This window comes from Pseudonaja textilis, chromosome 2, assembly GCF_049901715.1.
Source record: "Pseudonaja textilis isolate UNSWEBS1 chromosome 2, rPseTex1.2, whole genome shotgun sequence".
NCBI classification, from domain to species: domain Eukaryota; kingdom Metazoa; phylum Chordata; class Lepidosauria; order Squamata; family Elapidae; genus Pseudonaja; species Pseudonaja textilis.
Genome location: NC_141991.1, coordinates 147964168 through 148023144, shown reverse-complemented (window position 1 = coordinate 148023144; position 58977 = coordinate 147964168). Strand labels below are relative to the sequence as shown.

The window sequence follows — 58977 nt, the reverse complement described above, 5'->3', positions numbered from 1 at the left end:
AATATTAGAGATGAAAAGAATATAAAAGGAATGAAAATCAAAAAGGAAGAATTTAAGCTGCAAGCATTTGCAGATGAACTGGTTTTCATCTTAGAAGACCCTTTAGAAACAGCATCAAAATTGATAGACATATGGAAAGGTGGCTGGTTTGAAAATAAATAAAGACAAAGATTTTGACAAAGAATATGCTATTAAGACAAAAGGAAGAACTGGCAGACCTATTGAAAATTCAGGTCATGAATAAGATCAAGTACTTGGAGATATATTTTACAGCAAGATGTAGTAGTACATTAAAAGAGAATAATTATATTAAACTTAAACAGCAGATAGCGCTAGATTTGGCGAAATTGGAAAACTTACAACTGTCATTAATAGGGAGAATTTCAACAATCAAGATGAATATATTACCCAAAATTTTATATTTGTTTCAAACAATTGCAATTAGGCTTGGAAAAGACTACTTTGAAGATTTAAATAAAATTGTGTTGAAATATATATGGCAAGGTAAGAAAGCAAGAATAAAGTTAAAACTTTTGCAAGATGCTAGAATTAGAGGAGGATTTGGTTTGCCTAATTGGGAGTTGTACTACCAAGCTACAAATCTGATGTGGGTTAAGGAATGGATAACACTAAGAAATACTAGATTGTTGGCATTAGAAGGACATGATTTGTTGTTGGGGTGGCATGCTTTTTTATGGTACAAAGGAACTAAAACACAGGGTATTTTAGAAGACATATACGGGAGTCTCTGTGGTTAAACTGGGAGAAGATTAAAACACAATGTTATTTGAAAATTCCAGTCTGGTTATCCACTATTGAAGCATTTTTGTATTCTATAATATACAAAAAGGAACAAACAGTTAGTTATGGTGAAATATTGAATGAAAAGGGTGAACTTAAATCTATACAAAAACTAGAGGAACAAGGTATAAAGATGAATTGGTTTTCATATGCGCAAATATATTCAAGGTATGATAAATATTCTAAAACAGAAGGTTTCTATGATAAATTGACTGATTTAGATAAGATTTTGACAGGTACTGATGAAAAGGTGATTAAAAAATTGTATGAATATTTATTAGAAATTAAACTAGAAGAAGAACAAGTTAAAGAAACTATGATTGATTGGGGGAAGAATCTTGGATATGGGATTGATTTAGAGAAATGGCAAAAATTGTGGTCTCAAAATTATAAAATGACAATGTCAACAGCATATAAAGAAAATTTGTATAAGATGTTTTACAGGTGGCATTTCCCCGACAAGAATAGCAAGAATGTTCAAGAATAAATCCGAAAAATGTTGGAAATGTCATCAGACACCTGGTTCATATTACCATATGTGGTGGACTTGTGTGGATGCTAAAAAATACTGGACTAAAATCCACATGTGGTTGGAAAAAATGACAAAAAAGCATATAGATTTGAAACCAGAGATATTTTTATTGGGAATTTTACCTGAAATATATAGTAAAGACTTGAAATACCTGATAGTAAATGTATTAACAGTGGCTAGGATTGTATTTGCTAAAAACTGGAAAAATGAGAAAATACCATCACAGGAGAAAATCATTAAGAAAATATTGGAATGTGCTGAAATGAGTAGATTGACATTTGAAATTAGAGAACAAGAGGATAAACAATTTTATAAAATTTGGGATCTTTTCTATCAATGGTTAGACAATAAAGTACAGTAATGAAATATGTAGACTTTTAGAAAATAATAAATGTATAAAGATGTACTTTTTTCTTATTATATCTACAAAATGATTTTAGGATAGATTTGGGGTAATAATATGAACTGTTATAAAATAAACTAAGTAAATTATGGTTATCTTGTAGAACATGAATGAATAAAAGTATAGTCAAATGATTGATTAATAATGATACTAAGTTATTTATTTTTTGATTGACAATATGAGATTATATGTAATGTAATTGTAATGGAAGCACAAAACAATTTGTAAACCAACAGGCACACTGTATGTACACCTATGGAAGATAGCTTGATGTTTTTATGTTTTGTTTGTTTATGTTTGTTTTTAAAAGCCAATTAAAAGTTTTAAAAAGAAAAAGAAACATGCAGAAGATGGGGAAGAAAGACAACCCATCAAGGAAGAAGATACAGAAGTAACCTGAACTGGAAAGAATATCAGAAAAGGGAAGGCTACATAGGACTCATAAGGCAGGGGTCTCCAAGCTTGGGCACTTTACAACTTGTGAACTTCAACTCCCAGAATTCCTCAGCCAGTAGTTAAAGTTAAAGTCTACAAGTTGTAAAGTGGCCAAGCTTGGAGACCCCTATCATAAGGGATTTAAGTTGCAGTAAGTTAAGATTGCCTTAAACACCCCCAAAATTTCTCCAAGCTAGAAATATTTTGACAGTGAAACTGTAGTAGTCAGCTTCCGTTCACTGGAGTTGTACAAGTGAAGATTAGCCCACCATTTATCTGCATGCTTGAGTTTGGATTCCAGAACCAATCAGGGAGTTGGACTCAGTGGCCTCGTGATCCCTTTCAACCCTTTCTTTCTTGTGCTGCTCCATCTGATCAGAGTCAACCCATCCCATATAAACAAACAATTGCTAGTTTAGCATCTTCAGATTAAATTACTTTTGTTACTTGATCCTTTGTAGGCCATGGAGGATGGTGGGTAGAGAAATGTTCTTCACATAGGGCTCTTGAGTTCTTTTGCCTACTACACAGTACTGCAATTAGTCTTCAATTTTTCCTATGGTGACCTTTCCTTTCCTTCACCAGATGCCACATAAATGGGAGGGTGGGAGAGATACAAAGAGAGGCCTAAAGAAAATTTTAAATGCTGGCAGACCCAGGAAAGCCTTCCGTTCTTTTGTCTTGGGATGAGTAGTAAAGGTCAAAATTGCTGTTTGGGTTGTATAAGAAATTAACTGGAAGCTCATGCCTTGGCAAAGAACAAATCTGATGCCTCCAGATTGGTGAATCCCTGCCTCATTGTTGATCCAAGGAACTATCTAATTCTTGGTGCTCTCTGATCTTGACTTTTGTTTGCAGGCATTTAATTACCTAATGAGGTAACATCATCAATGCTAGTGAGTGTGGGGTTTGTTTCCTTTATATATAGAAGCTTGGCCTGCCAGTGTGAGTGTGGTGTGGTTGTTGCTTTGGTAGTTCCTTGAATAGGGTATTATTCTCTGATTGTCTGCTTGACTGTCTATTTGGTAATTTCTTGATTAGGGTATTGTTTTCTGCCTGATGGATTGTCTGATATTAATCCCTGCTTATCTGAATGTTGGCTGCTGGAGAGGATGTGTTCTGGTCTTTTGTTTCCTTTTTAGCTTTTTATTGTCTCTTGAACATTGCACAAATATAGTTAATCTCTATGTGCCTGTTAATGGCTGATTTGTCTGAGTGCTAACTTTTCAGGAATTCCCTTGTATTTAGCTGCCTTGGATGCTGACTATTTCCTAGCTGAAACTATGGTTACGTATGTCCATGTGTTGTGAAATCAAGATTTTATCCTGTATTCTGAATGCTAGTTAATGTTCATGGATGTGCTCAGTTAGTCCTCTGCCTCTCTATCCTACCTAGTGGCTGTTATAGTTCTTAAACTATATGTACACAGCTTCTTCTTGAGCTGCTGGGTCTTTTGATTTAAGATGTTCTGGAGGACTTTAGTTGATTTGTGTGCCATGGTGGATTGTTATCTTGGTAATGGAGCACTTGGTTAGTGTGGGTTATTTTTTCAATAGTATTTCTAATCTGCTGCCATTTTCTCTGTTGATAAGGATATCCAGAAAGAGTAGAGTGTTGTGTTTTTTTCTTTACTTGTGAATTTTATTCCTTTAAAAACGTTGATTGTTCCATGTGTTTTCTCTAGCTGTTTTTTTTTATTATTATGATAAAGGTGTTGGATCCATGCAGTTGGTTCTATATGTGGGAATGCTATAATTTCTAGACATTGCATTACAGTCTCTATGAGTCCCGAGAGCAGTGAACCCAATGAGCATTCCTGATTTGTTGGTCTATCACATTGAAAATAGGTAGTGAAGGCAAAGATTGATGAGATCCATAATTCAGGGTATTTTGATCTAGTAATGAAATAACTGCAAGTAAATAACCAAGCTCAGAGAGCAATTTCACAGTTCAGCCCTGAGATACAGATATTCTCTTTTATTAGTCAAATATAGTCCAAAGATATATTACGAATATTAGCATAATATGGATCACTGAGCCCAAAATAACTCTGTGCATCAGGAAAATACAGTGATCAAAAAAAGAGCTTCAGCCAAAAAATCTGAAAGGCCACATGTTTTGAATATTCAGATACTGTGGGAACAAGCTGCTGTAGGGGAAGATTACTGCCTTTTTTATTTGAATTTTCCTGGTGGTCAGAAGCAGGGAAAGTGCCGGACTGAACTAAGCCAGCAAAATTTCCTACGCTATTATCTGTAACGAGCCTCTATGGGCAAAGGCAATCTATTCCCGCTGCTTGAGCTAAAGTCAGAAAGGAAGAAGAAGAAGAAAAGGCGAAATACTGTTGTCCCGCGCGCTGCAGCCTGACTCCGCCGGCAGTACCGAAACCAGAAAGCCGAAAATAACGAGCGTCGGCTTCGCACAGAGAAAAACTCCCGCGCTCGCTCCCACCTCACCCGTCCGCTTCTCCCTCTCCTTCACCTCTCCCCCCACAAACCGCCGTTTGGTTTCTCCCTCACCCTGAATGGCGACTTGATAAGTTCCGCCCTTTCCTCCCTCCCCTCTCCTCCTCCTCTCCCCTCCTCTTTTGCAAGATGGTCTGTCCCGAAGCCGCTCCGCCCCCTCCCTCCCTGGTGCGCGCCAAATCGGCTCCCGTCGGATTCTTGCCTGCTGTCCTGCCGGTCCCGATGCCCGCCCAGGCCGCTCCGCTGACCCCGGAGGAGCTGCGCAGGCGGTGAGTATTCGGCGCAAGGGGGGGCTCGGCCGGCGGATCCCCGGCCGAAGGTTATTCGCTCCCCCGTCCTGTCCCGAGGGCACACTGACCTCCCCCCCGTGCGCCCAGCTTCTGCGGTGGCCGGGCTGTTCTTCGGGCACCCTCCTAAACGGGGAAGGGGGGTTCCCCCTTCATAGTCCCATAGTCTCCCCCTCCTCCCCTTGCATTTCGGGGCAAGGGGAGCGGGACCCCCTCGTGCTTCCTACCCTCTTCCTGCTTGATGGTGAGCCCCTCTGTCTTCCAAACTGACAATCCCGGACTCCCGGTTTCCATACCCCGCTTCCCCAAACGTGTCCCGCGGCGGTTGGGTTACGCAGGGAGACGAAAAAGTTCCCGAAGGGGGGCAAGTGCGGCGAGGCAGCCCGGAACTGTTTAGAGAGAAGTAAAGGAAGGTGCTAGGTCTCTTTCCTCTCCCCCGCCCCCGCCCGCTTCAACTCCCCACTTTTAATAGCCTGCAGCGGATCTCTGAGTCACTCCGGTGCCCTTGGGGGTGGGTGGGAAACTAGGAGAAAGCGTTTTTGTGGTTCCTTGGTTTGCAAAAAAGGATATATCTTTAATTAGGGAGTTTCCCCACTTTGGGGGCAGAGATACCGGTAGTGACCAGGAGTGCAAGGCCTTTGAAATTCTGTACTTAATATGTCTTATTCTTTCCCTTGGAGGAGGGAAGAAGGTAATTTACTTGGATAAAAAGAAGGGGGGATTCTGTTCTGTTTCTTGTTCATAGGATTGTTTGACCACTGCGCTATTTTCCCACTTCCCCCTCCCCATACTTGTCAAGTGACAAAACTTAGTTCAATTTGGGTAGTTCCTAAAATCAATTAAGGTAATTATGTTATCAGGTTTTTGGGGCCTTCAGGCTTGGGATCTCTTGAATTGCCTCTCTTTAACGCAACTATTGAAAAGAGAAAAAAAAGGAGAGGAATTGGAAGTGAGGGGATTGTTAATCTTTACTAAAAATATTCAAAGGTGCCAGCTTCTTTTTGAGTGGGAGTGGGAATGTAGGCATATGAATCTCTGCATCAGACATTAGCCACTGTATATTTTACAAGGACATGGGCCTCATCTTTCCTCTGGCCTTCCTTTTTTTTTTTCTCCTTATGCCACCCCTTGCCATCTGGGACAGGAAGTGAAAACGCATTTCTTTTCCAGTTGAAAGCGCATCTTGGCGGGAACATTTGTTTGTGTTTAGGGCAAGGATTAACGCAGGCGCACACACACGCGGTTCAGGAAGCATTGGTTAACATGCCCTGCATAAAAATAAAGAGGGGGGGCTGACATGGGTTGGGTTGTTGGCAATCATCAGATTGCAAGATGGGATGGTGGCTTTCTGCTCTTTGGCACTTCCAGCAGCGTGCTGCATTTCAATGAAACCTGGCTCTTTCTGAAGGAGGTGGCTTTTTTGTTGGACCTCTTTCCCTGGGCGGAATTATTACTGACAATTGCTCCAAATAATCACTGCTGTGCACATTGTCACATTGGCTCAAAACAAGTCGTCTTTTTCTAAGTCCTTTTAGCTTCCTCACTTTCACTGGAACGGATAGCTATACTCCACCAGAGAAACATGGGAAGCACTCTTCCTCACTTTCCCCAACCCAGCCTCTTCACTCCAATAGTGTTGCTATGGTCATCTGTCAGTTTCTTTGTACTATGGGAAAGCATTTGATTTTTACCATTCATCATCACCTTTAGGTTTTAAGTTCTATAAGCCCCCTTAAGGTTGGTAGAAAACAGATTACATGTACAGCTATACCCTTTTTCCTCGGCAAAAAATAAATTTGGAGACAAAATAAAAGTTGCTTTTCCTCCTCCTTTAGTATCTGCCAAATCTCTGTTCTAGCTCTCAGGTTTACGTTAGGTGGTTCTTCAGCAATGAAATCCCATCCAAGTCAACATTTCTATCTGAATAAAATCTCTTTAGCTTCTTTCAAATTTATATTATGGAACTGTCACCCTTGGTTTTGACATGGTTTATGGTAATAAGAGAAGATTCATAAGACCTTGTATCAGCAAAGTCCTTTAAATTTTTCTCACATATTGGAGTGCTCCCTTGCCCTGTCTTGTATTGACAGTGGGGAGCAATGAATCCACTATAGAGAAATACAGTCATACAGTAAAATTTTGAACAGCTTTGGTTGAATGTTTTAAAATGAAACCTCAGCTAGTTTGCTTTGGCAGGAAATTTACAAATTGCATGATTAACCAAGAAGCAAAGTAAAGCTGAAGGTTTTTTGTTACTCTGACAGATCAATGGTCCAGGAGATTGCTTTCATTTAAAAATATTTTTTGCAAAGATGGGAAAACAGAAAAGTCAGAAAGAAACTTAAATTTATTCTTTTTTTTACAATTGCTGCAGTAATTGTTAGTCATGCAGCATATTGATTTTGTGGAATGAAAATGATTCTCATTTCTAAGAATTATTCACAGAACTTATTTTAACAATGGAGCAAGAGATGATTCAGGGTTTGCCTTCATGTTTTTTTTAAAAGTTCTGCTGACTGACCCTAAACAAATCTTAAATTCAGGTCACAACAATAAAGGAGAGCTTATATTGGAGTGACTGCAGATGATCAAGAACAACTAGCTTTGTGGCAAGTTTACCTGCAATGGCTAAAGATGAGAGGAAGAGTGTGCACAGAGGGATAATTATTTGGCCACTTGCAGATAAAATAAGACATTTATTGCAATTTTAAAAGCCAGCTTTTGTACAGTAGTAGTAGTTGTAGTTCTAGTGGAAACTTTTAATGATTATGATCCAGCTGTCAAATGCATGAAGCTGAAATATTTTAATTAAACATGAGGCGAAGGTGGGGATGTTTTTACAAAGTAAAGCCGCACTATGAATAATATGAATGAAAAGTCAAAAGGTAAACATGTTAATCGGAGTAAATATGACCCACTTTAAATGGTGATGAATAGTGTATTTAAAATGCTATAATAACAACTGACATCCTTTTTTAAAATATATTTTATTGCTTACAACTATAAATATCAAAGACAGTGAAACCATTCTGGCATCATTCTGCCATATATACAAAGATATTGCTAAACCATTAACATTCATATTAGTACAATATTCACAATCTAGGTCTGTTTGTCTAACTATTTTTGTTCCAACCTTCCTCTCTCTTGCACAACCATTGATAAAACTTATTCCAAATATCATAATATTCTGATTCCCCCTTATTTTTCAGTTCTAAAGTTAGTCTATCCAGTTCTGCACAAGCTAGTATTTTTCTTATTATCTCTCTTTCTGGTGGTGTATTTTCATTCTTCCAATATTGTGCATAGACCATTCTCGCCACTAGCTGACATCTTTCTTTGATGACGTAGTCCAGTGGTAGCTAACCTTTTTGGGCTCCTGTGCCAAAAATTGTGCACGCGCTTACATGCTCGCGCTTGCATGCCAGCACCCAGAAGGCAATGCACGCCCCCCCAAACCTCCTAGGCATGTGCGCGCAATCACCCACCCACCCCCCACTGCCCCCTTACCTGCACTGCACCTCATAGCTGATTTTCGGCCTCCCAAAGACTTGAGGAAGGCTTCTGCAAACTTTGCAGGCCAAAAACTAGCCCTGTTTCATCACTTCCTGTTTTTTCCAAAAATACTGGAAGTGACAAAACGGGGCTAGTTTTCGGCCTGCAAAGCTTGCAGAAGCCTTCCTCAAGCCTTTGGGAGGCCAAAAAAGGCCTCAAACTGGCTGAAAATCAGCTGTGTGGCACCCACGTGCGCAGCTCACGTACCAGCACAAATGGCTCTGGGTGCCAGCTGTGGCATACATGTCACAGGTTCGCCATCACGGACCTAGTCTGTATTAGTTCTAGGACATAGTGTTAAATGTGGAAATTCTAACCTGACACATATCTGGAGTCTCCAGAGGAGTTTTTCTCTATCAGGGCAGTAGTAGGCAAAGAAAAAAAGGCATTTTTTTTTTTAACAAAGAGGTCTTTGTAAAAGAGCAGTATAGCCATATAGCTTTCAAAATTATAAAACTGGAATATAAACCAGTACTTGCAGAATAAATATGGAGAGGGCAGTTCCCTGGTGTGCCTCCACAGGAAAGCATTTGCCTTCACTGGAGTAGTAGAAATACTTTACTCTCTGCTGTTGACATTTTGTTCATGTTTCTGACTACCTTTACACACAGGAGTAAATGAAATGTAATCCAAAGAGGGTCTTAACGCTGTTGTCTTATGGGCATCAGTCTCTTGTATGGCGACAAACACAGTTGAATGAAAAAAGGAGAAAATATTGATATATTCAATAACTGTCTACCTTTACTAGAAGATATACCTCTGTTTTGTTTTCAAAGGAGATTGGAAATTTTTGGCCCAGAATCTGCCTATAATTTCTTTTTACCTGTTTGCATGTTGTTGTCTCTGAGATGGCGTGCTCACTCTGAACTATGAAGTCAGTAGCACAAAGAGTCCTTTGAGCCACAAGAAAACACTTTTCCCATGATACCCATATCTTGTATTCTGTTTCTCACACTTCCAATTTATGATGTAGCTTTAAGTGAAAGCAGATAGAAAGGTAGGCATTCAGTTTGTCTTGTTTTACTGTATTAGTAATCTAGTGAAATGGTTATTTTAACTGGTACTACAATAAAGAAGGGATCAGAGGAAGTCAGGTAATTACACAAACACACTGTTTCCTGTAAAAAAAGGTTAAAGCTCTAAGGCACGTTTTTCAGTGTCTATGAATAGATTTTGTGTTTGTGCATGGAAATCATTACCTGTGCTTTTAATCGCTACCTCTGCCTTTGTGTTGGCAGCTATAGATTTCGATCTGAAGTATCAGATGAGGCTTTGGGCTCCCTCTATACCTCCCTCTAGACAACTATTCGAAGGGATGAATTGGATATTTTCTCTATGAATTGAACTTTTAACACAATCTCATTTTTGAGATATATGTTAATTGATATAGACTTTTTTCCTCCTTTAATTTTGATTATTCCTATTGGAATGTTAAATTAGCTTTCCCCAATATGGGGGCCTCTAGATAAATTGGATTGCAGCCTCCTTCAAGCCCTTTGATTGCTTGAGGTAGCTGAGCATGGTGAGATTTGTAGCCCAAAAGATCTCATCAAGTTGAGAAAAGATGGTTTAAATCCAACTAGTTTTCCCTTCTTTTTTGCCTTGTCTGGCCTTGGGTAAAACAAGTTACTTTTATTACATTAGTATTTACTGCCAGCTGAACTGCTTTACTCATATTAAGACAAAGGGAGCTAAGTGGTTTTTCAAGTCAGCCAGAGAAGGCCTATTACTTCCTGGTACAGGTATTTTCCTTTGGCCTAACCTAAGGGATTTGCAGGTGCTCTGGATAAAGGAAGCTGTGCATATGACTGTAAGATGTGCCCATTAGAATCTGGTAGATGCAATATCAGAGGAATAATGTCAACAAATCCTATTGGTTTGAGGGTTTCTTGGATGACACTTTGATCAGCCAACCTATTAGTGCAAGAAGTGATTTTTGCCTGATTTTAAAACACGAATTTACTGCTTTTTTCAAGTCGAGAGTTCAAATATTTTAATGAGGAAGGGGAATATATGGATTCCTTGTTTCCCTAAAATGAAGAATGGGTCACCTGTATCTGGGCATTTTATCCTTAGCTTATGCCTGACAGATTACTTTACATATTTTATATACTTTATACTAGACCTATTGATACCTGAGGATTAAATTCTCAGTCACCAGTTTATGTTCAGTGCAAATACCTGAGGTAGTTTATCTTCTAAAAGTGTGAGAATTCTTTCCTCAATCGAAACACCATCTGAATTGCTTTTAGCAAGATGCACAATCAAAATATATTTAAATTATGCATGCAGGATGACTTCAGGCTTCATTTACTTTAGAAACTGCCCCCCCATCTAAGCACGACATATATTGTTGTAATCCTAAGGAGTATTTTAATGTGATCCTTTATTTCTTGGATTCTAACAGAGATCCAAAGGAAGCCTCAGATTTTACACGCTCCCTCTTACTGTCTTTTCCACTATAGAGAAGAAGTGCACTGATGGAATGTTAAGATCTTCATTCAATTAAGAATCTCCTTTGATTGCCCACAGCAGTCTGATTCACATGTACTGTGCTATGCCAAATTGAGGTTTGGCTATTCATGGATTTGTGTTTTTATGTCTAACAAGCCAACACATAACCTGTTCAACACACCATACTTAAATCTTGGCTCGGCACAATATGACAGTGTTAGTGAGTCATTTCTGAATTTGTTCCAGTAGGAACTATATCCTACTGTGATTCATTCTGTGACAAAAGCCACAGATAATCAAAAGGCTTGTGTATATCTAAATCGGTTGTTGATCCTCTAACTTGGCTTTCATTTCAGAGGTGAAATTTCCTCCAAAACTCAAGAGGACAAAACAGAAAACTAATTTGTGATATCTTTGTGTTTTGAATTAAAAACAGGCTGAAAGATCTGGAGAAGGATGAAGATGGTCTCGGGGAAAGAGTAAGTCACTGCACCCTTCCCATGAAGAATCATGAAATATCCTTCTGCTCCTGTAGCTTGGGAAGCTTCTGCAGATCTGGGTTGTTAACTGTGGTACTCACCTAGTCTTTTCCCCCTTCCGGCTTTTAGGAATGTGTTAAAGAAAAACTGAGTTTGATACATGGCTTCTTACAAGTAGATGTTCAAAATCAGTTGAAAGATCTGGAGACCAAGTTGCGCAAAGAGGAACTTTCTGAGGTGGGTAACCAGGATAAATAGATTCATCCCATTGTGTTCAACTGTTTGTTTTGCTTCCCTTACAATTAATGTTCAGCATGCTAACTGTTATTTCAAAATGAGTGGATGCATGGTGGCTGCAAGTTTAATTTTGTTCCTGCAAGTTTTTGTTGCATATCTCAACATCTGATCAAGGCACACTGCTAGAGGAAACAAATGCTTTTGCTGTGTGATTTAAGCATATCTGAAAATTTCTCACCAGTAATCTATAGGAAGGAAGACATGACCTGAGAATTGCTGTCGATTCATGTAGACATTTTCTAAGTCAGTCTGGAAATCAAAATGCAAACTTATGCTACTAATCCATGTATAATTGGCCCTGTTAGAGAAACAAGACCTGATCATGCAGAACCCCCAGAGCCTCAGTTTTAAAAGAGATTATTTTTGAGCATCTTAATTTGCTGGTGTTGCTGCATATCTATGAAGTCTTTGAACTTCTTAAACTGAATAGGGAAACTCCTCAGTTTACCACAGAGCATCTCTTTCTGCTTTTTTAGTCGGAAGAACTTCCAAACATGGCATTCTGAAATTTGAATCCAGTAAAGCATTTACTTCATAAGGACTTCACGAAAAGAAAATTCTCTATTGCTTGTAGAATTGTTATTTCGAACAATATTCATTTTTTGCTCCTGGAATTTGAAACTGTTTACATTCTTCCACTGATCAAAGAGCAAACAAAATTGCAAGATCATTTTTTAAAGTAAAAGATAAAATAAAATGCCAATACAGGTAGTCCTCAACTTATGACCACAATTGAACCCAACATTTCTGTTAAGTGAGATATTTGTTAAGTGAGTTTTGCCCCATTTTACGGCATTTCTTGCCACAGTTGTTAAGTGAATCACTGCTGTTGATAAGTTAGTAACACAGTTGTTAAGTGAATCTGGCTTCCCCATTGATTTTGCTAGTCAGAAAGATGCAAAAGGTGATCGATCACATGGCCCTGGAACACTGCAACGGTCATAAGTATGAACCAGTTGCCAAGCATCTGAATTTTAATCACATGATCATGGGGATGCTACAATGGTGATGAGTGTGAAAAATGGTCATAACTTACTTTTTTCAGTGCTGTTGTAATTTTGAACAGTCACTAAGTGAACTGTTGTAAGTTGAGCACTACCTGTATAAAATTTCCCACTAAAGCTAAATTTTAAAATTTCAGACTTATGCTGGGGAGATTGAAATCTGTCTTTTCAATGTGTAATTTAAATTGTTCTATAATAGGAACAAATCATTAGTGATATTAATATTGATGTAATATTGACGATCATTAGTGATGATCATTAATATTGTAGATATTAAATAATATTAAATTATTTTCTAAATAATTAAATATGCCACTTAAATAAATACATAACTAGGGCTTTACTAATAAAAAGTTGTAATTATCTTAAGTAGTTTACTTAAATGGAATATCAAAGTAAGCAATGTCTTTTACAATCCTCACACACACAGACTGACACACAATGCTCTTTCTACATGTGATGGAGTGTGCAAACGTGCATGTTATCAGCATAGTTCGAACCTGCTCATAAATTTTCTAGAGCAATACTTTTATTAGTTGTTGGCAAACTAGCGATTTCTATGAGTCACAGAAATGGCTGATCTTATTTCTTTTTTAAGTGGAAATATGAACTTTCATAATTTAAGAGTTTAAACCTATAGAATTAAAATGGATTATGTTTAAGAGATCCCCTCATCTATAAATATATTCAACCTGCTAGTCTTTCCCTTCTACCACAGGAACTCTACCTTGCCAAAGTCAAAGCCCTGCTCCATAGAGAACTGTCTTTAGAAAATGGAGACAACTTGGCATTTGGCCAGAAGCTCAATGGATGCTCAGAAAATGGTGGCTATGGAAGTGATGAAGACTCTGAGAGAGCGGAGAACAAGGGGAAGGAGGAAAGCAGCATGGAAGTTGAAGAGGCTGCCTCATCTTCCTCTTCAACACCATTATCTTCACCATTGGTTCCAAAAGCTCGGAGAGGCAGGAAAAGCAAGTCCAATAGTGAGAACAGAAGTAAGATATGTATTAGCTACTTAACAGGTGTTTGCCTGGGGGAGAGAGGTTAGTTGTAAATTTGGGCCTTAAAGGGATACCATCCTAAATTGTCTCTAAACAAGAAAGCATAACATTTATACAAATTTGGTTCTCCCTCCCCCCTCACTAGTCTCAACTGGCCAACATAATGTGTGAATAAATGGACTAGTAAGCAGCCTTACCAAGCTCAAAACCAATTTTATTAAACAACTTTGAGTATGCTGAAGTAGTACATAGCAATAGCACTTAGACTTATATAAAGCTTCATAGTGCTTTACAGCCCTCTCAAAGCGGTTTACAGAGTCAGCATCTTTCCCCCAACAATCTGGATCCTCGTCTTACCCACCTCGGAAGGATGGATGGCTGAGTCAACCTTGAGCCTATTGGGATTTGATCTGCCAAATTGCAGTAGGAGTTGCTTGCAGTACTGTACTCTAACAGCTGCGCCACCGAGGCTGATCATGATCATCTTACCATGTTTTGGAAGTCTTTAACCTGTATTTTTCCCTTGTTTTATTGTCTGGAAATTATGTACTTTCTTTGAAGTTTCCATTTAATTTTAGCATAATTTTATTGAGATTTTCAGAAGTTGTAGGTCTCCCTAAGGAAACTTTGTTTTGAAAGGGAATAAACATTTTAAAAGAAAATGCAATAAATAAGAATCTAAGAGGGAAGGCAGGCAAATGTCTGCCATAGCAATACAATTGCATAAGGGCCTCCTTATGTGCACCAGTGATATGTAGATTTTTGCATTCCTTCACATATACACAGCACATAAACTCCCTTATCGCAGCCCCAAAAAAATCCCTGCAATATTGCAAGAGGCAGTCTTCTTACTAGATGTAGAGATTAGATGTGTCCTTTAAGTCCTTTAAGTGTACATTATGCACTTTTGAAATGACAGCCATAATTTCTGCCTGGCAACATTTTTTAATTGAATTTGCAGGAACCTCAACCAGCTCCAGGATCACCCGTAGTTCTGGCAAGCAGCCAACCATAATGGCTCTATTTTCCAAAGGGTGAGTAAGTTGTGTGAAATTCTGGTATTTTTCTACTTTCATATGTTTGTGCCTCTTCTGATTCTTTATTGACACCGATAAGCTTTTTTCCTTTTTGTTTCCTTTACTCCAATTGTGACATGACTGCCTGCACTGAAATGCTTAATGTCAAGGAGTGATAGGCAGTGATAAATACTGAGGTACGTTTCCAATGAGGAATAAAACAGTGAACTGTCCTGGGGCAAAGAGTTAGGAGTCAGCTTGTAATGACAGTTGCTGGTTCCTGAACAGAGATTTCAGTAACAATGCAGGTAGTCCTCATTTAACAATCACAATTGGGACTGGCAACTCCATTATTAATGAACAATCATGTGACTCTGACTATGTTTAGTTTTACTTCAGCTTTCCTTTTTCCCCATTTCCCTTCTCTTTGGAATGCTTACCCTGGCACTGGGATAATTAGCAAGAAGGAAATTAATGTTTGTATTTAAATTCATTGGAGAGGAAGGGACTACAAGAGAGTAAGCAGGCACATAATGGGGTATATACATTGAAAGGATGCATATGCTGGCTGTTTGCCTAGTGCACTCATAGCCTTGAGCATGCTAGGCAAATAGCTGGCATTAGCACATTCCTTTCAATGTACATTCCCCATTGTCTGCCTGTTTATTCATAATCACTTCTTCCCCAATCTCTCCATTTTTGTGAGGTGGGTGAAATGAAAAACTAGTTCGGACACCAGACAAGTTTACTGGCTGTAACAGTGAACAGGTGACTGAGAGATGTTGCAAAGGTTGTAAGTGCACGCCTTGATTGCAAAGTTATTTTTTCAGCACTATTGTAACTTTTAATGGTCACTGCATGAGGCAGTAAGGGAAGCCTTCTTGTAGATAATCTGTTCCAAATATGGTACAACTCTGATTGAAAGCAGGCCTTGTTATGGTATCAAGAACATGTTATTATAGATAAGACATTAGACCCATGCTGGGGAGTCGAAGTACAGGCATGTATTTAGCTACACATTACACTCAGCCGTATAGTGATTGAGCCTGAATTTTTAGAAAAAGGACTGGGTTTGGGAAGAATGCAACAAAGAAGTTGGGAGAAGGATGGAATGGATCTCATTTCCCTTAGCCTTGCTTTTCTCTTATTAGTATATACCGTACTATGAACAGCTCCTTTGATTAATTTATATTTTATGGATCCATTTTATGATTAATCAAAATAGATCCATCAAACGCAAATCAGATGAGGTGAATGGAGAGCTAAAACAAGAAAGCAATGTAGAAAATGAGGAGGAAGAAGAGGAGGAGGAACTGCCTGGAGAAAAGGTATGCTTGCAACTTAGTTTTCTTCTATTTGGCATGGGCTGGCTTGGAACTTTCAACTTAGCCCACCTGACAGTTGAGAAGGCTTATGAAATTCTTTGAAAGTTTAGTTCTCCCGTGCCTCCTCCCCAAAAAGGCACCTGATTACCTCACTGTGCAATTTATAACATTCAGGACAAATTGATTTTGGACTGAATATTAAGAGAGTTATCCTTTTGTGAGGAAGATTTTTACTGATGCTAACTTGATCTAGTTTCGGCCTGTGAGCTGCATCTTTCTCCAATACAGGTAATCTCAACTTACAACTATAATTGAGCTAAGAATTATGATTGTAAGTTATTTCAGTTGTTAAGTAGGTGATCATGTCACTATGCCCAGTTTTACAAGCTTTTTGCAATGATCATCAAGTGAACATGACAGTCATTAAGCAAATGTGGTGGTCATTAAGTGAAAACTTTTGTCCAAGGGCCAGTTTTTTTGTTGGAAACTGGAAGTAAATGTCAGAAACTAGCAAAAGAGCATTATGAACATTATGACACTGCAAATGGCCATAAAGGTGAACTAGTTGCCAAATGCCCAATATGCAATGGGGGGAGGGGATTGTGCAGCTGCCATAACTTTTAAATTGGATCATAAGTAACTTTTGGGGATTCTGTCATAACTTCAAATGGTCACTAAGTGAGGACTACCTGTAATTTAAAAAATATATACACTTTTTAGCATTTTTTGTTTTCCATTTCCCTCTCAAGGAACAAGATGAGAAAAGAATCAGAACTGAAGCCAAAGAAGGGTAAGTACTGTTGGCTGGACACTCTCCTCTCCACGGCTTAGTACGGTTACCTAAAACAGTGACCACAAAGATGAATATGCTTGAAAGTGAGTTGCCTTTTTTTTTTTTACTGAGAGTGAGTCATCAGGCAGAATTCAATGTTAATTACATGCAGCATCCATGGAAAAGGGGTCAGATGCAAATGCCAGAGATTTCTGACTTTTTAAAAACAGGCAGCATCTGTGTGCATTCTGTATCTTGGATTTTACTAACTTGGTGGTCTCTAGGTTTATAAACCCACACTTCCTAGACTTGTTAGTCCTGTTAGAAGAGAATTATTGGAGTTTTAGGGCCAATCTCATTGATATTCTTGATTACAAAGGCTGCTGCATTTTCTCTTTTTTTCATATCAAGATGCAACAGATAGATCCTTTCTGTATGCAATCACCCAGCAGTCATTTAGTCCCTGTCAGGTCTATAATAACCTACTACAAGGCTGTACTTTTGTTGCAGAGCTATAGTTCTAAGCAGGCTTGGTCAGATTGGCATGGAATGCTGGCTGTTTCATTTTAGCAACATCAGAAGAGCCAACTCTAACCTTGCATAATTTACTGAAGTATGGAGTAGACTTGGCTCCTCTGTTTTTTGTAGCAGAACCTTTCTCCATTTGAATAGAGAGAGGGAAAAGAGTAATAAAAGCAGTTCTTAGCATTTTTTTTAAAAAAAACTTTGGTAATCTTGACTGAGTAAAAGTGACCCTTTAATTATACTTAGGTTCCGTTATTTATGTGAAACTCTAGAAAGTTAGCTTGGAAAAGGAAATGGAGCGGGAATGTTTATGTGAGTGGTAGAAAACATGAGCAGAAGAAAGCATGGAGCTTACAAGGATTAAAAAAATGGGAATGTTAACATTTCCATCAGAATAGAAAAGGCCTCTTCAAGTTTAATAAAAATTCAGCATTTGCCCAGTGCTTTATTATGCTACTGCAGAGATTGAAAATAATAATTACAAAACTGGAGCAAAACACCAGTCTCTTCTATTTCCATAATAATGGAAATTTACTATAGTATATCCAATTATCTACCTCCTTGGCAAACTTAGCTTTTAATGTGCTTATTTTTACAAAAAAATACTATGAAGGTTCATTTAGATTTATATTCCACTTTTGGATTATAGGATTCTAGTAAGTCATCTTGCAAATAAGATAAAAGGCGCCACATTAATAATACATAAATGTGCTACTGTTGGTTATTGAGATCCAAACACTTACAAAATTATCAAATGTCTTAAACTTGTTATAATAGCCTATAATATGCCTACTTCTGTCAATATGTTTGTTCCTTCTCCCTAGGTCTGAGATAAAAGAAGAAGTAAATCAGGTTAAAACTGTGACTCCTGTTAAAGTAAGAAGATACTTTCTTTGTGTGGTTTTATTTGTTTAATGAATAAAAAACACTACACTATATTTGCTAAAATGAAGCTGAATGTTGAAAGTAGTTTGGTGCAAATGAGCCTTTCCCTTTTGGGTGGTAAATCATATTGTGTATATTTACACAATTTGGCTAAGAAACATGTTTTAATTAGCTATGTCTGCCATTGTTTTAGTGAAAATAGTAAATATAACAGCCAAACATTCTAAAGCACTCCATATACATAATGCATAAACTTTATGAGATATGATCATCTCTAGCTTCTGACAATTCAGAATCTGCTCAGTATTTGTTTAAGAAAAGAAGAAAGGTAACAATCAACTGCATGGTAAGTGGCTGTAGATAATCATGCTGCTATTTGCTAATGGTTGTTTTATTGTGTGCTTAGCAATGTTTCTTTGTAAGTTGCTCTGGAAATGTTTGGCGTTACCTATTGCCTGTCATGGGTAAACAGTGAGTTCTTTCCAACTTGATGCCTTTTAACACCTGCAATTCTTCAGCCAACATGAACACTGTAGTGCTGGGCTGTCAAACTCACAGCCCACAGGCCAGATGCATCACGTGCTGGCCACACCCATGCCCAATTTAGCAAAATGGGAGAAAGTTGATATGTTACATGACAACACCATGATGACATGACTTTGACACCCCTTATAGTGCAATATATCTAAAAACCATCAATTTGAAGAAGCTTGATATAATCTTCAGTTAATTGATACTAAATACATAAATTATAATGTGGTTTGTTTACATTAAGTGAAATGTAAGTGCATTAATTCAGCTGTCTAGCTTGTATACTATAGATTGTGGCTTGCTAACCATCTGTGGCTTTAAAAAGCTATAGCTTCATAATATATAAATCTAGTGTCATACAGAAAATTGTTTAGTTATAGTTCCTGGAATGTAGCCTCTCCGATCAGCATTATTTCTATGGACTCTCTAAAATTTTTGAATCTATGAAAGAATCTATTACGTGTTTTAGTTTTTCAAAAAATGCATTCCTGTGCTTTCTTCTGACTTTGTGGATGGGTATGCTTTTAAATATCATTGCCCTTTGCTGGTATGAAATAATAATTACGTACTATTTGAAAATAGCATTACCTTATTATAAAATATCTGGGTTCCTGGTTACCTGAATTCAGTATTCTACCTGTGTACTTTTTCTAGGATATTTTACAAAAGGCTCCTTTCAGAATGCTAGTACCGCATCTCTAATTCACTTCCTCACAAGCTTTTCAATTCAACGTGATAAGTTTTTGTAAAATGGTAAACTTCTTTATTTATAAAAGAAGCTCACAGAGCAGCATGGGAATTTGAAAAGCAGTTTTATTTTACTGTCTTTTCTCTATAAGTACCTACAGTCCACTTTTATTTGGAGGTGAGCAAAACAGAACAAGCTGTCAACTAAATGCATAAATACAGTAGCTAGAGTTAAAATCATCTTAGATTTCTTCATTAAAGCAAACACACAAGTGGGAAACATCACATGTAGCCCCTCAAGTGCCATCCTGTGAGAGCTGGGATGCCCTGTATTGAATTTCAACAGCATGCAAAGACCCATCCCTGAATTAAGAACTAAAGAAGAACAGAGTTTGTTCGTCCATGTAAACAACAACAGTTGATTTCCATATTCCAGTATATTGCTTTCAAAAATGGAGTCAGCAGAGATTCCTGAATTAATTACACATTTCTGATGTCCTTGGTTCTGGTCCAAGTGAAGTTTTTCTGTCGTGCCTTTTTCTTCCAGACGACCCCTCCCAAGTGCATGGAATGCAGGCAGTACTTGGATGACCCTGATCTGAAGTTCTTTCAGGGGGATCCAGATGATGCAGTAAGTCAGTCCGCTTTGGCAGCTGAAAAACTTCCTCATTTGAATGTTGTCAGAATGAAAACAAAATGTTCTTTGCTCCTAGCTGGATGAACCAGAGATGCTGACGGATGAACGCTTGTCCATTTTTGATGCCAACGAAGATGGATTTGAAAGCTATGATGACCTGCCGCAGCACAAAGTAACATTTTTTAGGTAAAACTTCATTCTGATTCATTGGAAAGTGTAAATTGGAAGGTGATCTGCTTTGGAGAGATTTAAAACCTCTTTCTTATGAAATAGGCTTCTTCTACCTGAGTTTGGATTTTTTAATAGTAATTTTATGAAAAATTACAATTCACAACAACAAAAACTAATGCAAACTTTAAAAAAGAATAAGAAAAATAGAAGGTACAGAAAATAGAAAGAAAAATAATATAGCCAAGAAAGAGAAAATAAATATATAAAGGACTACCTCTTCATCACAAACAAATATAAACAATTTTAATAAATTACTATCTTATCCATATCACATTTCTTATTTATAAACAAATCCATAAAATATATCTCAATCTTGATGTCAGCAAAAGTCATTAAGTGAAGTAGTGTGGTGCATTGATAATTTTGGTTGTCACTTTTCAGATTTACAACAACCTTTCTAAGGTGTATTAGTCAGGAATATGTACAGTATTTGAAACATGATTGGAATATATTCTTAAAATTCTTATCGTATTGGAGGTTTGATATTCAGATCCTTTCCCCAGACCTCTTGGACATCTGATTTAATAGTCATAATATTTTTCTTGAGCAAACCCCAACGTAAATTTGAATGGATGGATGGATTTGACCTAGGGTACATTAATTTAAATTTGCTTAGATTAAGTTGAACTTGCCATTTATTCTCCCTGTTACTATGGATGGGTAATTCTAATCCTCAAAGTTCCTTTTGGCAGTTCTTCTACGTCCCTTCTAAGTGCCAAAAATTGACTGCGGTTTTATTCTCCAAAATCATGTCCAAAATCCCTTTCTAAAAAAATATTTTAGAACTTTGAAATTAAACAATGGTACCTGCCCCATAAAAATAGCACAAATTTAAAAGCAGGAAATGTTTGTAGCCTGAAATTCCACTTGTTTCTAGCCATGGCAAATGATGTTTTTCTGGGTGGTGTATAAGCCCTGGTTCTTCCAGTGGAAAGGACCTGCCCTGCCAATATAAGGCTGCATTCTTGAAACAAAGCCAGAATCTCTGCCCAGCTGCCCAATGTGTATTTTTCAAGCTGCTTAGATTTGTTTTGGTGAAAGTAACCAAAGACTTTGTAAATAAGCAAACACACATAACGTGCTGTCCTCATGGCCACCATTCACTTTTCCTAACTTACTGCACCGTGGCCTTACTACTGGTATCACCACTTCCTTTGATTTTTTTCATTGCAAAAGCACAAGTCTTTATGTGTATTGCCTTCTTATATGGGAACTGTTCTGTGTATATTACTCCTAGGCTGTAGGTTTGTATTTTGCTGTAATAGCAAGTGTACAATTGATCAAAAAACGTACAACCATCACATTCTCTTTTCAGTGTATATGATCGAAAAGGTCATCTATGTCCATTTGATACCGGTCTCATAGAAAGGAATATTGAACTCTACTTCAGTGGTGCTGTGAAGCCAATATATGATGATAATCCTTGCCTGGATGGTAAGAGCAATGGGTTTAGCTTAGTGCAAGGCTGAGGAAATTTGAATCTTAGATCTTTATCAGTGACCATTCTGCAGCCTGTGGTTTATATCAAACCTGTCTAGAATATTCAGAAATTCTTGGGCTTCCAGAACTTCCTGCTGGCTATTGCTAACAGATGGGGTCTTTTAAGTCATTATATCCAGGTATATTAGAAAATATCTCACATAATGATTTTCATTATTAAAAAAGCAATGCAAAATGAAGTTATTAATTTGTGTTTATTGAACACATTTACTTTTGAGAGCCAGTATGGTGGTGTGGCTAGGGCATCAGGCTAGAAACTGGGAGCCCATGAGTTCCAGTCCCTCCTAAGGCACAAAGCTAGAGGTGTGCCTTTGGGCCAGGCAGTCTCAGCCCTTGAAAGTGGGCAAGGGCAAGCCACTTCTGAAAAACCTTGCCAAGGAAACTGCAGGGAATAGTCTAGGCCAGGGGTGTCCAACCTTGGCAACTTTAAGACTTGTGGACTTCAACTCCCAGAATTCCTCAGCCAGCTTTGCTGGCTGAGGAATTCTGGGAGTTGAAGTCCACAAGTCTTAAAGTTGCCAAGGTTGGACACCCCAGTCTAGGCATTCACCAGGAGTCGACCCTGGCTTGAAGGCATCAAACCAAAAAATCTTCATGCCAACAAAATGTGAAGACTTCCAAATTTTATAAGACATTAAAGAATTGGAACTTTCACTTCCATAAATATATAATTGGAAAGGAAAGTTAGGAACTATTGCTATTTTATGCCACAAAAAGCCAAAGTAACACTTAATTTGCGTTGCTTATGTTATTTGAGACAGAAATTCAAAAGTTTTGTTCCACTTAAAGCTTGAGATTTTAGACTTTTCAAGAGCCAGCCAAAGACAAAGTTCACACTAAACTCAAATGTATATTTGGAGACTAAATTGAAAAACTGATAACTCTTAGGTAGACAAACAAGTATTTTCAGACTTCTAAGGCAGGTATATACAACCTCTTTTGGACCAAGGCTATAGTTTCACTTTGAGTGGTCGTCTAGTTCTCTACTCCAAGGAGTGGGTGAGACCATTCATGAATTTCAAGTAGGTATAGTTCATATCCTATCCTATGTGTCTCATCATTTGTACCATATTAAAAATTATGGGGCGGTGGCAATTTTGCAAGTTTCCGGAATCATGTGACATAGTTACTGGTAGATTGTGTGCTTTTTGTCCTAAAAATAGCAAAGACTAAGAAAATAACAAGGTTATTTGCACTACACAAAGTTGTATTTAGTGATACACATATATCTTGATTTGATAATTAAGCTATAAAAAGGCAGAAATGTTACTAATACCCAAGATACATGGAATAAACATTAAAATAATAATAGTCATGAAAACCATAGTGATGGGTTAAATCTCCTTTATATTTCTGTTACTGTTGTAGGGGGTGTCCGAGCCAAAAAAATGGGCCCGATTAACGCTTGGTGGATCACTGGTTTTGATGGAGGGGAGAAAGCTTTAATTGGCTTCACCACAGGTAAGGTCAAGTTGACAGAGATTAATTCTCAGAAGTGTCAATTGTGTATCTCTAACATGCTGGATTCAGGGTGCATTAAGAGGCAATCAGGCAGACAAAATTGAGTCTGGCTGAACCAAAACATTCTTTTACATTCAGTTGCCCTTCCCCAACACACATTCCACATTGAGATCTGTTTAAATGCTATATATTGGAAACCACAAGTCTCCTCAATTCACAATGATTTTCACACACTGCACTTGTTTTATCCAATGAAGTACATGCTACCAGGCTTGATATGTATGTTCTTTGAGAAAGGTACAAAGCAGCTGATTGCAATCCATGGTTATATGGTTAGAATTTTGAAAATAGGCTAGGTTCCTGGTTATGTGTATGTTCCCACCCAGGTCCCATTAACTGGACATGCATTTGCACTGTATTCTAGCCTTTGCAGATTACATCCTGATGGAACCCAGTGAAGAATATGCCCCCATCTTTGCACTGATGCAAGAGAAGATTTACATGAGCAAGATTGTTGTTGAATTCTTGCAGAACAATCCTGATGTCAGCTATGAAGACTTGCTGAATAAGATAGAGGTTAGTCTGACTAAGCAGGGAAGCTACATTTTGTATGCAGAGTAAAAGAAAATGCCAATAATATAATTCTTGTTCTCAGAAGGCATAAACCAAGCTATGACACTGTAGATACTATAGATTTTTATTGACTGTTTCCTAGTATGGTTTGATTGCTTATTGTACCCTATGACTATTATTAAGTGTTGTACCTTATGATTCTTGACAAATGTATCTTTTCTTTTATGTACACTGAAAGCATTTGCACCGAGACAAATTACTTGTGTGTCCAATCACACTTGACCAATAAAGAATTCTATTCTTCTAATCTATTCTATACTGTATAACGTTCGGCTTATCAGATTGTCGCTTCCCAAATGTAGAAAGAGAGCCCTTGACAGAAATATGTAAGAACTGCTACCTGGGCAAAAAGGGCTAAAGGTTGACGTCAGCATCTCTAGATAAACCTGTCTAGAAAATCAACTCTAGGAAAACTAAAAATATAATTTAAAGCCTATCATAGCAGAATCTGCAAGTCTGATTGAGGTTTCTCCGAATTATACACCAATGAATCAGTGAAACATTTTCCACTTTCAAATATTATTTTGATTCCCATGACTTAAAGAATGTTTCAGCCTCAGATCATGGAATCTGGTGTCATCAATCAGGAAAAAAAAAAGCAAATGAATAGTATGCTCCTTATTTCAAAACTCTTGATGTCCCATAAATCTGGAGTAGGGAGATTGTTTCCCTTCAAATTTTGCTGAACTACAGCTTCCTGCAGCCTCAGCCCATATGGTTAACAAGGATATCAGTCAAGAGTAGTCAAGAGTGACTCAAAGGGACAAAAAAGAAGTATGCATTATAATGACTTGAGGTAGAGTTTTTTTTTTAAATTACCGAATTTTGCTACAGTAATAGTCTATTTCTAAAAGTTTACTTTTATCAAATAGTTGAAGATTCCATTGTGTTGCTAATTGAATTGGGCGGTTACAAAATGGTATCAAGAGCTTATTTTTTCCTGATAATGTAGTTTAAAAACATAAGTATTTGGGGTCACAAAGTTACTGAATGCAAATATCCTGGGTTTTTTTCTAAGGAATAGAAGGCAATATATAAGGCAGTTTTCCCTGCTTATTTCTTACAACATTCCTATGTGTTGGACATACCTGAGGGGAAAACACACCTGGGAAAATGAGATTTGAACCTGGGTTCCCTCAGTCCTGGTTCGATAATGCACCCCCTCCTCTAAGCTGCCTTCCCAAAGTCTTTGAAGATCAGGAACCTTAGAAAATAGATGGAACCCCTGATTGGGGAGGGGGGTTGGGGGGAGGCAGCTCATGTATGCCTTTCCTCCTGCATGGTCTATCTGAAAACCACAGTTGGGCTCTTCCTTCTGCTTTTCTCCAGACCACGGTTCCCCCTGCTGGATTGAACTTCAACCGTTTCACGGAAGATTCCCTTCTGCGACATGCCCAGTTTGTAGTGGAACAGGTGGAGAGCTACGATGAGGCTGGGGATAGTGATGAGCCTCCAGTCCTTATCACACCTTGCATGAGGGACCTGATTAAGCTGGCAGGAGTCACCCTGGGGAAAAGGTAGGAGGGCAGTTGGGCTGTGCGTGGGTTCACTGGCTAGAGGAAAAAAGTCTGTCTTACAACAAAATATATTCTCTGCTTTGGTCTGGCTTTAAGTGATGGCAGATTCTTTACAACAAACTGCAAGGTTTTACAGGTAATCATATAACCATTAGTGACCATTCAAAGTTATAATGGCAGTGAAAAAGGTGACTTATGACTGTTTTTCACACTTACGACCATTGTAGCATCTCCTGGTCATGTGACCAAAATTCAGCCACTTGGCAACTGGCATTTATTTGTGACGGTTGCATTGTCCCAGAGATCACCTTTTGCAATCTTTCTGACAAGCAAAGTCAATGGGGAAGCCAGATTCACTTAACAATTGTGTTACTAACTTAGCAATTGAAGTGATTCACTTAACAACTGTGGCAAGAAAGGTCATAAAATGGGGCAAAATTCAACAATTGTCTTGCTTGGCAATGGAATTTGGGGCTAAATTGTGGTTGTAAGTTGAGGATTGCCTATATCAACGGGGTCCCACCAGAGGGCCATGAGAAAGATTTTGGTGGGCCCACTGGTGAGCCGTGAGAAAAATTTTGGTGGGCTGCAGAGAAATCTCACCCCCAGAGCACCCACCCAAAGCAATTAATCCAGTCTGTGCAGAAACACAAAGCTATGCCGCCAACATGGCCCACGGGAACCCTCCCTGCCCACTCACTCCTTACCCGGTAAACTTGCCTGCTAAATTTCTATTTTTCCTTTTTCCGACCATCATCTGTTCTGCTGTGCTGGGAGATTTAGATTAGCTAGGAAGCAGGAAATGGTTGGATTTCTTGCTTTCAAGCTAGTCTTTAGATCTTCGGCTCTGCTTTTAAGTACAGCCAAACCTTAGGACTGAAGGTTTGCTTGTAAGCAAATTCAGTGCAGAGTCACAGCAAGCAAATTTGAGTGACTGGGCTAGCCAATGGCAGATAGATCACTGAATGATTCTGTGAGCAACTCAGTCTTCCTGCTTTGCCTGATTTGGGGTAAAAGTTGCTCTTTTTTAAATAAAAAATTCAATATTTACATGCATGGTGTGTTGTGAGTTAATTTTGTGAGTTTGCTTGCAAGCAAATTTTATGTGACAGACTGAACTAGCCAATGGCAGATAGATTTCTGAATGAATCTGTGATTCCGTGAGCAACTCAATCTGCCTGCCTGCTTTGCCTGATTTTGGGTAAAAGTTGTTCTTTTTTTATAAAAAAAATCAGTATTTATATAAATATTTATAATATTTACATACAAGCCATGCCCACCCAGTCACATGACCACCAAGCCACACCCACAAATTAGGCCACACCCACAGAACCAATTAGTGGTCCCTGGGATCTAAAATTATGAGTTTGGTGGTCCCTGAGGTCCAAAAGGTTGGCGATTCCTGGACTATATTACACTAAAACAATTTACGTACTTTATTCAAAACTAACTCTTGTTAGGGAACAGCTAGAATTCTTTATGACACCAGTGTCTGGATAAAAATACAGCTTCCCACTCTGCGGTATGGCAGCTCAGAAAATACTTATAGAATGGCTGGACAATTTGAGGAAAATTCCCCCCCCCCCAACATTTTTGCCTTCTTATCCTCAAAATGGGGGGGAAATTGAATTATGGAATACTTATAAAAATGTTTGAAATGATACATGAAATGGATATATATAGGTCAACATTTGAAAATAGTTCATGTAATGAAGTGAACTAATTTATGAAAAGAAAAGCTTATCTCAGAAAAACCTTCAGTTTTCATGAGTCTGCAGAGGATAAAGTGAAAAAAAGTATGGAAAGAAAAATAGTAATACAGTGCTTTTGGCTGGGGATAAGGCAGTTTGAGCCAGCATTTTGTTATGAAAAAATGCATAAATTGGATTTTGCTTCCTCCATTCCCTTTTTTTCAAATACAGAAAATTATGGCTCTTGTAGCTATTTCATACTCTAAAGCAGGGGTGTCAGACTCACAGCGTCACAGCAGTGTCACATGACGTATTGGGACTTTTCCCCCCTTCGCTAAACTGGGTGGGGCGGGGCCAGTACATCACACATCTGGCCTGCAGGCTGCAAGTTTGACACCCTGTTCTAAAGGATAAAATCCAAAACATGTAATTTCCTTTCCTTTTTTCTATATTAATGGCTGCTTCTTTTTTCAGTATAAACCTCTTGCTTCGACTAAGACATAGACAAAAATAAAGAGCCAGCTATAACTCCTTTTAGTGCAAAACTCAAAATCATCCAACCAATTTTCAGTCAGTGAGTTTACAATTCTGTGCAAATAGTATGTTTTACTTAATACTCCAAAATACTTTAATAAGCAAATTAAGCTATATGTAGTGTTTTAAAGTAACAACGTAATGGTCAAAGCTGCTAAATTTAAATATTATCTTATATTTTAATATTATTCTAAATATACTTATTAAGAAATAATTTTTCCCCTTGCTTCAAGATTTCTAGAAATGTTGCATGTCCAGTGAGGACAGGGTCTTCCAACCATTTTGAAACAGTGTTTCTAGTGGTTCATTTTGTCCCAGTGCAACCCAGTATACTGTACCCAGATAAGTCTGGCAAGGACCTAATTCTTCCCTGTTGTTCCCTCTCTCCAGGCGAGCTGCAAGGAGACAGGCTATCAGGCATCCCACCAAAATTGACAAAGATAAAGGGCCTACCAAGGCCACCACAACCAAGTTGGTCTATTTGATCTTTGACACTTTCTTCTCTGAACAAATTGAAAAGAATGAAAAAGAAGAAGACAAGGAGAATGTTGCAAAGCGGAGGCGCTGTGGAGTCTGTGAGGTAGGGGGTTAGGTGGAGGAGGCTTGCATACAGATGAAAAAGTCTTTATGTCTTCCACTCCTTTCTGGTCCCTTTCTTTTGGACTGTTAAGCACATTCACATTTTGGCATCAAATAATTTATTTTATATTTTACCGCTGCGTTGCTTCTAGCCAGTACATCCCAAATTCTGCCAGCATTCAGTGGTCACGTTCACAATAAAGTCCACAAATTAAAGTCAACTTTTCTGGAATTTTCCTTATATATGTTGTGCGAATTTGAAGCATGGTGGTTGATTTGGATTGTTAGATTTTACCCAGTCTTCAAAGTACGCAGTAGCACTCGATTTCAACAATTTCCATGTGAAGGAAGTTAGGCCATCCTTGGAACATTTCCTCCTTTATCCAGTTGCATGCTTTTTTTCTTCCTTTTTCCAGGTTTGCCAGCAGCCAGAGTGTGGTAAATGCAAAGCTTGCCAAGATATGATTAAGTTTGGAGGGAGTGGAAAGTCAAGACAAGCCTGCCTGCATCGGAGGTAATTATTATTTTTATTTTCATGAGCCCATATTGAGGGCAGAGGAGCTGCCAGATCCTCAGATTAGGTGTTATCAAGCAAGGGAAAGACAGTCTGAGAAGCCTTCCATTAATTGGTTTATGAATAAGTTTATTTCTGGACTTCATAACTATAACTGTTTTGAAGATGATAGGTTCTGGAATTCTGACACCCCTACCCCAGAGACTCCCATTTATACTGAATCATTGGGGCTGGCAAGGAAGCAAAATAGGTTCTGTTTCACCAGACTCTTGGCAACAGGTGGCTTATGAAATTCTTCCCATCTTCCAGATATTTATGACTACAATATTCAGAATGGGAGCATTCCTTGCTCATCAAAAGCAATGTTCCTCAACCTTGGCAATCTTAAAATGTGTGGACTTTTAGCTCCCAACCAGCAAACATATAGAACTTGGTGGCTCTTCTTTTGGGAGAGTAGAGGCTAAATTGCTGGACTCTTCAGTTGACATCTCCCATGTACGTTTTTGTCTTAACTTCAGGTGTCCCAACCTAGCTGTGAAAGAAGCTGATGAAGATGAAGAAGTGGATGATAACATTCCTGAAATGCCCTCTCCCAAAAAGATGCTGCAAGGCAGGAAAAAAAAGCAAAACAAAAATAGAATTTCCTGGGTGGGAGACCCTATCAAGGTATGCTCTCTAGATGAGAAATAGCAATTAGAATTTACTTCAACTCTGAGCTATACGTGGGGAAAGATCCTCTTCAGTTTCACAGCTGTTATCCAAGTTTTGTGAAAGTGGATAGAGAAGTAGATAGAGACGTTGAGATCCAGTTTTTGTCTTTTTTAAAATAATAGTAGCAGCAGCAGCAGGAGTATTTCCATTAAGACCAGAGGCCTGCTTCTATCACAAAATATTTATCTGAGCGGTTCAGGAAAATGAAAGCCTTTACTTCTGGTCAGATTTTTTTTTCATTTGTAATACAGTAGTACCAAGGCAAACTGATAATTCCTTTTCTGCTGAGATACAGAGATATAGTGAGAGCAAGAGTGCAAGTATGGCCGAAGTTTTACTGTGCTTTCTTTTTCCTATTTTCCTACTTTTGGTTTGTTGTTATCTGCAGAGTGATGGCAAGAAAGATTATTACCAGAAAGTGTGCATTGATTCAGAGACTCTTCAAATTGGTGATTGTGTTTCTGTGAGCCCTGATGACCCCACAAAGCCTCTCTATCTTGCAAGGTATGTCTGCATGGAGATAAATGCATGCGCTTCTGAACCAAGATAGGCAAAGGCGTTGGACTGGGCTGATTTCAGACTTTAATTTTTTTTATATATATATAAAAGCTATCCAAAGATTGTGTTGCTTGTCTATAACTGGGGCAAAGGAGAAGTTGTAATCCTGCATACCTGGAATGAAGCCCTACTGGGCACACTTATTTCTGAGGAAGTACTGCATGAACAAACTAAAACATATCACATAGATTAAAAAAAAAAAACCCTGTGGAAAAGATTGCTTGTATGTTTTGTACTATACTCCATCTCTTCATATGTCTTTCAAAGATATTACCTATACTGATCATTGCAATTTGCTTTATGATAGTGAGAAATCGATATCTGCTTCGTTGTGTAACTGATTGTATTCATCCTGCTAAGCCATGGTTTCTTTAAACAGTGGGATGGAGATTTTGCAGAAGTTACTGTGACCTGGATTTATACACCACTCTAAGTCAAAACCAAACCAATCTTATTGCAGCTTAGTACAATGGGCAGACCGGGTTTCATGTTTGAATCACTTGCCAATAAGTGGTTGTGAAACTGAGCAGTAATCCAGAAAGCCCTCTATTTCACGCCTCAATCCTAAGCTCCCTGATGTAAACCCTTCTCTCTCTCAGCCTCAGCACATGGCAATCCCATTATGGGCCACAGTAGGAAAAGACAGCTCTGTCCTTATACAACTATCCAGAAAGAATGACGGGCAGTATGGTGTGCCTCCCATGCAAAGCTTGGGTGATAAGATTTGGAAAGGCTTCTCCTCCCAAGCCTAAGTGCTCTTCCATGTATTGCCAGCCAAACATCCTTCTGGAAAGGGTTGTGTGATCCGATTCCCAAACAATGGGAAATCTTTCCAGTAAATTTGACGCTTGTATTCTCGTTGAATTAATATCCTGTCCCACCCCCTTCCTCTAGAATCACGTCCATGTGGGAAGACCCCGGCACTGGACCAATGTTCCACGTTCACTGGTTTTGCCGGGGCACCGACACTGTATTGGGAGCAACATCTGACCCGGTGGAACTTTTCTTGGTGGATGAATGTGAAGATATGCAGCTGTCTTACATCCATGGCAAAGTCAACGTTCTTTATAAGGCTCCTCCGGAGAACTGGTCTTTGGAGGTATGTTGAACCACCCTACTACTTGAGCATCTGTTTATTTACAGTGTTTAATTGTTAGGGTTATATGCCACCTTTAATACACCAGTTCAAAGTAGCATCCGGAACACACCCTTCTCCCTCCCAAGTAACCAGAGAAGGACTGCCTTACCGAGTTCATAGTTTTTCTTTGTGTATGTGTTTTTTTTTCTTTTTGTCAGCTGTATGGTGGATGGTGATAATGCTAGGACAGCAGTGGAAGAGTTTAGAAACAGATTTCACTTTCCCTTTTTATAAAATCATGTTGTGAGGATGATGGGCAAAGTAAAGGAAGCATATGGAGGCTTTCTAGAAGTTTTCCAATGTTATTCTATTATTTTCCCCTTCATCCCTAGAGATTGCACTGTGTTTGATACCTGGGTGCTTAATTCGGATAATGTGATTCGGGAGTTGTACTGATAAACTTCAATGCATGGTAGTGATGACGTTTTGGAGACATGTCTTCCCCTGGTCTGATCCAGTAGCAAGTCACAGCCCAAGGAACTGACTGGCCTCTTCCATGCATCTCTTTTTCTTTAGCCTGGCTCCAGACATTTAAGGCAGAGTTCGGCAGGCTTCCTTTGCTTGCAACCTCTGACACCATAGCCATTGCAATTTGGACCCCTGCCCCTCTTATGCATGAGTATGGCTACTGACAGCAATTATTGCTGCCCCCCTTTTTTAGCCCCAAATTGGCCTTATCCTGTGGCACTCTTCTGTGGAATTACTGTCAGGATAAGTTCAAAGTGGATGCAAAGGAGAGGCTGAACTTACCCTGACAGTCAGTAAGAGGCCAAAATACTTACAAGTCCTGGCAGAAGAATCTGATACGGACGTGGATTTGTTGAGCTTTGCTGGGCTATGCACTGGCTCTTCAGTTGCTCATTTTGATTCAGTGCAGAAGCCAATTCTAATACAGGTAGTCTTTGAATTACGACTGGTTGCTTAGTGACCATTCAGAGTTACAACAGAACACCCAAAAAGTATTTATTTCTGGCTCTGATGACCCCACACCCCCAGCAGTCACATTCTGGGTGATCGGCAGCTGACTCATGTTTATAGCTGTTTGCAACATCCCTTGGTCATAGCGATTTACATTTTTGCTGAAAACCAACATTCATTTCTGGTTTTCTGCAAAAATGCCCCATAGCAAAATAATGGGTTTGCTTGATGACCGTGGCATTCATTTAAAGACAGTGGACTCATTTAATGAACATGGTTGATTCAATTAACAACCGCTGCAAAAAAAGATTGTAAAATTGGGTGAATCACACAAAGCTCCAGACTTCTACCTTACTTCTGCAACTTTTCTTTTAACTGCGGTAGGTCCTGTGTCTCTGTAATAATTGAATAATCAGCATGTATTTATTTATTTCTCCTTCTTCTGCCTCAAATATTCTCATAGGGAGGACTTGATGTGGAGATCAAAATGGTGGAAGATGATGGCAGGACCTATTTTTACCAAATGTGGTATGACCAAGAGTATGCTAGGTTTGAGACTCCGCCAAATATCCAGCCCACAGAAGACAACAAACACAAGTTAGTGCACATGACTAAGTGGCATGGGAGCTTGAAAATAAAGTAGAAAATCAGTAAATGTGCATATTTCTACCTGATCCCAAATCTACTTGGGACAGTCTCTTATTGGGCCCAACTCAAGAGCTGCAAAATAGCATGCGGGCATTCAGTCTCAAGATATGTTAATCAGATTATGCTCAACTTTCTCCCAAAGATAGCAGGGATGAAGAAATGATCATTTATATTTTAAAAAATATACACACGATTCCATTCTTAAGCCCCTTGTGAAATGGAAAACAGGGAAAAAAGTAAAACACGGGGAGTTTTCTATGAGATTATTTGGAAAGAAAGCCAAAAAGAGCAATTGGTAGTAAATTAAGTAGCACTATCAAGAGGTGAAGACATATAGTCTTAAAAATGCTTATGGTACTACATGATATCAGTTGTTAGTTCTTCAGATGCTCTGAATTGCTTGCACAGACTCAAAATCAGTGGATGGGAAGAGGGCTTGGAGGTAGTGAGGTGATTTGATGATATCACATATTTTTCCAGTTTCCCCAATCCAAAACAGGCCTCTGCTCCTTCTCTCCCAGGTTTTGCATGAGTTGTGCCCATTTGGATGAGGCAAGGCAGAAGGAGATCCCCAAAGTCTTTGAGTCTCAGGAAGAATCAGAAGGGAAAATGTTCTATAGCATGGCAACAAAAAATGGGGTGCAGTACCGATTGGGAGATGGAGTTTTCCTTCTACCAGATGCCTTCCAGTTCAGGTTGGTTTGTACATTGATTTCAGCTGGAACAAGAGGGGGCTTCTTTTAGGGAGAGCTGGGACACCCAACTCAAGAAAAGAGTCCGTGATGCCCGAAGAGGCAAACACATTTTTAAATAGTGTATAATTTGGGGGCTAATAGTTCAAATTTTATGTCATAGTAAGGAGAGATAAATTTATTTCATGGGGAGAATTAAACTGATATTCACCTAAGGCTCCACTGTTGTAGCAGGATATATTTATCAGAAAGGTGTTAGAGAATTTTTAGGTAAGTGGGTGGATAAAAGTTCAGTCAGGTGAGTTGCAACCTGGTGGGGAATGAGGTTGGGAAGGTTTTAACTTGGTAGCATTTCCATATTTAAAATAGTTCAAGAGTACAATTAGTTTGGTTAAAGAAGGAGATGATAGAAGAATTGATTCACCAATCAACTGTCTTGGAAATAAGTGGTCTGCCTCCAAATATGTGTATAAATCTTTTGATGGCCTGAAAGGAAATATGTGTATAAATTAGTCCATGGCCTGAAAGGAAATAGGAAGCACCTCCAGTTCACATAATTTTTTTCTTTTCTCATTTTTCTTTCTCACTAGCCTGAGGTTAACCAGCCCAGCCAAACGTCAAAAGAAGGAAGCAGTGAATGAAGAGCTTTATCCTGAACATTACCGAAAATATTCTGAGTATATCAAAGGGAGCAACCAAGATGCACCTGAACCATATCGCATTGGCCGGATCAAGGCAATCTACTGCAACATCCGCAGCAGTGGCAGGCCCAATGAAGCTGAAATTAAACTGCAAGTGTACAAACTTTACAGGTAAGTGGCCATTAGAATCTTGTTAGTACCTGAGTAGAAAATAATTTCTAGTTGACCTCCTTGTATCAAGAATAGTACCAGAAGGCAGAATGATAAACTTAAGTATTGACGCATGATCCACACAGAACTGGGTTTCTGCCTGCATATCACTACATGGAACTAATGTGTCAGTAACTCAGGGCAAAGACCGAGCAGCTTGGGCTCTATCTGTGGAACTGAACTCTGTTGAATAAACAAAGTGGGTCACGTAGCAGCATGCAAATTTTGCTGCTACAATGATTTGATGACCAGGAGAGGCTAAGAACAGTGAGTTGACACACAAGATATTTGTACTCAGGAATGACACACTGTTTAAATGGAAGATGGATTGTTTGTTTTAAAATAAAAATTTTTAAAATTACAAAAAAATAGAGGTAAGTTAGCTTGGAATTTTTCAGTATGTATTTGAATTTGATGGGTTCTTTGAGACTAAGGGCCAAAAAAAAAAAAGCCAGGTGTATCTATAGGAATTTTTCTAAGGTACAGTGGAACTAGGAGGGCTTATCACCTTACATTCAGAAGCCCACTCCCGTGTTTGTGTCCATGACATTGCTCTGCTTCATGTTCTGAGAATTTGGGTGCTGTTTTTTTAACTAATAGCTTCCGTGGTTACAAACAGTGTGGCAATACACTAGCTAGAATCTAAACAAATGTAATAATAGGATATTTTACAGAAGAAAAATATTACCAAACATTTTCCCCTCTTTCTCAGTCGTCTCGTTTCAGGAATTTGACCTGGACTGGGAGAGAATTTAGTTCCACCTACCCAAGTCCTCCCTTTGATTCTAAGTAAACAGTATAGACTTATAGAATTACCAAAAAAAGTGGGGTTGTAGTTTCCTGCCAGTTAGGTAAATGCCTATTTTTAAGGGATTGCCAGAAAATTGGCTTAATACAATATTTTGAAACAACAGCCACGTGAAATTAATTTAAAATCTTTAAAGTCCTGTTTTCATTACTTTGCATCATCACCCTTAATTGTTGTAGTTCTTCGGGACCCACAAACAATTAAATGAGTCTCAATCTCATCGTTATATACAAATAGGAGGGAAATAATCTGAAATGCAATGTATTCTTCAGTGATGATATCTTCTTAAGAGGATTTAATGGTCCCTGAACGCTGCTTCCATCAACATAGTTTAACCGAGAAAAACTCATCCCTCTCCCATTGTGTAGGTGTTCCTGGGTTTGATGCCTTATCTCTTTCGACACAAATGTCTCTGTTGTCTTTCTAGGCCAGAAAACACACACAAATCAGTCAAAGCCAGCTACCATGCAGATATCAACTTGCTCTATTGGAGTGATGAGGAAGCAACGGTGGAGTTCAAAGACGTGCAGGGCCGCTGCACAGTGGTGTATGGAGAGGACTTGACAGGAAACATCCAAGATTACTCTGCCAGTGGCTCTGATCGTTTCTACTTTTTAGAGGTGGCTTTTCCCACTATGTCATCAGCCCAGTGCAATTTTTCACCAATATATTCTTCAACACTGGAGGTTTTTAAGAAGAGATTGAACAACCATTTATCTGAAATGCTATAGGGGTTGAACTGCTTGAACAGGGGGTTGGACTAGAAGACCTCTAAGGTCCCTTCCAATTCTGTTATTCACAGCTGGGTGTCGTATCAGCAAGTGCTGCTATAGATGCAGCTGGCTGAAAACATTTGAACTTTAAATTACCTCCTTCCACTTTGGAAGAGGGACATTAACGAAAGCCCAGTTGCCCTCTCACAATAGAAATTAACTCCCACTTACAGCTCATTCTATAAATGCTGCCTAAACTTCCCATCAGTGTTTTCTGAAATCTAAGAAATTAACAGAACTGCATGTGTCTTTGGTCTGAATTGAGTTTTTCCCCCCTTTTAATTTCCAGGCATACAATGCAAAAACAAAAAGCTTTGAGGACCCACCTTATCACGCCCGTAGTTCTGGAAATAAAGGGAAGGGGAAAGGGAAAGGGAAAGGTAAGTGATTAATTGCTAAATGATTTAAATCTTTGGTGTGTTGCCCAAGATCAGCAATATCTTTCCTGTGGAGCAAAATAAGATGCTAAACCAGTCAGTGAAAATCTTGCAGAACGAAGAACTTGGATTTTGATAGGCTTTTGAGAGCAGTTGCTCATTTCTGGCACCCAGAAACTTAGAAAGTTCATTTTTATCCCTAAGTCATACAAATACCGAGAGGAATAGTTGCAGGCATATTAGGTCCTGTTTGGTTCATTAATTGTAAACAAGTTTTATTGTTGCTGATAGAATCTACTCAGCAATAGCATCGACTTGTTTGCAATTAAGCTATTATAGACTTAGCTAATATTGCTAATATTTACTTTCCTGTTTACCATTAAGCTTTCATAGACTAGATATTTAATGTTTTTAAGTAGCCCTGAAAGAGATTTAAAAAAATATAACCCTGTTATGCTTACTTTGGAGACAAGGCAGCATTTCTTTATGCAAAAGGCACATGTGGACATACTGTTCCCTCCTCGTGCAGGTAAGAGCAAAGGGAAATCTTCAGGAGCATCTGAATACAGCGAGTCTGAAGCTGCTGCGATGAAGCCCCCGAAACTTCGAAGTCTGGATGTTTTCTCTGGTTGTGGAGGCTTGTCAGAAGGGTTCCACCAAGCAGGCAAGGCAGTTTGGAAGGATGGTTGGGTGCATGGGAAAGGACCGTGAGCGTATGACTTTTATAGCCAAAAAAGTAAAGCCAGCAAGGGTTTCCAGCCCTGTTTTATGGGATGGAAAGAATTTTTTGTGTACTTTTGAAGCTTGGAAGCAAACCATCTAATATGAATTCTTGTTCGGTTTTCATCATCATGACGTCTTCAGGAGTCTCGGACACTCTGTGGGCCATTGAGATGTGGGAACCAGCTGCGCAGGCCTTCCGTCTGAACAATCCAAGCACCACCGTGTTCACTGAGGATTGCAATGTCCTGCTTAAGCTTGTAATGTCGGGTGAGAAGACTAACTCCCTGGGCCAGAAACTGCCACAGAAGGGAGATGTGGAGATGCTCTGTGGTGGGCCCCCTTGCCAAGGCTTCAGTGGGATGAACCGCTTCAATTCTCGCACCTACTCAAAGTTCAAGAACTCTCTGGTTGTTTCCTTCCTCAGGTGATTGAAGTCAACGGTTGCATTTTCTCAACTCCCCTTAAGCCAGTCCTTATCCTATTCCACATACCACCTCCCAGCCTGTTGCTTTCCAGCTGTGGTGGAACCACAACTCACGGGGATAAGGTTGGGCAAAGCTGCTGTAGGCTGGTCTCTAAATCAGGACTACAGTTTAACAGAATAGTAGAAACATAGGCTGTGACGGTGGATGCTGAATCTGCATGTATTACAATGGCAAAGATAACTTGTAATGTGCCCTCCAGAAATGTTGTATCCTGTGAGCAACGATGGGTTTAGATACTGGGAAATATTGTCCTGTAGAACTAGAGGATACCAGCATGGGAAAATAGCCATTCAAGAGAACGCATGAAATCAGATCTATGTTGGGTTCTCTTGGGCTAGTGGAAGGCTTGTTGGGATAGGGACTGGGTCTTTTGCCACAAGTTCTTGAGCAAGGACTGTGTATCTGCTGTTGGGATCAAGAGAGAGCGCAGCTGACCCTCAGTGCCCTTATCTTCTGCAGTTACTGCGACTACTACAGGCCAAGATTCTTCCTCCTTGAGAATGTCAGGAACTTTGTCTCATTCAAGCGTTCTATGGTGCTAAAGCTCACCCTGCGGTGCCTTGTCCGGATGGGTTACCAGTGCACTTTTGGAGTGCTGCAGGTATGATAGTCAGCCCTTTTTCTTTTTTAACTGAGGCTAGGATTGCACTGAACCATATTTGTGTGCTTTGCAGAGTCACCTGAAAGCAAAGATTCCACTGGATAGAGTCACTACCTGTATTTTCTCTATAATATACTGATTCTTAGGTAGATAACTTTCATGTATCTGGACAATGCCAAGTTGAGAAAGCTGATCTAGGAAATTTCTGGTTGTTGTCATGATTTCTCAAGTCAATCTTGACTCCAGATGATCGCAGATCCATGCAGTTTTCTTGGCAAAATTTTGGAAATGTTTGGTGGGACCTTTCTCCAAGATGTTTTTCAACTTTCCAATCTAAAGTTTGTGAGAGACTGCCAGCCACCTAATTGGCTTTTATGTCTAAGGGAGAACTAGAACTGTCCCTGCTTCTAAACTAGAATTTTCAACCACTCTACAGACTGGCATTCAAGCAATTTTTAGGGGTTGGTTTACCGACTGTGTGTTCAAGTATAAGAAGCTGCAAAAGATAAGCTAAAGAAAGCTGATTCCATTGCCTGGTTATGTCTCCCCTGAGACACCTGGCTGTTGTCTGTTAACAGTATTTAGTCTGTTCTGCTCTTTGTGTGAGATTCCTTTCCCCATGTAGCATGTACATCACAGTCTTTTTGACATCAGATGAAGATAATTTCTGCTTTCCCAGAGTGGACTGGAATTTTGACGCGTCAGTGTTTTCCTTTTTTTACTAGTATTTTATGGAACTAGGAATAGATGTTAGCGTACTAATTTAGTACAAAATATTAGAAAAGGCTGGTTTGTTAAGAAAAACACATCCTCTTCCTCAAATACCTTATTTTCTCCTCCCTCAATTCTTCTCTCCCTCCTTCATCTAGGCTGGGCAGTATGGAGTAGCTCAGACACGCAGGAGAGCAATTGTGTTGGCTGCAGCTCCTGGAGAGAAACTCCCCTTGTTTCCTGAACCCCTACATGTTTTTGCTCCCCGAGCCTGCCAGCTCAGCGTGGTGGTGGATGATAAGAAGTTTGTTAGCAATATAACAAGGTAATTGCCAGCTCCCAGATCTAGCTTGTGTTGCTTTCATTGGGGGCTGGAGAATGGGGCCAACCGTCTTACAAGAAAAGGAAGTGCATAGCTATGGTCGTATTTTTCATCCAAATGAAAGACTATCCTGAATAGCGGAGAGTCCCAACCTATCTGGAAAGCTTTTGTGATGTTATGGAATTGCGTCATACTTTAGAAAAAGAGGAGAATCCAGTAGCATTCAGCCTTTAAGTTATGTTCTTTCAATGTACTCTAGGACTTATTCGGGCCCATTCCGAACCATCACGGTCCGAGACACTATGTCTGACCTTCCTGAAATCAGGAATGGAGCGTCAGCACTTGAAATCTCCTACAATGGAGAGCCACAATCCTGGTTCCAGAGGCAAATTCGGGGTTCCCAGTATCAGCCCATCCTCAGAGATCATATCTGCAAGGTATCTACTCTTACAATGTTTATCTGGTTTGCTGGGGCAGGGTAGGTGGGAATGAGGCATCTTTAACATAGTGGGCTGGAAGCAGAATTTCCTAAAATCAAGGTCTGTTTGAAGCAACAGTCATTTGCATCCAGGAAGCCCAAGGAAAAAAGTTCCGATCTTTAGCTATAGAGAAGTAATTCTGTTCCAGAACTTGGAAAATTGCATAGAACGAGGTGCCAAGAGCAATGATTATCTGTGCAAAACTTAGGAAAACTGTTTTACTGAATAATCCCATATTAGTCTGCAGTCCATCACCTGCTGGGTGGCAGAAAAACCATCTTCACCCTAATCTACAAGAAAAATTGTAGGAAAACTTCCAGTTTTATTACATACATGGGAACAAAATAATCATTGGGCAGTTTCTCCTCTCCCCCCACCCACCCCCCAAAATACTACCAGGTATCTTGTGTTGTCCCTCCCTTTCCCCCCCTCCTTAAAAATGTAATCGCATTTGTGCTCATCTGGGAAATGCACTAGAGTAGTGCAGGGGTGGGATACGACAGGGTTAACTACCGGTTCGGGATTTACGAGCTTCCCTGCACGCTGTGAGCCGCATGCCTGTAAATCGTCATCAGCATGCTGCGTGCGGAGACGCAGCCTTTGAAACAGCCCTCTTTTCCTGCTTTTTTAACTGCAGCTGTGCCTCGTTCGGCAGCTGAAGTTGAAAAATCAGGAAATAAAGGTCAGGTAAGAGCCCGGGAGGGCAGGTGGGCAAAAACATAGGACCGGTTCTATGTCTGCTGCTCTTCAGAGCTACCGGTTCTACAGAGGTGGACAGAACCGGTAGAAACCCACCCCTGGAGTAGTGCATTTATTATATAGTCAGACATAGGCAATCCATACTCAACAGAGGTAGGAAGGGGGCATCCCAAGTGCTAAGGGTAACTCTTGCTTTGTCTTACCAGGATATGAGTGCATTGGTAGCTGCAAGGATGAGGCACATCCCACTGGCCCCAGGTTCCGATTGGCGTGATCTGCCCAACATTGAAGTGCGCCTTTCTGATGGCATAACCACCCGCAAGCTACGCTATACGCACCATGATAAGAAAAATGGGCGGAGCAGCACAGGATCTCTGCGGGGGGTCTGCTCCTGCGCTGAAGGTACAACATCTGGCTTTTCTCGTTAGAAAGGATGGTTTGACAGGTCATCCAAAGAATACAGCCATTAGCTCTTCAAAATAGAATAATACTTTAAGCCAGTCTTAAAAAGAATCCAAATGGTCAGAATCCCACTGGATCTCTATGTTCTCCCATGCAACTTTGTGAAATCTAGATCTATGGATTCTACTGACCCTTTTCTGGTCAACACAAATTTAGAAGGATCTCATCAGGACATCCATTTGCTTGAAAAGAGGCTATTAATCCTAGCATACTTTTTCTTGCTAAGAAGCATAGTGTAGCCAAAATGAAGTACCACTCAGTGAGAACAGAGAGGGAGATCCTTACTTCCCGAATCATTATCCTTTCACGTTCTTGCTACATTTCAATTTGGTTCTATTTTGCACCTGATCTAACAAGTCTGGGGAAGTTTTTTGAAGCAATGGGAATCAGTTGGTGTTTGACTTAGATTTATCTGGGATTTTTTAGACTTATCTGGTTTGCACCTGCAATTCCCTCTGCTCCTTCCTTCAGCTTGGGTGTGGGAAAAGTTCCCTAGTGCTAGTAGTCCTACTCCTGCTTCTGATGCAGCAAAGGAGACCGAAATGTCAAAGGAAATCCCCAGCCATCCTTTCAGTGAAAAGTAAGCCGAATCCTATTCCATCTCTTTCAGGCAAGGCATGTGACCCTGCAGACCGGCAGTTCAACACCTTGATCCCTTGGTGTCTGCCTCACACGGGGAACCGGCACAACCATTGGGCAGGCTTGTATGGAAGGCTAGAATGGGACGGATTCTTCAGCACGACAGTCACCAACCCTGAGCCCATGGGGAAACAGGTAAGGGAAGGGAAGGGGCCTGGAAGGAGCCCAGCGGCTCATCATCCTATTGATGTTCCAATGTATTCCCTATCCATGTACTTTCTTGCTTGTAGCTTCTCTGGCTTTATAGGGAGGCTATATTGAATGCTATTAAGAAAGGCAGAAATCACCAGCATTTAATGGTTGTTGCCGACATTTGGACTTTAAGGGGAAAATGGCAGAACTGTTAAGGAACTTTGCGTTGTGCATCAGTTGAGTCCTTTCATGGATCATGAGGCCCTGTGTGCTCAGTCAGGCCATGGTGATCCGGTGCTTGGACTACTGCAATACACTTGCAATGGGGCTATCCTTGAAGAGTATTCAGAAACTACAGCTGGAACAGAACGCAGCAGTGCAGATGCTTTTAGGGGCCCCTAGATTCATCCATGTAACATCACTGTTGCCTGAACTGCATTGGTTGCCGATTTGGTTCCAGGTCCAATTCAAGTTATTGTTTAAAGTTCTTTTTGGCGTGTGTCCAAACTACCTTAGGGACTGTCTCATCCTAATGGGATTGGCCTACCTCATCTGGCCCAGAAAAAGAGACATGCTTCAGATCCCGTCTGGAATTTTAGTTGGCAAGGTCCAGAAGAACCTTTTCTACTGTGCTGCCCACCTATGCAAGATCATGCCCCTTGAGATGAGTACCCCCCTCCCGAGCCTCTGAGAGGGCCTGAAAACCTACTTCTGTCAACAGGCCTGGGGCCCCAATGGGAGTGTCCCATTCTTTTTCATCTCTGGGTGGTTTACAGCATGAAACGTTAAAATCATAACAGATTAATATTTCTAAAACAATAAAAATATTGAAGTCCCAATCCAGGTAGTTCCCCCCCTCCCCCCCAGGTGGGGAAAAACTCCCACCTCCATCCTGCTTACATAGTGGTCACTTTTTATTCAGTTTGTTGTTAATTCTAATGTTTTAACTTTTCATGTTCAGTATTTTAATGCTTTTAATATTCTAATTGTTTTCTATAAAGCTTGCTTTTCTAATGGGCTGAGTGCAGTTAGCAGATGATACAGTATTTCTGTGCTTGAGAAATAAGTGATCCATATTCATTGTGCAGCAGCCTTGTTGGGTGACTCAACCATAGCTCCCAATATAGTAGTTAACTACATCTCAACACAAGGCTGCCAGTGACTCTGCTCTCCTTTTTCCAGGGCCGTGTGCTTCATCCTGAACAGCACAGAGTAGTGAGTGTGCGAGAATGTGCACGGTCCCAGGGATTCCCTGATACTTACAGGCTCTTTGGAAATGTACTGGACAAGCACAGGCAGGTAAGTGGCTGCAGAGCCTTCCTAGAGGAGATTTCTGTACGTAAATGTTCACTTGAGCTTGTTAGAATACGAACACACTCTTGTTTTGTTGCTTTTCTCATAATAACATTTGAAGAAGACCACTTTCCTCCTGTAGCAATTTTGAGAATGATTTTCTATTATTGTTTGTAGTTGTTTGCAAGTTAGCACTAGAAAATAACCTTGGGGAAAAATAATAAATACAGGATTTTCTTCTAGGGATAAACTCCGTTTCAATTGGCTGAACATAATATTTTCTTAGACACCTCAAAAATGGGAAAAGATCCTTAGCTGGATGATAACTTTATTAAGATGAACCAACAGTGCAGAATTCTTCATTAGGAAACACCTAAAAACAGAGAATAGAAAAAAGTACAAAAGTGGCTTTTTGGATCAATTGACAATGGTTTTATATGAAAGAAGCAACTATCAATGCGTTCCTCAAGGATGAATACATTTGCCAGGGGAAATGTATAAATGACAGTGTGCCAACTCTTCATCCTTGCTTGTGTTCTGTTTGTGCAGGTGGGAAACGCAGTCCCTCCACCTCTGGCAAAAGCCATCGGGCTAGAGGTCAAACTGTGTGTGTTGGCAAAAATGAAAGAGGATGCCACAGGTATGTTATTGGAATGTTGTTGAGCTTATTTGAAAAGGGCCATTTGATTTCTGTATTTCAGGAGCTCAAATAGTTTTATACCTGCTGTGCACTAGGTAGCACAACTCAATCTGGTCTTTGGTAAATTAGGATTGTAGTTCTTTTGTGCACCCTATGGAGTACTCCAGATAGAACGACTAACTGAACTTTGTCCAAAGTTTGTTTCATATCTTAGGAGGGTTGGCATGTTGCCCTTCTTCTGAAATACCTTAACAGTTTTAAAGTACTGCAGGTACAAAGACGCACTTGGGAAGTCTGTAGGCAGGAAGCCATTTTCTTTCCAACCCAGAAGAGAGTAAGAAGCTTGGTCCGTTGCTTTCAGAGGACTGTATGCCTTGTACATGAAAGCTTTAATGTTTTCTGAATATCTAGCTGTTTTGTTTCTTTACAGATGCCATCAAACAGGAAAAGATGGACACTTCAAATTAATTTGTAAATTGCCCATCTGCTGCACCTCAGCTCCAGCACCTGAACACCCAAACATGCACTGATAATTTTTAATGTTCTGTTATTTTCCTGGTTTATTTTCTTACCTCTGGACACACTGAAAATTGTTGGAGGTTTTGGTTTGTTCAGGGTTTTGGGTTTTTTTTTGTTTTTTTGTGCGTGTATGTGTTTTGTCTCTCTCCTTTAAAGCCTGTATTTGTGAACAGTGTTTGTCTACTTGGTTGACATTCAGAAACTGTTTCAATGTTCCCACTGCCATTCTCAAATGATCAACTGTGCAGTGCCTATCCATGTGTGTAAGTGTGTGTGTGTGCGTGTGTGTATGAGTTGGAGGAGTGGAGAATGTTTTTATTATGCATTGTATTGAAAACTAATCAGCCACTTTATACAAGTGGAAATAATACTTTATGTAGTTTTTATATGTTGTAATATTTCTTCAAATAAATCTCCTATAAATTATTAGAGGGCCATTGTTGATTTTTTTTCAAATGAAGTCGCTATTAATCCTGCAGAAAATTGATAATGGGATGCAGGAAATTGATAGTGGAATCTTAGCCTCAAAGAAAATTGCACAATTGGAGTCTGAGAAAATCCAAGCACCTTTATCCCATAGAAACTTAGCATTGCAGCTGTTGCACAGCTGTCTCTGGATGTAATAAGAGCAGAAAAATAATTATAGTTTGCCATTCTTATTGCCATGAATGCATTTTGTTCTTCTGTTACTGCTATTTTTTAAATCACATGTAGATGTGGGCATACAGTAAATTGGATAGAAAAAGGGGTGTTTAGACATTCCTTAGCAAACAATCCCAAGGTTTTACATGGTTTTAGAAGTTAAATACAGCTTTTTTTCAAACATTTGAATGCATTTGAAAAAATTCTAAAACCAAACTCTAAAGTTTCTTAACTGGCCACAGGAAATGTTTTGGAAACCAGCATTTCCTCAACAGCTGTTACAGAGTACAGGTTGGAAAGATGTCCCGTGCCTGCCACATTTACAGTTTTCTTATTTTGAGTCTGGTAAACAACTGTACCTAATAATAGGTCTGCATTCTGAATTGCCCATTCCATTGAATGGCTTATGTTTTTATGGGCTGATCTCACTGTCTGATCCAGTATAAAAACAGCTAGGTGTGGAAGACCAGAATATTTGGGCTGTCTGAATATCAAGGGGAATGATGTTCCCTGGGGCAGGGACTTGAAGAGAGAAAGCACACCCCTTGGATCCCACTAGATGCCATGGTTTATGGAAGAGACTCAAGCAGGTAGATCTGATTGATCAAACCGTGTGGTCATTAAATGAGACGTAAAGGGCTGCATCTTGCAACTTCCCCATTTATTTTGCTTGTCAGAAGCTTGCTAGGATGGTTACAGGTGGAGATCATGTTACCCTGGAAAATTCCAACTGCTATAAAGGAGCTGGTTGCCAAATGCCCAGATCACAATCAGGTTACCCCAGGGATGCTATGCGGTGTGATGATCGGTTGTAAGTCACTTTTTCAGTGCTATTATAATTTCAAATGAATGGTTATAAGTTGAGGATTACCTGTAATGGTTTCAAACCACTCTGGACCCCATCTTAGTTTCAAAGGAAACTGCACAACTGGAGTCTGAGGAAATCTTTATCCCATAGAGACTTAGCATTGCAGCTGTTGCACAACTGTCTCTGGATGTAATAAGAGGAGAAAAATAATTAGAGTTTGTCACTCTTACTGCCATGAGGTAGTTTTTAAGAAAGGATCCTATTCCTTTTTTAATCAGATTCGCTCTGTTTTCCTTCAATGGCAATCAAGTGTCTTCTTCCACCTCATCTAGAGCTCCAAAGGATTCTCTGGGATCTATGGACAGAGAGAGTCCACACAGACACAATATGATCAAGACCATAACTGCCCCCTCTTTCCAAGCAGCAATGACAATTTCATATAAAGTATACACCAGAGTTTTAATAACCTCAAGTTCTTTTTAAAACCTAACAGCATCCATCAAATATATGGGATAGACCTATGTAACAGATACTTCTACCCTGCAGCAAGAAGTGATTGTAACCACAACAAGGGATAAGATAGTGATATCTCCCAATTCCAAATCTTCCACTGCTCTGAGAAAAAAAAGATCTGATATGTGTAATGGTTTGGTATAATGGTTAAGGCACCAACTAGAAACCAGAAGACATGAGTTCTTATTAAAACTTAGGCACATAGCCAGCTGGGTGACTTTGGGTCAGTTGCTGTCTCAACCCTAGGGGATAGGTAATGTCAAATCAGTTCTGAAATGTTGCCAAGAAAACTGCAGAGACTTTTCTAAGTAGTCACCAGAACTCAACTGACTCAAAGGCACCCCCACCCCAAAAGTGAGACCATTACTCTAAATTGGGCCCATAAATACTATGGGTCAGGTTCAAGTTTTGTGGCAGCCATGAACTCCTGAGCCATGTCTGAATCTATGCCCAGAGAAGGCAGCTTAAAGTTATTCCCTATTACTAGTTTTGGAAACTCCAGTGTCCTGAAGAACTCCGGTAGGAATGCTGCTATGAAGTAGGAAGGCTGATACAATAGCAATAGTCCCATACATTTCCAGGATCTAATCTCACCAGTAGATTCTGATAACCAGTATCCATGGAGCCGCATTTCTGAAAGCCACTATCCTTTTGGTTGCATCCTCAAAATCCAAGGCATGTTTCTGAAAAAAGAATCACCCCTCTGTGTTCAACCAGATTTTAGCAATGCACTCTCATGGCATTGGAGTTAAGCATAGGGGGCTGGAGAGTGGAACTAGGATTACTGAAATATAGTTTTATGCATCTTGTTGAGTCAGCTTAATCTTTGCATACTCATTAAACTACAACTGGTTAGGTCTGCACAATATAGAAAACCCTAACCCAGGGTTAATGTACCAAATGCACCCACCTGGCTAAATCAAAACTAAATTGCATTATGATTAAGTTCTGTGTGAATCCAGTAACATATACCTCCTTCCTCAGGAACCAAAGATGAGCATTGGGTGAATGTTAAACTCATATAGAGGATTATGTAGTTCAGTGGTAATGCCAAAATTTTCTGAATAAGTCCTAGTGGATTTAGTATGTTCTTTCAATCACATGGGGCAAAATAGTATGTGCTGGCTGGAAATAAATACCATGCAAAAATATCGGTGCAGGGGAACTAATATTTTGAGTGATTGTCAGAACTGAAGTGGTACATCTTCTGATAGCAAATGGAAACTGCTACAGAGGGGAGAGAAACCTCACTGAATAGCTATTGGTTTTTTGTTTTTGTAAAGTAGAATGGCATCCAAATATGAAGCCTATAATCTTCTCTCCTGTTACGTGTCAGAATTGTCACGTTTAGGCGAAGAGCAGCACAATTCCGCTTGTGTCGAGCGGCAGAACTACATCTCCCAGGATGCCTCATGTCTCTTACGGCGCTCTATTGTGCGTCACGCTTATGCGTCGCAACACCCACTTCCTACCCCGGAGTCAGGCCTGAGTTGTTCGGATCATTTCCATCGGCGACGATGCCGACCGGCGACTACGAGTAAGAAAAGCGGGGGGCAGGGGAGGTTGGTAGGGGTTGTAACGGGAAGGGGGCACGTGCTTCGTGGGCACGAACGAGAGAGGGGAGGCACCGGGGAAGGCGCACACGTGTCGTCGACGGTTATCCGAAAGGCATGCAGACGCGCCCAGAAGCCCCGTGTATGGGTGTGAATTCACACACGCACACGTAGGTGCATCCGGCGTATTCTTGCTTTCCTTGCATGGAAAGCTGGGATGCGAACTCTCGACCGAGCCGACCCTCCACTCCTCGGGCGCCATTGCGCAGCTGTCGGGGAAGAACTTTCTTCCGCCTCGTTTTGAAGGCAGTATCCGCGCTGAACGTTTCCCCGAACACTTTTTGCGGTTGTCACTTCAGTAATCTAAACCCAAATGAAAGGGAGGGCGAAGAAGGCAGCGACGTAAAAGCCTGCCATGAATTCCCACCGGTGTACCCTGGGTAGGAAGTGCAGCCCTTGAGTTGGGAAAACGGGGTGAAGCGCCGAGCCTGACCCCGTTTTCATTGTGGGGAGCTAAACTTTTGCCTGGGGTGGTTCCACTTCGTTTGTGGGGTAGTGGTTCGTGGGATCACCAGAAAAACGCAGCAACCTCCCTGTTCTAATGTAGGAACTAAAGTGGAAGCCTCTTTCCAACCCAACTAGTTTTCCCACCACCCCCATACATAATGGAGCCCAAAATTTATGTTGCTAAGTGAGACATTGGTTAAGTGAGTTTTGCCCCATTTTATAACTTCTCACCACATTTGTTAAGTGAAATGGTATCAGAAATGGTGTAGGGTCTCCCACTTGGGGGGGGTGTTGGACTAAATGACTTATAAGGTCCCTTCCAACTCTGATTATCTGTTAAAACTCTGAATCACTGCAGTTCTAAAATTCGTAACACGGTTGTTAAGTGAATCTGGTTTCCCCATTGATTTTACTTGTCAGAAGGTTGCAAAAGGGGATCACATGACACTGTAATCATCATAAATGTGAGTCAGTTCTCAAGTATCCAAATGTAAATCACGGGACGGGGGTGGGGGGGGATGCTGCAACAGTTATATGTGTGAAAAATGGTCCTAAGTCACTTTTTTCAATGCCGTTGTAACTTCAAACAATCACTTAGTGACCTGTTGTAAGTCAAAGACTACCTGTATACTGTTTTACACAATAGCATAATCTCCACATGTAAGTTATAGATAGCCCATCCCAAATTATGCACTGAAAAGTGTTTTTGTACAATGTACAGGTAGTCTTTGACTTGCAATCGTTGATTTAGTGACTAAAGTTGCAATGGCATTGAAAAAAGTGAATTATCACTGTTTTTCACATTTACCACCATTGCAGCATCCCCATGGGTCACATGATCAAAATTCAGGCACTTGGCAACTGACTGATATTTAGGACTGTTGCAGTGTTCTGAGCTCATGCGATCCCTTTTGTGACCTTTTCACAATCAAAAGTCAATAGGAAAGCCAGATTCACTTAACAGCCGTGTTACTAATTTAATAACTGCAGTGATTCACTTAATAACTGTGGCAAGAAAGGTTGTAAAATGAGGGAAAATTCACTTAATTTTTTCACTTAGCAACTGAAATTTTGGTCTCAATTGTGGTCATAAGTTGAGAAATACCTGTATTGGCGTCTGATCTGAATAAGATGAGTTTTCTGAAATAAGAAAACAAGTGCAATGGAGGATAGAAAACTTAAGTGGTAATTGTATGAATGAATTGGAGGATATGGAAGCTGCCATTTCAGAAGATCCACTGATAGTGGTTTATATTATTGTTACTAGATTTTTATCCCACCTTTTTATAGGTCAATGTGGTGAATATACCTTAACACTCCTGTATCCTATTTTTCCTCAGAACAAAACCCCTGTGAATTAGGTTGAGTTGAGTTGAGAGTGGCCCAAAGTCACCAAACTGGCTTTCTTATGGCTAAGGCGGGACTGGAATTCACATCCCGAGTTCTAGGCTAGTGTTTAAACCACTACAGCAAACTGGCTCTCTATGATGGAATTATAGTTTGAGGACAAATGGAATAGGCTTGGGAGGCACAACACATGACTCTGGAATTAGGAAAATTTAGTAGATGGTGGTGGAGATGTTTTTTGAGCAAAACTTTGGTGTCTTGGCCTGAACATAAACTCACCAGGTGGTAAAACTAATCCAGGACTTTAACCCTACATTTTATAACTTGCTTTCAGCTGGTTGGCATCTCCACCAAAAATATAGCAAAAGAGAAAACATCTGCTCACCAAAATAGATATTTTGATTAAACTTCTAAAAAATATTTAAATCTGGAATTATTTTACTACAGGTTAAAGTATGATTGGAAATAAAACTATTTCTTGCTACCCAAAAAAGGAAGTGTGCCTTTGATGGAAACGATTTAGAATAGAATCCAAAGCATATTGTAATATTGTGTAATAGCTAAGTATTACATATGAGAGACCAGTTCTAGAATTATGAAATTGAAGGAGGACACATATATTTATGGGATCTGAGAATAGTTAATTAGTTAGTTAGTTTACTTTATTGTCATTGCACCTCATACAATGAAATCAAACATCATTTTCAGTGCACATCATGACCATGAAAATAAACACAAATACACATCCTTCACACTCCACACATTGAATTGAAAACCCCAACACCACACCAACACTGCACTATACAGTAGAATTCAACAGAGTTACTGTCCTGGGATAGAAGCTGTTTTTCAGCCTATTTGTCCTTGTTTTTATTATTTTTTACCGTCTGCCAGATGGTAATAGGTTAGGTACCTAACTTTATATTTTTCTCTCTTTTAGCTCCAAGCCCAGTTGGGCAGATCAAGTGGAAGAAGAAGGAGATGATGGTGAGAGATTGATGTGCATTTAATTGGCTCTTTGCTTAGCATGTTTGTTTGTTTCCATGGTGGATTTTATCTCACAATATTTCCATCTGTCCCTTTTGAACTCTTATGTCCATATCTCAGGAAGAAGCAATGTGAAGAAAACCTCTCTAGTATTAATTTCTTTTGGAAGCTACCTGATTTTGTTTATCAAGTTACACAAATCTCAGTGTTTGTCAGTCCTTTATAACTTCAGTCTCCTTGCATATTTCCATTATTATTGTGGGTGTTTTGGGTTTTTTTTGTACATTTGCATTTGCATTGTGTAGACAGTTTTTATTTATTTTTTTTATTTTATCCTTATTTTATTCCCTAACAACATTGTAAGGCTGATATTGATATTTTCTTTCTGGATAAGTTAAATTGACAAACAATATGTTCCATTCATTGGATAACAGTGAAGTTGAACAGTAGGAAACACTAGCTCAAATACACATTTAGTCCTGAAATATGCAGGATTAAATGACTACATTTTGGGCTTTTAAAATATTGTAGCACTGTATATTGCTATTTACTTAGAGTATTACGCTATTTATTTTGAATGAATCTTATTTTGCTTCCATATTGATAAATCTTTGACCATCTAATTTTGCTGTAACAGAAAACTTTGTGCGCATATAACAGCTGGCCTCTCTATATTTTCCACCACAGATAAATGTATTACCAGTGACCTGCTCAAAGATATTCCCCTGACAGACGTGTTGAGTGGAAATGGAGGTGTAAGCGTGACCATCGAGCCAGAACTTGTAAAAGGAGGTAGGAGCTACATTTGTATCTATCTGAATGTCGGGAGGAAGCAAAGCACGAAATGTCTCCAGTTCCCCCCCAGTGCAAACCTTTGTAACTTCCGACACTCCTTTTTCAGAGCCCCTCCCACCTCCCAAAGAAGTTGTGAATGGAAACATAAAGACAGTGACTGAGTACAGAGAAGAAGAAGATGGCCGTAAGGTGAAGGTGAGTGGAGTGCACGATTGAGGAGTGTCTCCTTTCTCTTCCTCGCTCCAGGTCTCCCAGTCGTCTGTCTCTTGATTCACTGTTTGCTATTTAGAAGGGCCTGGGGCAGTGACCCCCATTTTCATGGCTAGTTGCCTTTCTTTAGTGAAGAGGAGAAATTCTCCTTCATATGCTACATTTTTTTATTGTCTGGTGCAAACAAATTATCCTTGCTTGCTCCTTATTCTCTCCTGGCTTGAAGATGCTGAGGCTTTTTCACCTTTTCCCTCTTTCCTTTCCTTGTGGTCCTGTTTTGCAGACTCAGAGAAGTAGGCTTTGGAGTACAGGCTACTAATACCTGAAGCTTAGCTTAGTATGGTGAAACGGAAGAAACTCATATGCAGAATTATTGACGATCCTACAGATTGTTTGTTTTCCCCCTCTAATTCCCACCTGAACACTTTGTGATCAGTTGCTGTCCTTTCACAGATCATCCGCACCTTTAGAATTGAGACGCGAAAGGCCTCCAAGGCTGTGGCAAGGCGAAAGGTGAGTCCCCTGACAGGTGAACATGGCTTTTGCTTCCTGGATTCTTCGGGATGGAGTGCTAAAATGCAAATTAAGTGAGCCACACCCAATGTTATGACCCTTTTTTTTTTGCCGTGTTTGTTAAGTGAGCCACTGGAGTTAAGTGAATCAAATGGTTGTTAAAAGAACCTGGTGTCTCCAGTTGATTTTGTTTATTGGAAAACAGCTGGGAAGGTTGCAAATGGTGATCGCATGATCCCAGGACATTGCAGCCTTCATAAATACCTGATGTGCCCAAAGGTTGATCACAGGATCATGGGGATGCTGCAGTGGTTGTTAAGTGCGCTAAATGGTGGGAAGTCACTTTTTTCAATGCTACTGTAACTTTTTTTTCTTGTAAAAATTTTATTTCAGTTTTCCACATGTTAAAAACATCTTTTTTAGTGAACAGCATGATTCCAGGTTTTCACATTTCCATACAAACATGACGTTGATTACACATTCATCTTTCACATTTAAATTTGTATCTTCTCATTACTTTACATATTTTCTATTAGTTTTCTCAAATACTTTCCTCAAGCTTATTTTATTCAGTTCAGTTCATAACCTATTTCTTTTAACTTTAAACAGTTCTCATATCTTCATATTCGTTGTACTTTATACTTTTATCTGTCAGGTTTGCAATTTCATCGCCTATTCTTATTTCATTATTTCAAAAACTCCCATCTCAGTTTAAACATTTCAATAAAAAGTTCCCCTTACAGTTATTAATGTAGAGTGTGCCACCTCTATAGGGTGTATTTGGGGTGTTTTCATATTAGTCTGCTTTGCTTATTTTCTGTATAAATAGTTTGATTTCAGTGCTCTCACTCAGTTACAGACCACTTGCTCTGAAAATTGAATCTGCTTGCTGAGGAATCAAGAATGTGGATCTTTCAAGTTCTTTCATGGTGCAACCGTGTTTCCCCGAAAATAAGACCTGGCCTTATATTTGGGGGGCTTATTTTGGGGGAATGTATCTCTCCCTCCTCCCCAATGTACAGGAGACGCGCAGGGGACAGAAGGCCACGTGGGGCATTGGGATCGCCTCCCCCTGCCTTGCCTCTGACCGGCTGCTGGAATTGCTGCAACTGCTGCTGCTAGCCTTGCGGGGGCCCTTAACCCTCCTGGCTGCGCTGCTCTTGGCTTCCCTGCTGGCTGCTTCTGCCTGGCGCGGAGTGAGTCAGCCCAGATCTACGACCTCCAGAGCACCCCCACCGCCATTGGTCTACCAGGGCCCCAGCACTGCAGGGCACTGCAACTCTCGTGCTGTCTGTCAAGGCAGGTGTGGGGCTACCCATGGCTGCCTTCATCCTCTACCTCATCTGTGGCTGCTCTGCTGCCACCACCTTGCTTTCTGCCCGGCCTGGCCAGCAGCCCAGTGCTACCGCCATGAGATGAAGTGAGGCAGGTGGCGAGGGAGTAGGCCTGCCTCCCTCCACCTTGACAACATCCACTAAAGCCGCATAGGGGAGGGGAGGGGTGCACCGCCCAACCTGCAGGATGCATGGGACAGCTCCAACAGAAGGTACCGTAGTGGAGGCTGCTGGGTAGCAACTTGGGCTTGCCAGCAGGCTGGGCAGAAGACATGACATCAAGAGGTGAACCCATGAAGTAGCAGAGGTTGCAGGTGAGGTTGAGCCCGAAGGCGGCCATGGGCAGCCCCACGCCTGCCTCGCACAGCCACCACAAGAGCCGTAAGTGCCCACCTAGGCCAGGGCCCAAAGAGCGCCAGGCTCAGCCTGTAGCCCAACACCTGCATTACTGAGTATGCGTGCAGCCAGCACTTAGCAGCCTGAAGGCAACGGATGAGGTGGCTTGGCTCCACAGGTGTCCAATGGCGAAGGGGATCTGGCAGGCCAGCAGCGAGAGGGGCTGACTTGCCCCGTGCCAGGCAGGAGCAGCCCAATAGGATAGCTGCGCAGCCAGGAGGGCGAAGAGCCCCCGCAAGGCCAATAGCTGCAGCAGGCCCAGCAGCCGGACAGAGGCACCGAGGGGGGGGGGGGGAGGCAATCCCGATGTGCCACACAGTCTGCCACGTCCCCACTTTGGGCAAATAGGTAATTGGGCCAAGATTGACACCCGATTTAATGGAGGCAGGTGATTCCGATGCAGGGCGGCACCAGGAGCAGGCAAAGGCATGGGTGGGGAGGTGATCCCAACCCACCGCAGGGCCTTCTACCTCGTCATAGGAGCAGCCTGGCCTGAGCAAGACCCAAGCTCCAGGCCTGGTGGAGCGCAAACCCTATTTGGGTGATTTACACATCTGTTGTGCCCACCCACTCCGCCCCACTGTCTCTGCTTGCCTGCAGCTGTTGCTGGATACCATCAGCCCCCACCGCTCACTGCCTCCTGTGCTGGCCACACCTACCCACCCCTTGCCTGGACTGATGATGATCTTCACTAGGGCTTATTTTGGGGGTAGGGACATTATCTTCTGAAAGATCAGACTAGGCCTTATTTTCGGGATAGGTCTTGGTTTTTTGGAAAACAGTTTCTTCCAGGTTTTCAGGATCACCAACGAGGGAGAAAACATTATTCAAGTTTTTGTTCTTCTCCTTAGAACTGGAAGAAATTTGGCAATTCTGAATTCGATGCCCCTGGCCCAAATGTGGCTACTACTACTGTGAGCGATGATGTCTTTATGACTTTCATAACCAGCAAGGAGGTGAGTGGTGGCATGCAGAACATCCGTAATTTTGTCATTATTTTTTCCTGGAATTCTGGCAGTTGCCGTTGCACTATCTCTCGAGAATGGCAGGTGGCATTCAAAATTAGTGGATGGATGGTTAGGGAAAGGGATGCATTCCTTTTGCATTGTTCCACAGAGGTTGCGTACTAGCTATGCTTTTTCACGCTTTGTGAAAAAGATCAGGAGACATTTGCCTGGATTGAGGAGAGGGGGAAAAGAGTCAGAGAAGCTTTTACTCATTCCTCTATGCCTGCCATCATTTCCCTTTTCCAGGACTTGAATTGCACGGAGGAGGAAGACCCTATGAACAAGCTAAAAGGGCAGAAGATTGTGTCATGCCGTATCTGCAAGGGCGATCACTGGACCACTCGCTGCCCTTATAAGGACACACTGGGGCCCATGCAGAAGGAACTAGCTGAGCAGCTGGGTCTTTCCACAGGCGAAAAGGAGAAACTCCCGGGAGGTGAGAGCTGGAAAGGTCAGGGACAGTGGAGGGCAGCTGTGCTCGACCTTATGCTTAAGCCACAGTTTGTTTCCAGAACCAGAGCCTGCTCCGGCTCAGCAGAGCAAAACTGGGAAGTACGTCCCACCCAGCCTGAGAGATGGAGCCAGTCGCAGAGGGGAATCCATGCAGCCAAATCGCAGAGGTGAGTTTCCGCAAAGGGAAGTTGGCTCTGCATCTGCTGCGTCTTTAACAGCGGCATGTTTGGGCGTCTGCACCACCACCCACTCCTTCCACTTCTGCCAGCAAGTCATCCCTTTGCCTTTTGACTCCCACCCATAGCCGATGACAATGCCACCATCCGTGTCACCAACCTGTCTGAGGACACCCGGGAGACTGACCTTCAAGAACTCTTTCGTCCGTTTGGATCCATCTCCCGCATTTACCTGGCCAAGGACAAAACGACTGGTCAATCCAAGGTAAGGGGAGGATGGATAAGCGGGGGTGGGAGAAATAAAACGCACTTTCCACAGGCGAAAAGGAGAAACTCCCTGGAGGGTGAGAGTTGGAAAGGTCAGCAATGTTCTCTCCCTTGCTTGCTTCTTAAACGTTCTTCCTGTTGCTTTCCCTCAGGGCTTTGCCTTCATCAGCTTCCACCGCCGTGAGGATGCTGCCAGGGCTATTGCAGGCGTGTCTGGCTTTGGCTATGATCACCTGATCCTGAATGTGGAATGGGCCAAGTAAGTAAATGCCTGGTGCCTTGAGGACATTTGCCCTTAGTTTGCACTTTTAAAACCTCTCTGCAGAAACAAGTGAGTTTTTCAAAGTTAGTTTGTATTTATGCTTGGCCCAGCAGTCCATTGCCCTTCAAAATTTAGGACAACAGCACCCCATTCTTTTATTGGGAAATTTCTCCTGTCCAGCTTTTGCAGAGAGTCATGGAAACTACTGCAAAACAGTGTCTGTGTCACTCCTCATATCCCAAGATAGCATCTACAGGGCTCTAGAATTAAATAAAAAAATACATGTTTAAAAATATAGCAAAGATGGAAAGATCAAAATATCATTAGATTTTAAGTAAGACTGTCCACATTCTCGGAATATTCAGTCTTTTCCTTTAAAGGACAGGGGCATCCATATCATCTCTCACTTGTGGATTACAAATACATCTTAAAAGGGGGATTAGAAAACTCCAAGGTTTTCTCAAGTGGCCTCTTAATTGCATGGATTTTTTTTTTTTCTGCAAAATTAATTTGATGCTGCTGTGATCCGCTTGCCCTCTTCTCAGGGCATGTTTCTGCCCTTGCCAAAGATAGAAAGTAACTTTAATTTGTTGAAAATTATTCATTTCAGTGAGTCTTATATTTTCAGTATTTTTTTTTCATCAGAGATCAAGCTAAAATGCTTTTCTTTCCCCACAGACCTTCCACCAACTGAAGCCTTCTGACCTGACTTTGTTTTTGGCTTTGGAAATGATCAAGTTCTGTTGTTAACTGGAGATACTAGTCTCTAATAAAAATGCATTGCAGCCTTGTATGTTGTTGTGTCACTTGTATCATGGTAAAGAAAGTCCAGTTAAGGTAAAATACAATTCTTGAATCCCCAGCCTTATTAATAGCTGAAAATCCCTTTTTACTCCTTATCTATAAAATAGGATCTGGTTTATTTTATTTGCTGCATATGTTAATAAATACTGCCTTGGATGAACAGCTCGTACACTGCTTAACAATGTAGGATTGCAGTTGTATTAGTTTGTTGCAGACAATCAACAATCCCCCCCCACACACACACACACAAATTAGTAAGCAACTTCTTAAAGATTGCAGTGCCATGTCCTCCTAAAATAATCAATGAATGCCCCACCTTCCAGGGGACAAAATTAATGATTTCATCAGAGTAAGGATTGAGCAAGTAATAAATTATTAATAATTGCAATTTAATCAATGTAACACGAGGCTATGATGGAGAAGGTACAGATTTTGCAGAACGTGGAAAGGAAAATAGAAAGTTATACAGAGTTATGAAATGAGTGTCTCCACTTTGCACGCATTCAGCATCAGACTGTTGCTATTGAGTTGGGTTGCATAAATAATGACCCCTTACGACATACTGATCACATTGCATGGCAATCCAAAACCAAAAACCAATTGGACTGAGCTGTAAGATCAATAGATGGAGCTGTTGCTCATCAGATTTGCTTGCTATTTGTTTTGTTTTATTTGTGCCTTTAAGTCAGTGATGATTCCTGATGACTTCCTGGACAAGTCCCTGCAGTATTTTTGGCAAGATTTCAAAACTGGTTTTTCATTGTCTGCTTCGAAGGGCTGAGAGTGTGACTGAACTAAGGCTTTGAGTTTAAGAAGGGTCTGGTTTCTAATTGGTACCTTAACCATGATATAAAACTGACTTTCATTCTTTTAAAACAAAGTTCAGTGTGAAGAAACAGGACCAGGGTTGAGATGGTCATATGTCAGAATGACAGAGTTGTAAGGGACCTTGGGGGTTTCCTAGTCCAACTCAAGCAGGAAATCCTCTATCCAATTTCTTAAAAACCCCTCAGAACTTCTGGAGGCCAGTCGTTCCACTTACCAGCCACACTACAGTATTTCATTCAGAAGTTGGGCATGTGGTGCGTGAAGAAACCAACAAAAAAAAAATTCAGGCTGACGTGTGCAGTGAAAAAAATGACTTGTACAACTTGAAGAAGAAGAAATGGACAAAAGCCTAGAGAATGGAGCCAGATGTCCAGCCTTTTGATGAGAAGTAATAGATGGCCATAGGAAGCTAGGAGAAGGCCTAGAAGAAGTCACTGATAGCAAAGTTGAAGGAGTAGGCAGGGCCTACATTCCACTTGCCTTCAAAAGCCCCAATGCAGACGACTGTGATGCCATTCCCAGCAGTAGCCAGAAAGGATTTGTATTAACAGGATGAGCCAGGTTTGTTCCTGGAAGGAGCGTAAATCATTCTGACAAAAATCAATTCTATTTCCCCACTTTGCTCGTCTGATTGTGTTCGCATATCCTGATAATCCCATGGGTTTCTAAGCAAATACTATCCAGATAGGCCTTGTTTAGCAACACAACTGGGACCGGCAAATGGTCATCAAGCAAAATGGTTGCTAGGTTAAAAATGCTTATGATCTTCAGCTTTCTTTTGCATTAAAGACCTGTTAAAGGTCCTAAATGCAAGGATTGGATTCAAAGTTCCTGTTTCATCACCATTGAAACTGTGAAGTGTTCCCAAATGAGGCAGTCGCTAAATGAGTGGCTTAGAATGTATGGTTAAAATCTTTGCTAGGCAAAGTACAGCAACAATATCTGACCTATAATAATGATTAGCAGCCACTTTTAATTCCCCTCTGGCAGTTAGAATATTGTATTTACAATTTTCAACCCTGTTTTATTCCCATGTAAACCGTGGGGGAACTACAAAAAATGCAGTACATATTAGAAAGTATATAGAAAACCTTGGACTGTAGTGGAACAAATGGGCAAAGGCTTGACTCCCCCGAGGGTTGTTTCTCAGATAATGGGATATCTTTTTCAGTAAAGCTTTGGTCTCGTGTTGCTTGTGAGCAGTTCAGGGGGCACCGGCTCAAGGACTGGACTACAGAGGCCTTGTTCACAGCACAGGATTCAGATAATTTCAACGCTGAATTCATAATGGATTTTTATGTAAGGGGGAAAATACTTTTAACTGACATGAGGATTTGCAAAGCTAACACAGAAGTTTTGATTCCTGTGGTATTAAAAATATTTTTATAAAACGTATGTGGCTTAGAACAATGAAAATAATACAGAAACTAAATAATAAAACAAAGGATGCACATTGTATAATTTTATAAGAAGCTTCCCACCCACCCTAATGCAAACCCCGGGAGAGGTGCCATATTTAAAAGAGCTTTTTAAGTGAGCTTCAAATAGCTCATCTGGAGAGAGGTTATTCCAGCAGGCAGACATAGTGACCAAGAAAGTCTGTTTTCTGAGTAAGGAAAGCCCTTTCTAGGGCACAGTGACAGGA

General features: G+C 40.3%; 2 protein-coding genes across 2 annotated transcripts; both read left to right on the top strand.

Annotated features, from left to right (window-relative positions):
- Window positions 1-4775: 4775 nt before the first annotated feature.
- Window positions 4776-44356, top strand: DNMT1 (DNA methyltransferase 1). Its single transcript, XM_026711299.2, has 34 exons — window positions 4776-4905; window positions 11369-11411; window positions 11541-11648; window positions 13431-13707; window positions 14675-14747; window positions 15955-16057; window positions 16804-16844; window positions 18176-18227; window positions 20002-20085; window positions 20168-20277; window positions 21638-21756; window positions 23191-23283; window positions 23708-23859; window positions 25246-25433; window positions 28049-28238; window positions 28654-28751; window positions 29270-29417; window positions 29851-29966; window positions 30915-31119; window positions 32540-32673; window positions 33246-33419; window positions 34007-34228; window positions 35503-35695; window positions 36138-36228; window positions 36755-36889; window positions 37090-37372; window positions 37893-38034; window positions 38904-39070; window positions 39327-39504; window positions 40452-40647; window positions 41318-41481; window positions 42661-42777; window positions 43321-43411; window positions 43842-44356. The coding sequence occupies exons 1-34, from the start codon at window positions 4859-4861 to the stop codon at window positions 43877-43879; spliced, it is 4572 nt and encodes a 1523-aa protein (XP_026567084.1). The 5' UTR covers window positions 4776-4858; the 3' UTR covers window positions 43880-44356.
- Window positions 44357-47276: 2920 nt separating this feature from the next.
- EIF3G (eukaryotic translation initiation factor 3 subunit G) lies at window positions 47277-56490 on the top strand. Its single transcript, XM_026711493.2, has 11 exons — window positions 47277-47430; window positions 50241-50287; window positions 50975-51079; window positions 51189-51277; window positions 51746-51805; window positions 54387-54491; window positions 54789-54978; window positions 55055-55162; window positions 55300-55436; window positions 55591-55697; window positions 56379-56490. The coding sequence occupies exons 1-11, from the start codon at window positions 47306-47308 to the stop codon at window positions 56392-56394; spliced, it is 1089 nt and encodes a 362-aa protein (XP_026567278.2). The 5' UTR covers window positions 47277-47305; the 3' UTR covers window positions 56395-56490.
- The last annotated feature ends 2487 nt before the right edge of the window (window positions 56491-58977 follow it).

What these genes read in the sequence shown, in the direction of transcription:
- DNMT1 (XM_026711299.2), top strand. Translation starts at nt 4,859, where the DNA reads ATGCCCGCCCAGGCCGCTCCGCTGACCCCGGAGGAGCTGCGCAGGCG. An exon ending in GGGGAAAGGGAAAGGGAAAG is followed by an intron (nt 36,229 to 36,754) that starts GTAAGTGATTAA and finishes CTCCTCGTGCAG; the next exon opens with GTAAGAGCAAAGGGAAATCT. An exon ending in GCACTTTTGGAGTGCTGCAG is followed by an intron (nt 38,035 to 38,903) that starts GTATGATAGTCA and finishes TCCTTCATCTAG; the next exon opens with GCTGGGCAGTATGGAGTAGC.
- EIF3G (XM_026711493.2), top strand. Translation starts at nt 47,306, where the DNA reads ATGTCTCTTACGGCGCTCTATTGTGCGTCACGCTTATGCGTCGCAACA. An exon ending in GGAAGAAGAAGGAGATGATG is followed by an intron (nt 50,288 to 50,974) that starts GTGAGAGATTGA and finishes TTTCCACCACAG; the next exon opens with ATAAATGTATTACCAGTGAC. An exon ending in AAGATGGCCGTAAGGTGAAG is followed by an intron (nt 51,278 to 51,745) that starts GTGAGTGGAGTG and finishes GTCCTTTCACAG; the next exon opens with ATCATCCGCACCTTTAGAAT.